Consider the following 71,293-nt stretch of genomic DNA (forward strand, 5'->3'; position numbering starts at 1 on the left):
ATCAGAGCTTGAACACTACTGATTGGCATTTTCAAATCTTTGGATATCTTTTTATATCCTTTTCCTGGTTTATAAAGTTCAACTCCCTTTTCTGGCAGGTCTTTGACAGTTCTTTTGCTTTCCTCATGGCTCAGTATCCAGTAAAGTCAGAGCAGCACTGGATGAAATGTGCAGAAACTCATTGACTATTTATACACAGACACTAATTAAAATCAAACTAGTCACAGGTGTGGAAACTTACCTAAACTAACCCTATCCCTTCATAGCCATTTAAACCTGTGTGCGTCAACTTGTGCGTATATTATCAGGTCAAACATTCAAGGGTATGTCAACTTTTGATCAGCACTATTTTGGTGATTTCAGTTATCATTATGCTGTAAAAAGGGCAAAAACAATTATGTGAAAATTAATGGCTTCACTTGACCACTATCATTAAATAAAACAAAAGTTTTCAGCATGATCAGTCATTTTTTTTCCAAAATATGGCCGATATTTCACAAATTCTACCAGGGTGGAACAACTGTATGAACTCAGAGTAATTCAGCAAAATCTGACGGCATTTTACTTCAACCTACAACCTTATAACTGCTTCACAGCAACAAATCCTGCTGGTTCAGAAGAAGGAAGTGAGATACGACTCTGAGACTAAAGACATCGGTAAACCACAAGATGAGGCTGATCTCTAAAGTACAGACAGGACTGTAAAAGTGAAACTAAACTCCAAACCACAGAGACTCAGTTAGAAGATACAAAAGACTTTTATATTTCATTTATAAACCTACTGAGAGCTCAGAGACTTTTATATAATCTTTTATCCTTCATGCATTCATATGACATTATTTCATCCCAAAGATTTATAAACTTTTACTCAGAGTACATTTCAAATGAGCTGCTTTTAGTTGGATGTCAGTAAAGTGTACTTCGGTACTCTTTCCTCCTCTGCTAGTCAAATATTAACAGACCCTGTCAGGTTTGTACCTGCTGGCTGTAGGCCGTCAGCAGCTCCTCCAGGGGGAAGGTGAAGCGGTACGAGCCCAGCCTGGAGGAGTCCAGTAAGGCAGGCGAGGTGGCGAACTTCCCCAGAAAGTTTTGCTGTCTCTGGATCTGCTCCTCCGTCCGGTCTGGGTAGATCTGCTCCAGGAGCCTCCTCTCAGCTGACTGTATGTCCTCAGGTCTCACCATCAGACTCCACCACACCAGCCTCGGAGACTCCTCAGAGTCCGGGTCACAGAAACCTTTAACCCACCTGATGCCTTGTAATCCAACTCCAGTTGTGTCGTGTTTTAAATGAGTCACATGAAACTCTGGTCGGGGGTACTCCGGGATGTTTTCATTGAAGAGATACCTTTTTTTTTTGTTTTCCAAATCTTTAGTTTTCTCTTTCAAATCACTTAGTTTCAGGTGCTGACCTTTACAAAAGTCTTCAGTATGTCCTCTTCTGGTGACCCGTCTTTCCATGGTCAGGTGATAAAAAGACAAATTAAAAGTCTTTAAACTGTCTTTACTGTTGTCTCTCCTCTGTTATCTGACAGCACAGTGCTGAACAAATATGAAGCCACTCCCATTTCATCTTGTAAAGAGACTCTTCATGATGATGTCACACTGGGGAGGAATCAACAAGAGAAATGTTTGAAGTTATGAGAATTTCTCCGTTCCTTTCCATCCTTTCTCTTTTAATGCCGTTCCTTTAAGCAAACAGCCCACACACAACATTTTATACTTCCAACCTTCGCCCAACACAACCGTCAACACACTTCACTGTCTGCAGACACCTGTTTCCTGTAAGATAACAATTCCACATGTCGTGTCTGTCTTGTACAGTTTCCAGATCTTGTATTTAGTTCCACTTTTCCAACAATCATTTCTTTAGAATCAGGATCACCATGTCCGATGCACTTCAGATAACCTTTTCTATTCCTTCTTCACCAGCAGACGAGACACTTACTTTGTCAACAGAAACAAGGTGTGAGACCTCTTACTGGAAACAGAAACAATGTGGTCGCAACGTATACAGTGAGAGACACAAGTATTCAACACGTCTACATTTCTTTCAGCAAACATATTTCCGGTACAGCTACTCACTTGCAAATAAGACCAGACATTGGTATTAACTCAATAAAGCAACACAGCTAAAGAAACCACAACATTCTAATCAATAAAAAAAAGTTATGTACATTAAACTCCAAAAACCTTCACAACAAGATTGTTGAGCAACATAGGAATATCTAAATGTTCCCATAAGCACCACTGGCAGCATCACTCCACCATCAACCGGCGATGCACAGGAGTTCCTCAGAAGACTGCTGACCGGGCAGAAAATTAGTCAGAAGAAGAAGAAGAACCACTCGAAAAGAGCTCCAGAAAGACCTGGATGAAGCGGGTACATTTGTCACGGAGGAAACATTAGGTAATGCACTCCATACACAACATTTGGAGAAACCTGTAGATTACTGGAAGAATGTGGTGTGGTCAGATGAAATAACACTAGGTGCCATGTTTGGAGGAGAAATGGTTCTGCATATGACCCTAAAAACACCGACAGTGAAGTTCAGAGGTGGAAGCTTTATGGTACCGGCAGAATCCACACTGTTTAAGGGGAGATGAATGGAGTCGTGTCTATTCTTGAGAAGAATCTGTTGCCATCCAGCAGGACGATGAGGATGAGACGCAGCTGGACCTTCCAACAGGACAAAGATCCAAAACACACCGCAGAGGAGACTCAACTGGTTCCAGAGAAAGACAATAAAGGTGTTGGACAGGTCCAGTCAGTCACAAGACTTGAGCCCATTAGAACATTTATGGAAGGAACAAAAGGTTCACCAGCGGCCCCCGAAATCCTCAACATCTGAAGACTGTTTAGAAGAACAGAATAAAAACCCCCCTGAACACTGTGAGAGATTAGTTTCTTCACACAGGAAGCATCTTGAAGCTGTCATTGCAAACAAAGGTTTCTCCACCAAGTATCAACCACATCTCACTTACTTTTTTCTTGTGTCCTTCAAATTCAATCAATCAATCAATCAATCAATTTTTATTTATATAGCGCCATATCACAACAGAAGTCATCTCAAGGCACTTTTCACATAGAGCAGGTCAAGACCGTACTCTTTAATTTACAGAGACCCAACAATTCCCCCATGAGCAGCACTTGGCGACAGCGGTAAGGAAAAACTCCCCTTTAACGGGTAGAAACCTCAAGCAGACCTCGGCTCTTGGTGGGCGGCCATCTGCTTTGACCGGTTGGGTTGAGAGAGAGAAAGAAAGAGGGAAAGGGGGAGGGGGGACAGAAGAAAAACAATCACAACAACAACAACAACAACAACAACAAGCACAAGCAGCAACAGCCAGGGAAGGATGCCATCAGGACTGTGAAGGACCACGAAGGTTCGGCCCGGGACTCAGGTTTTCCTGTGAGATGAGAAAGCACAAAAAACTCCGGGGAAATTCAATGCCCATAATTATTTTATTGATTGGAATGTTATGGTTTCTTTAGCTGTGGTCTGAATTTCATATGAATATCTGTACTGGAAATACATTTCCTGAGTGCATCATGTTCTTTTAAAGGCAAAATTGAGTTTAATACACTTCTACACTTGATTAATGATCATTAAAGTATCAATAAAATAATACAGTAATTTCTCCAACAGCACACTTCTGATATTTTTTCCACCACAATGTGTTTAATGTTAAAGTTTCAGTCGTGGTTGAAGGTTTGGTGACCTGGTGTTACTATGGTACATATGAAGGACAGAAGATGTTGTTTGGAGGATGATAGTTCTTGTCAACAAATCTTCATGTTTGGATCCAAACCAACAATGAACTGATCTACTGACAAGTATTGTGTGTGTATCAAAGCTGATATATCTGATTCCAACCTCTTGACTTTATACTACATTGTTAGTTTCTCAAAGAACTTCAGTACAAAGTGCTGATAATTCTTAATAATACTTTTACTTATTATTATTTGACAGATTAATCAATAATGTAATTAATGGTTAGTTGCAGCTTTCGGTTTCCAAACAGCAGCAAAGATGATGGAGCTGTTTCACCTCACTGTGTTTCTAAAAGGGAGGGTTTTTATTGGTTCTTTATCTAAAGTAAACACAGTATCTCTTTTACCTCTGGTGACCTTCGACCTCTGTTCTAGTATCTTTCAGCCCTGATGGAGCTGCAGCTGATCCAGATGTCAGATAATTGAGGCGGAGTGTAAACATCAGCTGTGAGTGTCTCTGAGTAAATATTAGGACAGATTACAGAACAGGTTTACAGTCTGACTCTCAGCTGCAGGAGTTCACATGTTTGTTTGGTTTCAAACACGACTCGGACCTTCGTTAGTTATTTAATCTTCAGACAGAAACTGATGGTCTGTTACTGCTGAGCGAGGCTGAACTACCGACAAACAAAACAGGAACACAAAAAACCACTAATTCAACTTGTAACACTGAGCAACAAGGATCCAACGATCTCTCTTCACATCACAAACTCTTTGTTGATATCCGGTTTCATCCTGATGAAGGTCACCTGTTCACGAGGAGCTGAATGTCTCTGAGATTTCGTCACCGAGCCTCCACAGTGACACTACTGCCCCCCCCCCACTATCAGGACCATGCAGAGACCTTTAGAGGGGCAGGTGCTCCAAGTTAAAGAGGGGCACATGGAACAAGACTTTTATAGCAACTCTTATTCAAACAGAATATAACAGAATCTTACAACAAATCACATCATATTATATGATTTTCCCCACATGCTGTAATGGGGGTGGGGGACAATGACGATGACTATGACTATGATTCTCTCTCGTTTGTGTCTGTGTGTGTGTTCTGTTGGCAGTATCTTGTTCTTTTAGTAAACAAGCCTGACTTCATTTTAGAATCAATTAAACCCTTCCATGCATGGTGGTCACTACAGTGGACAGCTGTTCAAAAGCCGTTTTCTTATTTATATGCATGGGGTTTTGATGGTATAGTTGCACATCAGTGGACTCTAGTGTGTCAACCCATACGCTGCCATCCACTGGTCAGTCCTTGTAAGTGCAGCACAAATTGCCGGCCGGAAATGCTCAACAGCTCAGGAACATCTTGTTAATCCTTCTATAGTAATAGACCCTCGCAGGTAAATGAAATTTAATAATAATTTAGTAATACAATTGTTAAAATTTCCAAGTATTGATTTTATGATGGGAGAAAATGACATTTGATCATCTGTCCACTAAGTTGGACAAACTCCTTGAAAAATACGTTCAAATATTTTTTTTTATGTCTAAAGAGGAATAAAAACACTCACACCTACAATTATAGGATGGCCAATGGAATATTTAACTTACAGATTCACATGTAAAACAGCAGTTTTCTTTAAGATTTGGACACCCTTCTTCTGGTGAAAGACTCACAACTATTGTCTTAAAGAGAACGATCGATTGCAATACAGTTAATTGGCAATTCAGGTCATAAGGTCAGATTTCTATTTGCTTGGTGATCAAATGTCAGGTATTTATTATTATTATTATTATCATTTTGTCTTACTAAAGTTGTTGGGAATTTTAAGTACTTTAATTTGTAATTCTCTCAAGACTGTTAGTTGTGATGGATTGAGCGTGTATATGTTTATATGTTTACTGTATGCCTGTACAACTGCGTGCAATTATTTTTCCGAGTAGGTGGTGAGCTATGTATATATCTCATGTCAAAGATTTCAGTAAGATGTGTAACTTTTGTGGCCATTGTTTGTAGTGTTTGTTTTTGTATGTTTATGAAAAAAATCCTGACTGAGGTTCATCCTGCATCATAATTCATGCATGAAAGGAATAAAGTCACAGCAGTCACACTCAACGGTCTCATCTCAGATGTTCCTGTGTAACCCCAACACCCCCAACATGAAATCATTGTCTGTCATCAGCAATAACAGACACACGTAGCAATCCGAACATTCACTTAACAAAAACAAAGAGCAGAAACATTCATAAACCGAATGTGACGACACATCAGACTGTGCAGATCAGCCATGGTACTAAAAACAATAGTGATACATTTCTACCTCATAACCATCACTTCGTAGTATGTTGAGCATCACCGGCGTGACGTAAGGCTCACATGTTCTACCTGACGGGGAACATAGTACAGTTGCTGTGCTGTTGAGGGGGTTGCTGGGGAGGGTTAGGGTGCATGTCACCTCGCTTCCCTCACTCCCGTCTCTTCACGAGGACGGAGGAAGTTAATTCACCAAACGAGACGTCCTCGCCCTGCAGTCTGTGGTCCTCAATCACTCCAGCGTCACTCTGAGACGACAAGTACTCATGACACACGTCACCCTAAATGTCAAATATGTAGAAGTCAGCTCTAAATGTGTAGAAACTTATTAAGTAACAGTTTAACGAGAGCCCAGTATTTGTATTTGTATCATTGGACGTCTGGATCTTAAGTTATCAGAGAAATAAACTGGACAAACGTTAGCAGCAGCTCGGCTAACAGCCCCTCCAGGAAGTCCGGTGGTCACCGAACATCGTCGGAGAAACACTGATTGTTTAGGTGAAACAGCTTTAATTAGTATTTTTAACAATTTTAATCTCTTGTAATCTCTTGTAATCCTATCCCGGTGAAGCTGGTTATTTAACAACGAAGACAACAACTCCCATGATCCCTTGCTACTTCACACCGTCATCACACGCCTAGCGGCTGAAATGACATATTGTGTGTTTAACTGAACTATTTTGCCTGTTGTAGAATATAAATAGAGCTGGAAATGTGCAGCGTGTGTCTCCTTTGAATAGCCGGAGGAGCAGCGAGTTCACTGACTGTAACGATGAGCATCATATTAACATCGACAGAAACATGAGAAAGAAAGACGGCAGGTGTTGTTGGAACGTTCAGGATAAAGTTTAATCTCTTTAAAATGTTCAGAAATGTAAAACAAAGTTTCTTTGTGTCCTTTTGGGGTTTTTTTTTTTTTTTTTTATAAAGTCACCAGGTGACGTGAGCTCAGTATCGCTTGTCTTCAGGCGGCGTGGCCACCGTCACCTCTTTGGTCCCAAAGTCCCAGAAGGCCGTCATGTGGAAGGCCATGTTGGAGAAAACCACCAGGTACTCGAAGAAGGCGAACAGCGTGTAGACTGCGGGAGGGACAGCAGAGAGACACTCAGCACGGTGACGGCTTTCAAACAGCTTTCAAACACACGGCGGGACAAACACTTACTTCCTGTTTCACAGAAGTTGTTGTGGCGTCTGAAGAAGTACGCGGCAGCCAGACAACAGCTGACGTTAAACAGGAAGAGACGCAGCTTCCAGCGGTATGATGTCACTTCCTGAGACAGACAGATGGAGAGAGAGAGAGAGAGAGAGAGGGGAAATAATGTTTTCATCTGTTTCACATCTGGACACACGTTCAGGTTTCATCAGGACCCTCATCCACATGGACTAGAACAAACAAAACCTTCTCCAGCACCCCCAAATCCTCCTTGGACCTCTAAAGGACCCTTAAATGTAGTCAAGCAGTCCTTGAAACCCCACAAAGACCACTAGTGTCTGCATAACAACCACTGTACACCCCCTCAGGCACCCATGGGACACCTTGAAGAAGCAGCACAAACTCCAGGACCCTAAAACCTCCTGTGAGCCTCCAAAAGAACATCTTAAAGGTCCCTTAAAAAACCTCCACATAACACTCCTGCAACCTCCTCAAGGACCATGTGATCACACAAGACCTCTTCAAGGACCCCTCAGAGATCCTTGAATGTCCTCAAGCACTCCTTGAAACTCTTTAAGCACCACAAACTCTCCTGAGAACCTGAATCTGGATGCAATAAAACCTGCTATCAGCTCTGCGGCGAGTTATTTGTGTCTATTTCAGATGTTTTATGAGACATTTTGTTTATTTGTTTATTTGTTTATTTATAGAATGATTTTCTGGTAAATGACAGGAACGACTCATCAGGAGATGAAGGGTTTTCTTTACCTCGGGGTTCACGGAGTGTCTCTTGATCACATGCCACAGCTTGCACGTACTGAGCATGTGCAGCAGCGAGCTCGCCATGAAGACGATGAAACCGTTTTTATGAACACCTGCGGACACAAACAGACGCATCGGAGTCAATATTCATCATCAACAGACGCTAGATTCCCTGGAGTCAACAACAACAACAAAATAAACACATCCGCTCAGCAGCAGCAGCTGTGTTGTGACTCACTGTATGTCTCGTTGGACGACACGTATGTGAGCAGCAGCAGTCCCGTGTTCTCGGCGAGGCTGCAGAGCAGCGTCAGTCCGCTCAGCAGCAGCTCCGGCAGCTTGGAGGCGAAGCGGCCGCGGTAGAAGTTGAAGTAGGCGGCGGACAGCAGGTAGCGCGGCGCCGAGTGAAGCCCGATGCAGCAGCGCCAGATGTAACGCTCCGGCACGCGGCTGATGGCGGCGCTGATGGACGGGAGGTAGTTGGACACCTGGAACGGACGATCATCCGTTAATCTGTTAATTATCTGACACCTTAACGACTAAAGAAACCTGAAGATATTCACATTTAAGAAGCTGGAAGCAGAAAATCTTTGCTTTAAAAATGTCACATGTGATGATAAACTGAATATCTGAGGTTTGGAACCGTTGATGAGACATTTAAAGACATCAAACGAACATTTCATGTCGTTTACAGAACAAACGATTCATCAATAAAATAACAGACAGATGAATTAATGATGTTTTGGTCCTAAATGATGTAAACGTCGGTCAGCTGACAGCAGCAGGAAACAGAACGGCTGGTTTCCTGTTTCTGAACACACAAACCGTCTCTGACTATCTGCAGAACTATAATATTATGGGATGTAGTTGCAGGGAAAGTCGTGAGTGTTTCAGCTGTTTGTTCACGTGTTACATGGATGGATTGATTTACTGAAGAGGAACAGTGTTTTTATTTTTAACCCTTTTTTATACTTGTGTACTTTTTCCCGCCTCAGCAGCGTCTCGTTAGCACATCTGGTTGTTTCTTGACTATAAAAGTGTTGGATGTCCCAAAACTTTCTGAGAATAAATCAGAAATAATTATTTTTGCTCATCTAAAGCAGTAGTCCCCCAACCCCGACGTTTTATTTATTATCTAAGTCTGAACGATGTTTTATTTTGAAAAATAACCAAATTCTCAAACCAGGTGGATCCAGCGTGTCTATGTAAATGACGGCGGCCTTACAGGTACGTTGGAGACAACGACGCTGCCCGAGATCACAACAGCACTCAAAACCCTGTCGCCATTTCACGACATCCTGTCTGTGTGAAGCGCCGTTTTCTGCAGGAGCAGACCGGACGTAAGCGACACACTTCGGGCGTCATCGTCTCCCTACATCCTCGCTGCAGAGAAACAAGCTCAGAGCTCCCGCTGAGTTGTATTTTTCATGCACTTTATATTTGTTTTTCTGGTGTATCTTATTTTGAAGGCATGTTTAAACGTTACTATAGTGACCAGAGTGTGTTAGGGGGCAGAGAGGATGTTGTTGGCGCAATGTTATACTAATAAAGTTGCACACAAGTTCACAGTGGATTCAGGTTTATTATTATATTTAGAAAATACCACAGTATTTATACCGGTCGTATCATTTTAGTTTGTTGTATTTATCTGCAGCACCTCCGTGAAAATATTGTCTGACATTAAACCGGTCTGCGGTGCAAAAAAGGTTGGGGACCTCTGACCTAAAGTCCACACCAATGTTACAGAAACATCAGAGCTCTGCAGCCAGAAACCTGCCGGAGATTTCTGACAGTGACTCACGTTTGAAAATTACAAAAGTCAATCAGTCGTGTTTTTATCAGCTGAAGGTTGAACCTGCTTTACATCATCTCTGCTGGATTATTGTATTCTTTATCTTTAGACTTTAAACTAATACAAGACAAGACGGATCTTTAAAAAAGGTCTTTGTTTTGTTGATAGCACTGTTTTATTTCCAACACGTCTTATCTGTTTTATTACTGTTGTATTAAAGTCTTATATTAGGTGTATTTTATTCTGCTTTATTTCATTTTAACTGTCAGATTTTGCTGTTTAATTGTAAAACTTAAATGTTTTAACCATGTAAAGCACTTTGTAACTGTGTTTTGAAAAGTGTTGTATCAATAAAGTTTATTATTATAAATATGATTCATAAAAATGAAGAATAAAACCAGACTTTTCCTTTAAATCTAATCTGACGTCCTGGTTTCCGTGTGACGACTTACGCGACAGTGTGTGTATGTTGAGTCCTCAAAGTGGTACATGAGCGCCAGGGAGAGGCAGGCGATGAGGCCGGTCAGAGGCAGCAGCACCGTCGCCACGGCGAAGCTGGTGAAAGGCAACCGGATGAGGGGCCGGTCCCGGTCCAGGCTGCCGTACGGCCCCTGGAGCATCCTGGACAAACACACGTTGGATCAGCACACAAATACCTGACGACGTTTAAATGATTGATTCATACTTAATAAACAGAACTCATCCTGAATCACATGATCACTGTTTTCACCCCTAAATGTTAATCTGTCATACATAAAGTACATAAGTATTATGAGCTTGATGTAGTTAAAGTATTGCAGTAAAAGTACATAAGTATTATGAGCTTGATGTAGTTAAAGTATTGCAGTAAAAGTACATCAGTATTATGAGCTTGATGTAGTTAAAGTATTGCAGTAAAAGTACATAAGTATTATGAGCTTGATGTAGTTAAAGTATTGCAGTAAAAGTAGTGGTTTGGTCCCTCTGACTGATATATTATTATATATGACATCATTAGATTATTAATAGTGAAGCATCAGTGTTAGAGCAGCATGTTACTGTTGTAGCTGCTGGAGGTGGAGCTAGTTTACACTACTTTATATACAGTTAGCTAGTTTAGTCCAGTGGTTCCCAACCTAGGGGTCGGGCCCCTCCAAAGGGTCAGCAGATAAATCTGAGGGGTGGTGAGATGATTAATGGGAGAGGAAAGAAGAAAAAACAAAGTTCTGATACACAAATCTGTTTTCAGTTTTTGGACTTTTTCTCTAATCTTTGATTTTTGCTGAAATATTGGATCATTTGAACATTTATTGAAATGAAAGCATGTGAGAAGTTTAGAGGGAAAAATCACTATTTGGTGGAGCTGTTAACAACTCATAGACATGTGAAATGTGACCCCGACTACACACTGCTTTTTGTAAGACGTCAAAAGACAAAAAGGTTGGAAACCACTGGTTTCATCTTTAACAATGTGTTGTATTTTAAAAGCTTGTTATATTATCCATTGTGTCAAATCTTCATCTGAAAAGTAACTAAAGCTGTCAAATAAATGTAGTGGAGTAGAAAGTACAATATTTCCCTCTGAAATGTAGAAAGTAGCATCACATGGAAATACTCAAGTAAAGTACAAGTACACTGTGTTTCTTGTCATTTGGGACATCAGACGGTTATATTTATAACAAATACACATGTAAACATATAAATGATTCTGTGATCAACACAGAACCTTCTGTTTGGGTAGATTATATGAAAGCCGAACTGTAGATCAGTAAAAAAGACTTTTTGTCGTTAAAAACCAGCGTTCATCTCTGACATTCAGCGAGGAAACTTTTACAATGACCTGAATAATAAACGGACTTTGGCAGCCGCACTTCCTGGACGCTGTTTCTGACCGTTAGCTCTGGACCGGGTGCAGATGTGTCCGGTTACACCGTGAAACACTCACCTGTACGGTTCTCCAGGCTGGCCCGGTCAGCTGCTCCGCTTCTCACACATTAATGAGACATTTAAGCAGCTTTAGCTTCAGTTTAATCCTGTTAGCTCAGGTTAGCCGCTGTAGCTAAAGTTAACGTTAGCATAGCGCAGACCAGTTACGTCGGAACTTAAAGTCTGATTTAACGTGAAATGTAGTTTTAAATGTGATAAACGGTTTGTTGGCCAAATCTCTAACTTCTCTACAGCTGCTCTGATCAGTTTAATGTCGCTGTCATACTTCATATATCGATCTTTTCTGTTACTTTATGATTCTCTGCCCGACTCGGAGACGCACTTTGCTCTACGTCAAGCTAGCTACAATTCAGTAAACAACTTCCGGTCATCTTATTTACTACTTCCGCTTTGGTAAAACAAGAATTCAGGTGTTTTTTACTTACAAACTGTGTCTTAAACTAACAGTCAGGTGTCCATATGAGCAGTGAAAGAGGTTTTCCTCGCTGTAATCATTCCTCCTGTTCATACTGGATATTAAAAGATCCTTCAAATGTGCTTTCAATGGAAGTGATGGAGGATAAAATCCACAGTGTGTCCACACAGTCATTTAAAAGTCTGTGTGAAGCTTCTATTCAGCTTCATCAGTCTGAGTTAGTCATATCAAGTGGATATCTGACACATTTACAGTCTTTTTAGCATCAGATTCCCTCTTTGTGTTTCCTCGGACAGTGTTTCCCTGTTGAGCTACAGGTGGAAGTATAGTAACAAAAAGAGGGACTTTGGCACTAAAAAGACTGTAACGTTGAAAGATATCTACTTGATTTGACTCATTTGGACGCTGAAGCTTCATATTAGCTTCAGATAAACTTTTAAATACATTTTTGCACAGAAGGAGGACTGTGGATTTTGTCCCCATCACTTCCATTGTAAGGTCATTATGAAGGGATCTTATAGTGGTCAGTATGAACAGGAGGAATGATTACAGCAAGAAAAACAGGTTCAATGTTCGTTTGGGCTCCTGACTGTTGGTTTAAGACACACTTGAAAAACTGAATCCGTCCTTTAAGTAGAATTAGCAAAAACCTGGCTGTAAACAATAACATTTAAGTAAAAGTATTATTAAGAATCATCAGCAATTTGTCCTGAAGTTCTTTAAGAATTTAACAATGTAATATAAAGTCAAGAGGTTGTGATATGTACACAGTAAAAGTTACTGGGTTAAATGTTACCCAGTTCGGGTGAATAAAGCAGCGACACAATACTGAGTTACTGTTACAGAAAACCTCTCGAGACAAGAGGCTGTTTGATACGGAGCCTCTAAAGTCCTGAAAGATGATAATTAACTATGAATTCATGTTTCATGAATTACAACCTTTATTAATGACTTATAATATTTAATAACTGCAGGCCTGATGACTGAGTGAATGAGACTCATCAAGCAATTTACTATTTACACCTAAGAACTTATCACTGAATCTTTTTTTGGGTGAAACTAGAAGACAAAAAGGTGAAATAACACATTGAATGTTTCAGTAGGATGAAGTAAAACATGTAATAGTTCCAGTTTAGTATCAACACAACAACTAAATGCTGAGACTGTATTCATATTGGAGGTTTTGTGTTTGTCCCTGAACAAACGACCAAATAGACCGTTATAAATCGTCATCATAAACGATTATGAATAATCAGTAAAGAGTTCGATGCTTCACATTTTCTAAGTCATCAGGTCAGCAGTTATGTTCAAGTCTTTAATGAAAATAATGAAAGTCTGCAGTCCAAATGTTAGTACATTGTTAATTATGATAATAATTGTTCATTACTTCTTGTTGACAAGAAGAAAAATATATAAAATCACCAGAATATTATCCTCCAAACAACGTCTTCTGTCATTTATATGGGGCGTTGTAGTATTAAACCACCTGCTGTTACCATGGTAACAAAAAGTCACCAAACCTTCAACCAGGACTGAGAGCACATTTTGGCACTTTTGGGGTTAATTCACCAGACCTGACATGCGTGCCAAATTTGGTGAGTTTTTGAGCATGTTTAGGGGGTCAAATTTAAGTTTGAAGTGGTGTAATAATAAAGAAAGAAACAATAGGGTCCTCGCCCAAAAGGCAGAGGACCCTATTGTTCACAGTAGTCCTCTGCCTTTTGGGCTCAGTCCCTAATAATTGTTAATTACTTCTTATTGACAAGAAGAAAAATATAGAAAATCACCAGATTTATTATCCTCCACACAACAGGTAGTTCACCGTAGTATTAAACCACCTGCTGTTACCATGGTAACAACAAGTCACCAAACCTTCAACCAGGACTGAAACTTTAACATTAAGCACATTGTGGAGGGAAAAAATGATATTAGAAGGGTGCTGTTGGAGAAATTACTATATTATTGTGTTAATACTTTGATGATCATTAATCAAGTGTAGAAGTGTATTAAACTGACCAATTTTGCCTTTAAAAGAACATGATTCACTCTTGACCTTATTTATGACCTTTTATCTGTTGTAACCACATTGTTTCTGTTTTAAATAAGATGTCTTGCAGCTTGTTTGTGTTGACAAACAAAGTGTCTCGTCTGTTCAGAAAGAAGGAATAGAAAAGGTTATCTGAAGTGCATCAGACATGGTGACCCTGATTCGAACGCAGTGATCGTTGGAGAAGAGGAATTAAATACAAGATCTGGATATAATATTTAAAATATATTTATACATTTAAGTAGTGGAAAGTTGTTTTAAATATAAGTTTCCATTATATTTAGTTGAGTACAGTTTTGTATTTGTACTTCTTGCAGTCGTCCAGCAGATGGTGCTGTTTCTCTCAATAGGACAGTGATTCCCAAATGTTTTCTAGAGGTGCAGAGCCTCCTTATGGGTAAAAAAAACAAAAAACAAAACAACACATATCAGACAAGTGCTTGCAACCTCCTACATAATTTAATTAATTTAGTTAGTACAGACCTACAACTTGTGTGTGTGACATCTTACTAAAAAACAAAATAAGGAACAAGTCACTTATTAGAGCGAAAGCATTAAAAGTGACACCGCAGCGTGCATGTTCTAAATTTCCATACAAATTTGAATCAGAATCATTTGATATCTGTCTTATTCATTACCACTGCTGTGTTACCATGGTAACAACAGGTCACCAAACCATCAACCAGGACTGAAACTTTAACATTAAGCACATCTTCCTTTTACTTTCAATCAGCTCGCACCAGATACTGGAACATTAAACGTTTTACAGCTGATTAACCTTCGGTGAATGTTTATCAGTCATCGTCATGCCACACAGTGAGCTTCATCTGCTGCTTTATTGGCTCAGCTCACAGGAACAACAAGCAACTGATGATCTTAAAGTGAGAAGAACTGAATGTAAAGCACATGTTCTTCTGTCCACAACATGTACAATAAAACTATACTAGACAGATAAAACTAAGATTATAGTTCCGTCTGTCCAGGAAAGAAACGGAGAGCAGATGGAAAGGAGAGGAACAGAAAAATTCTCATAACCTAAAACATTTTTCTTGTTATTCTTGACTCCTCCCCAGTGTGACGTCATCATGACATAACAAATCAAAAGATAAAATGGGAGTGGCTCTTTATCAAAGTTCATAATAGTTCAGCACTGTGCTGTTGCTGGATAACAGAGAAGAGAAAAGAGACAGTGTCACCTGACCATGGAAAAACACGTTGAGGGAAGAGGATATATTACCCACGTTTATTACACTTATAACAGTCAGCACCTGAAACTGGGTGATTTGAAAGAGAAAGCGAGAGAGAGAGACTTAGTAAACAAACGTCTCTTCAAAGAATACATCCCGGCGTACCCCCGACCAGAGTTTCATGTGACTCATCTGAAACACGACACAACTGGAGCTGGATTAGAAGGAATCAGACGGGATAATGGTTTCCGTGACCCGGACCCTGAGGAGTCTCCGAGGCTGCTGTGGTGGAGTCTGATGGTGAGACCTGAGGACATACAGTCAGCTGAGAGGAGGCTCCTGGAGCAGATCTACCCAGACCGGACGGAGGAGCAGATCCAGAAACAGCAAAGCTTTCTGGGGAAGTTCGCCACCTCGCCTGCCTTCCTGGACTCCTCCAGGCTGGGCTCGTACCGCTTCACCTTCCCCCTGGAGGAGCTGCTGACGGCCTACAGCCAGCAGGTACAAACCTGACAGGGTCTGTCAACACCCCAGAACCATAGTACACTTTACTGACATCCAACTAAAAGCAGCTCATTTGAAATGTACTCTGAGTAAAAGTTTACTTTGTTATAAATCTTTGGGATGAAATAAAGTCATATGAATATATGAAGGATAAAAGATTATGTAAAAGTCTCTGAACTCTCAATAAGTTTATAAATGAAATATAAAAGTCTTTTGTATCTTCTAACTGAATCTCTGTGGTTTGGAGTTTAGTTTCACTTTTACAGTCCTGTCTGTACTTTAGAGATCAGCCTCATCTTGTGGTTTACTGATGTCTTTAGTCTCAGAGTTGTATCTCACTTCCTGCTTCTGTTTCACAATAAAAGATTTCCATCTGTGAACCAGCAGGGTATTTTATTGTGAAACAGTTACAGGGTTGTAGTGTTGAAGTAAAATGCCGTCAGATTTTGCTGAATTACTCTGAGTTCATATGTGTATCTGTTGATCTGCAGTTGAAGGATGTGTTTAAGTGACAACAGTTTATGTCACACCTGTTAGAATCTTCTATTAAATCCTGTTTTATTTCCTCCAGCTTTGTTCCGGCGCTCAGCCTGTCATGCGGGTGTTCAAGACCTTCTTGTACAAACAGAAGGTGATGTACGCTGTGCTGGTCCACAGCCCAGCCAATCAGGAGCTGTTCTCAGAATATCCTTTGCTGACTGACGACCCGAACGCCATCTGTGCTTACAGAGATGGTCGCTTCATCTGGAGACCTGAGGCCATGTGTGGGACTCACAGGTAAGAATATGTAATGTTGCTTCCACTGAAAAACTGCATTTCAAACTGTTAAAGGACACATTCTGCACATTTCCAGGTCCTACAGTTTCAGATCTCCAGTTAAAAAAACTCCTTATTTATCTTCTACTGGTCCTTTATGCAGCCCCTCAGTTCAGCCTCTGTCTGAAACAGGCCATTTTAGCTCCTGTCTCTTTAAGGCCCGCCTCCTGATGAGCCCACTCTGTTCTGATTGGTCAGCTTCAGGAAGCTTCCTCCGGCTCCGGAGGCTACGTAAACAAACTATAGTAGCAGGATTTCACTTCTTTTTCTCCTTCTTTACTCCAAATGTCAACTTCTCAAATCCATCCGTACATGTTGGAGCTGAACAACACATGGAAACGCCTTAGCAACCACCTTAGCAACCAAGGCTACAGAACGGATGCATGTTTATGGACACGTGACAAGCTGATGTCATCTTGTCAGGAAAGTAAAAAAAAACATCTCAAATGAAGCTTCTAGGGCAACTGAAACCTGGGCTTTGTCTTACAGGCAGCATTCCTACATACGTTCACCACCACCAAGTTTGACCATGTTTAACATCTGACATCAGAACAGGATATAAATAACAGAAAATCACAAAAACCAGAATATGAAACCTTTAAGTATTTTAATATGTTGAGTCTTTAGACTGTGATCAGGGTGATGGTGGGGCTCTAGAATTACTCACCTCTATCTCCTCTGTCTTTTTAAATTATTTGAAATGTTGAAATTGGCGGCTACAGAGCGAGCGGTGTTGAGGTTGTACTCGTTACTACGTCACACCAGAAAGTCAAATCAAATCTGCAGGAAGCTTCAGCATGAGTCCACCGCCGCCCAGCGACACGCTGAGTGTTTACGTAGCTTCTGTAGTCGCAGTTTCATCTTCAATCTGTGGATGAAGTTTTAAAACACGGTTTCTTTCTGTTACTGAACTAAAGGAATATAATATATCTGTGCTAAAGCTAAGCAATAGCGACCTCCGGCTACTTTGTAAGGAAACTTAGACAAGATCTCACCCTTCATTCAGGATCAGACTCCACTTCATAGATGCTATATACTGTCTTACATCTCCAGCTGTAGTCATTACTGCAGGTTAACATCATAGACTGTATAAAAATATGGACGTAGTTACCGTTACGTCACCCGTTGGTTTCTGAAGAGCGGTTGTGAAGCTCAAAGCGAGCCGCTCTGGCCGTCGCCATCTTGGCAGTGCGTGACGCTGCCTAACTCCCAGCCAATCAAAAATGAGCAAAGAGAGCGGCTGGCGGACCTGTCACTCAAAACAGCCATGTCCTTCATTATGCAGAACTTTACGGCTTAATAAAATTTAAACAAGTGAGTTATAAAAAAAATTCACCCCCCGTACAGTTGTCATGAAAGAGGAAATTAGCTACAGAGACCAAAACCGTTGTTTGTACCAGGCTGTAAACATGTTTATTTCTGCTGTAAGGTTGGACATTTTAACATGGGGGTCTATGGGGATTGACTCGCTTTTGGAGCCTCAAGTGGCCGTTCAAGGAACTGCACTTTTTGGCTTCATTTTTCAGCCTCGGAGGTTGCCGCTTGGTTAACATGCTGCTTTTGTTAAGCCCTATTCTGATTGGCTGGGGGTGAAGGTGGGGGCTCATTAATGATGCAGATTTCATGTAAACAGCTTCAGAAACAGCCTGCTGGAGAACAGAGAGGTATCTGGGCTGTAAGGAAAGATGGATTTAGATAAATCTAAACAACTGTTGGTGAATAAAATATCACAGATATTTTTAAAATAGACTCAGTGTTTATAAAAATTAATCAAAAAGGTCATGATACCAGATCTTTAAAAACATCTCCACTGCAGCACAGGGAACACTCTGTGACAGTGACACCTCAATGCTTTGGTAATAATTATAGTTAAACAAAAGAACAAAACACTTACTAACTAACTAAAATAAAATTTAAGTTTATTAGTTTTGTAGTTTATTAAATGTGTTGTTTCTGTTTGCTTTTTGTCTTTGTGTCAGTCAGGAGTTGGTCCTCAGACAAGATGAAAAGCAGGTGGAAGTGATGGAGCTGTTTGGACGTGACTGTGAGTTTTACGTTTGGGATGATGTCGCCATCGCCCTGCACGTGGAGGATGGACAGGTACGATCATTCATCTGTACAGAGAAAATATCTTTTCACCATTTCAGTTCACGTTCTACACATGAATTGCACAATGTGGGTTTGGGAAAGCAGATTATGATATTTTTACACCGAATATCTTTAACTGTGACTTTCCTTTGCAGAAAATAAGTTGTTACATAAATTAAATTAATGTATTTCATATTTCTTTACCAGAATAAAAAGGAAACACTCAAGTAAAGTATACATGTGTGATCAAATGATCGCATTCATATACATTTGTTTTGATAGTCTCGGCTTATTTCCTAATATAAAAACTTGAGCCGAGAATCCAAAGTGACACACAAATATTTAAACTAAACATTAATTTTGTCCAATATGTGTGATGTAAATCTACTCAACACTGTTCTCTGCAATGAAAACGTGTTTGGTATGATTCAGTGTCACTGGATTGTTGTTATGCATAAATCACAGTGTCATCTGCATACACTTAACACACCACCTCTTAGCAGCTTTCAGGTGAATCATTTATTGATATATCAACAGAGGAGCAAAGGGCCCAGTATTGAGCCTTGTGGTACACCCCATTTACAATTTACCATTTACTAACTACTCTGTATTGTGCTGTGACATTGTTTGATTGGTAGATGTGTCCTGTTCTTTTAGTGTGTGCATTTTAATTATATGTACCACACATTTTATAAGACATGTAATTTTATTGTTATTACTTATTCTAGTTAATGGTTGCCTTTTTAACATCTGGCCAGGGACAACTAACTCTGGCTCATTTACAGCTCTGTTTTCAGTTGATTGAAATGGTGCCCCAGACTTAAAAATTGGGGTTATTACAGCCGTTTTGTGGAAACACTTGTTGTGCCGCTCGTCATCTTGTTCTGTTCTTCTGTTTTAGGTGCTGACGTTTGGTAGTGACCGACTGAAAGAAAACCTCACCTACTGTGAGACAGGAACACGTCTAATCAGACCTGAAGAAGAGTTTCGTGATTTCGAGGACGCTACAGATCTTGTTAAAAAGTTGTGGCCCGAATATCCGTCACCACTGGAGCGCTCGCTGAACATTCATGCTTCCTAATTTAGTCATGAAGGGGAAACTTTGTATTTACAATATTTAGTATTTGATCAGGATTCTGTGTTTGCTAATTTTGGTATGAAATAATAATAATAATTTATATTTTTAAAATAATGCTTTACGGCTCAGATGGTTGCCATAGCACCACCAACAGGAAGACTGTTCCTACAGTTTAGTCACTTTAGAAGAGAGTAGAGCGTTCTGCCGAGTTTAGTGCTTTTTCATTCATGTTGAGGCCATTTGTTTGTCAAAAAAATGCAAGCGTGAAAAAAAAAGATTTAAAAAAGTCTTTAAGTTACTCATTATTTGTAGAATGCAGATGTCTTGGCAAGTGAATTTACATTTAAATATCATGCAGATGGAAAGGTGACTTGTAGAGTGTCTTTAAGCGCTTTACAGTTAAAATGAAGCATCAGTTGAGAAGGTGGTGTAATATCTATATGTCCTTAGTGAGAAGGATGAAGGTTGTTTAGATGAATGTTCTGCCCACCTAGGGGTCATTATGTAGCTTAATGTTAGCTTTAATGTGCAAAAGATGTTTTTTCATGTTATCCAGATGTTTTTCAGTGTCTTGCCAAAGCATTCTTAACGCTGGTTAATAAACTAATTTCAACCTTTTTATGGAGCGACAAAAAATCTAGAATACAGAAAGAATTTGAAGATGGGACTCTTATTAATATGTTTTATAGGAACACCTCCAATATTAGACAGTTTTTAACACTTGAGGATGCTGAAACATACTTTTATAACAAGCCACATAGATTAACATGAAGCTGTTTTGTGGAACTCCCTTAAAGAAATACCTTTTTAATCAAACTTAATCAGTTCTTACATGTTTATCTTTGCTATTTATGTCATGTTTCCTGTTGGGTTTTTTGGTATTGTTTAAAAATCTTCATTCAACCATTGTATGTTAATCATGTTCTATAAAGTCTTTTGCATCTTTACTTTGAAATCTGCTGTGCAAATAAAATAATACATCATACCTCCGTTTATGGTCCTGTCGATCAGTGTCAAAAAATTCATATTAAATCGATTTTGATTCAATATATATATAAAACATTTACTCAAGTACTGTACTTGTAGTGATTAACTACATCAAGCTCATAATACTTATGTACTTTTACTGCAATACTTTAACTACATCAAGCTCATAATACTTATGTACTTTTACTGCAATACTTTAACTACATCAAGCTCATAATACTTATGTACTTTTACTGCAATACTTTAACTACATCAAGCTCATAATACTTATGTACTTTTACTGCAATACTTTAACTACATCAAGCTCATAATACTTGTCTGTTGTGTTTACATGAGTGTTTGTTTACGTGAGAATGTCACCGACATTTTAACCAACATGATGCCAAAATTAACAGCATGGCTTCTTGTGTCTGAGGCAAATAATCCGTCTGCCTGTTTCAGCAGGTTGTTTCTAGAAGCTTTCAGCATTTTGATAAATTCAGTCTTCACTAACCACTGCTAAGGGAACACCCAGTACATAGACGGCACGTTAGGGAACATGAAACAGGTGATTTACTGCTTGTTTTTAATGTCATTTAGTAAACAGTGATAAGAAAACATCATTAAACTCTGAGGGAACATTACTAATGACGGCCTTGCATCAAACGCAAAAGCAAAAAACTCAGTCCGAGCTGTCTTAAGTCAGTCTTTTTCTCGTCTTGATGTTCCAATAACGTCAAACATGTTTAATATTATCCTAAGTCTTCAGTTTTGGCTCATGCAATTAGTGAAGTTCAATGACATGAACATTGTCAATGACTAGGCATGCAGCAAACAGGAAGCAGCAAACTGGGTGTTACTGTAACAGCTGAAAAAACTAAACTCAAATACCATCACACACACATGATGGACAGTGAGTTAACAATGTAATTAGCTGGTGTTTAATTGGCATGTATCTGATCCACCAACCAGCATGTATTTTAAACACACAAGAGTCCAAACTAAAGCTGGAGGACGAGAATTCAGTTTTCTCATTTAATTTAATTTAATTTATTTTAATTTCCATTTCATCTTGTTTTATCGATTTTATTCTTCCTGTTTGTATGTTTTGTGTTTATCTCTTGTTTTATGTCTTTTTGTAAAGCAGTTTGAGCTGCTGCAGGTTATTTTTTGTGACCTTGTGGGGCTGAAAACTCAGCATGTGTTTCGGCAGACGACACGTTCATTACTTCTGAGGTCTGATGTGTGACTTCCTCTCACATTCTGACCTCAAGGTGAAGTGTTCACATTTCTGGACAGTTGAGTCTCAAATTAACTGATAAAACAGGAAATGTTCATGTGTCAGTTTGATGTTGATCATGAAGACTGTGAGCAGGTTGCTGATCGTTCTCCTCACAGGTACTCTGCTCTTTAACTTTCTATAACTCGGACTTCACACTGACTTTATGTAATATGAGACAGTTAGAGACAGTTTCTGTGGTGTGTTTATATGAAACAACAGATTTTAGCTGCTAACAGACCTGAAAGTGTTGAAGTGTCTCTTTGTGTCTTCAGTCATTGAACGCAGCTGCAGCAGCATGAAGGTTGTTGGTCGAGCAGGTGAGGACGTCACTCTGCCGTGTAAATATGACTTCAAGTATAACGGAGCGAGGTCAGCTTGCTGGGGTCGAAGAGAAATACCAAATGCAGGCTGCAACAACCAGATCATCTCCACAGACGGACTTAAAGTGATAGAATCAACCAGAGTTTCCAGCAGGTATCAGTTACTGGGACGACTGGAGGATGGAGATGTTTCTCTGACAATCCTGAACACCACAGAAGAAGATTCTGGATTGTACGGATGCATGGTGGAGATACCTGGGTGGTTCAATGATGAAAAACATCACATTGATCTGATCATTGAGAAAGGTAAGAAATGGTTTTTATAAAAGAATAAAGTTTGTGCAGGAAGTTACTTGAAGGACGGAGATTCATAAACTAATGTTCAGTGTTCAGAGGTTTGATGTTATCAATTAATCTACCAATTACATTCTTGATTCATTGATTTTTCTTCAGTTCATAAAATGTCAGTAAATTGTGAAAAATGTCCAACACAAGTTCCTGGTTTTGTTTGACCAACGCCTCTTTTGTTAAGACGAAGACGAAAATTATTCTATTGATGTTAGAGAGAGACGAGCTGGCTGAAACGTGTCAGAATGATGAAGATTTTACACCTCAGAGGTTTTAGAATAAAAGTCGTAACTTCTGAGCATGAACTCGCTGTCTGACATGTGAACAAACTGCTGCTGCTGTTTCTCTGCAGACGACACGTTCAGCATTTCAGAGGTTTGATGTGTGACTGATAAAACAGGAAGGGTTCATGTAGGGACGTGACTGGGATGGATGCAAAACCAAAACCAAAATCAACTTCTCTTTTAGTGACAGAAAATATTTTGTCAATTGATTCATCATTTAACTCATTTTTTCTAGCAAACATGCAGAACATTCATCATTTCCAGCTTCTTAATTGTGAAGATTTGCTGCTTTTCTTTGTCGTTTGTGACAGTAAACCCTCCAGCCTCGACCACAGCAGCCACCACAACAGCGAGAGGAAGTCAAGTCACACTGGTTGAAGAGGTGAGTTGAAGTCAGTATTTAAAATAAGTTTATAAGACAAGTTTTATTTTAGGTTTTGATCCAGTGACTCATCTGATTCCTGCAGTGCATCAAACAGCAGTTCATCTCTGAAACAAACAAACAAACAAACAGCAGTCCAAACACGAAAAATTAGTTGTCGTTGAGTCCAGCTTTAAATCCAGAAACTTCAGAATGGTTCCAAATGTTGAAGTTTTCTCCAGAGTCTCTTCTCTCAGAGTGAATTGTCTCCAGATGTTGTGATGAAGTCGTTTCATCCAGTTGTTTAAAAGCAGAGAAACTGATTTTCACTCCTTTAACATCAGTTATTTGACTGTAAACGTATCAACCAGAAGAGTTTTCTGTCCTCACTTTTAAACCAAAAGTAGAGAAAACATGTGAGTTCCCGCTCAAACTTTACATCTATCAGAGAACTCGTCCACAAGCCGTCTGATGTTTAAAACATTATTTTAATGTGAAACAGTTTCCAGGTGTGTTTTAGAGACGTCTGTCATAAAACAGGTGAATCTATTTTCAGCTGACAAACAACCAAACTGCTTCACTGCCAACATCTGGTGAGAAGGACACACTGCTAGAGATTAAACTAGTCCAATAACACAAAACCAGTCATCAACTAGTTTCATAATTGATTTATTGTTTGAGTCTTTTTGAAGTAAAAATGCCAAAATTTTCTATCTCCAGATTCTCAGATATGAAAATTTGCTGCTTGTGTCTAATTTTCTCACAGTAAACTGAATCTGACAAAACAAATGTTTATATTTTGATCTTTGATAAGATGTTTGTTGTTTAGAGTTTAGTTCATCTGTGTGTGATAATAATAACAAATATAATTCTAACTGAACAAAAAACATTTGTTTGTTTGTTTGTTGACAGTTGTGTGCTCAGCAGGTAAACAATCTGCAGATCTTCATCGGAAACACAGTGAAACTCTTCATCATCTTCCTCATACCTGCACTGCTGCTGATAGCTGCTTACAGTCAGTACACACACACACACACACACACACACACAAACACACACACACACACACCTCAGGTCCTGTTATTCTTCATATAATAGAAATGATTAGAAGATGAATGTAGTTTATTGCATCGAGACACTTTGACTACAGTCGTTCTACACTTTACTCATTGATTTGTTAACATTAAAGAAATTAATTAACAGAAATTGCAACTGTATGCAAACATAAAGAGATCCTCAAGTTTATATAAACACTGAGTGTAACTACACACTCTGATCATTTAAGAACTTCAAACTTTAAATACTTTTTATTTTAAAAGGAAGCAAACATGTTCATTATTATATACATGAAGGTCCATATATATATATATATATATATATATATATATATATATATATATATATATATATATATGTTTTTCCTTCTGTAACAATGTTGTGAATGTAAATTAATGTCAGTTTATCTGATTACAGTCGTGTCATTAAAGCTTTTTTCAATCTGACTTTGAGACACAGAAACACAAAAGACAAGAAGCTTCATAAAGCAACAGTCTGTTTATTTACAGCAGCATAAAAAACAGACAACAGTTCATGTTTCACAGCAGCTCCATGTCACATTATTTTCATCTGTTTACAGAAATAATCTGATTTTCAATCGATCGTCGCCCTCATGAGGCCAAATTACATCATTACATCATGAAAACTAAACTAAACTTTTACTTTCATCAACTTTAAGGAAACAAAACTACAATCATTTAAAACTGATCAAAGTTTTATTTTTATTTCATGTGTCTGCAGGAGTGTGGAGGACCAATCAGAGCACAGCGACTGACAGGAGGCAGAACCAATCAGAAGAGAGGGACAGCTCTGTGTAGAAACCTTACTGTTGTTGAATAATGTTTAGTAAAGGTTTGATGCCCTGAAACAACAACTGAAAGAATTCATTCTACAATGTCATTTGTAGATTGAGTTTAAAATTTGACTTGAGTTTCGTGATTTCAGTGTTTGCTGGGAACAAATAAAGTCCTTGAAAAAAATCCAAAAGTCCAAGAATAAAGCTGGAGGATCAGCATTCAGTTTTTAATTCAGCTTAATTTAATTTGGGGTTCCATTTCATCTTGTTTTATCTGCTATGTTATTCTTTTTAAATCCTGTTTATGTGATTTGTGTTTATCTCTTGTTTTGATGTCTTTTTGCAAAGCAAAAGCTGCTGCAGGTCATTTTTTACAGTGTAGTGGAGCTGAAGACTCGTTCAGTACTTCTGAGGTTTGATGTGTGACCTCCTCTCAGGATGTTTAGACCTCAGTGTGAAGTGTTACCATCTCTGGATATACACACATACACATGCTCCCACTTGCATGTATTTTCACTGTACATAGTTGTTGTTTTATGTATGTTTGCTTAGGTAGAATTAGATTTTGGGATATTGGTTTATTGATCAAAGCATCTGCTAAGTTTGTTGACTCTGCTATTGTTTAATAAACATTGTAATATCTTTAAAGAGAAGTCTTTCGTCATTATTATTATTATGCATTGTGAAAAGTTGCTGATTGAATTCAAACCTTCTTTGTTCACTTGTGAATGTTGAAATCCCTCAGATATTAGCATTCTAGGTGAACTCTTTTATGAGACTACCTTATTGTCTGGTTATTGGTCCCAGTTTCCAGGTGGTGCCCCATTTTTATTAATACATATTAATAATTTATTAACTTTAATCATTCATAATTATATCTGATAATTATTATTAATTATTGCTAATAACCAGCCATGCTCCTCACAGACCCAACACTTGATGCCCTGTGTGAGGCTCTCTAACAGTTGGTGCCCCGTGTGAGGCTCTCTAACAGTTGGTGCCCCGTGTGAGGCTCTCTAACAATTGGTGCCCCGTGTGAGGCTAACTAACAGTTGGTGCCCCATGTGAGGCTCTCTAACAGTTTGTGCCCCGTGTGAGGCTCTCTAACAGTGTGATGTAAATCTACTCAACACTGTTCTCTGCAATGAAAACGTGTTTGGTATGATTCAGTGTCACTGGATTGTTGTTATGCATAAATCACAGTGTCATCTGCATACACTTCACACACAACCTCTTAACAGCTTTCAGGTGAATCATTTATTTATATATCAACAGAGGAGCAAAGGACCCAGTATTGAGCCTTGTGGTACACCCCATTTACAATTTACCATTTACTAACTACTCTGTATTGTGCTGTGACATTGTTTGATTGGTAGATGTGTCCAGTTTTCAGTGTGTGCATTTTAATTATATGTACCATACATTTTATAAGACATGTAATTTTATTGTTATTAGTTATTCTAGTTAAAGGTTGCCTTTTTAACATCTGGCCAGGGACAACTAACTCTGGCTCATTTACAGCTCTGTTTTCACTTGATTGAAATGGTGCCCCAGACTTAAAATTTGGGGTTATTACAGCCGTTTTGTGGAGACACGGCAGTAAATCCTGACATATATCTGGACTGTTTTTCTCCAGTAGACTTGTCTGAACTAACTTCAATGATTTGTTCAGCTAAACCATCAACCTGTCTCTTAGATCCCATCCCAACTAGGCTGCTTAAGGAAGCCTTACCCTTAGGGAGCACTTCTTTACTAGATATGATCAATTTGTCTTTAGTAACAGGCTATGTACCACATTCCTTTAAAGTAGCTGTAATTAAACCTCTTCTTAAGAAGCCTACTCTTGATCCAGGTGTTTTAGCCAATTATAGACCTATATCTAACCTTCCATTTCTATCCAAGATCCTTGAGAAAGCAGTCTCTAATCAGTTATGTGACTTTCTACATAACAATAGTTTATTTGAGGATTTTCGGTCAGGATTTAGAGGCATCATAGCACAGAGACAGCACTGGTGAAAGTCACAAATGACCTCCTAACTGCATCGGACAAAGGATTTGTCTCTATACTTGTCCTGTTAGATCTTAGTGCTGCATTCGACACAATTGACCATCAAATCCTTTTGCAGAGACTAGAACATTTAATTGGCATTAAAGGAACTGCATTAAGCTGGTTTAAGTCCTATTTATCAGACCGATTTCAGTTTGTACATGTTAATGATGAATCCTCCGTGAAGGCAAAAGTTAGACACGGAGTTCCACAAGGTTCTGTACTTGGACCAATTCTATTCACCTTGTATATGCTTCCTTTAGGTAATATCATTAGGAAACACTCCATAAATTTTCATTCTTACGCAGATGACACCCAATTATATTTATCAGTGAAGCCAGATGAACCCAATCAGTTAAACAAACTCCAAACATGCCTTAACGACATAAAGACCTGGATGACCTGCAATTTTCTACTACTAAATTCAGATAAAACTGAAGTTATTGTGCTTGGCCCTAAACACCTTAGAAACACATTATCTAATGATAAAGCTACTCTGGATGGCATTACCCTGGCCTCCAGCACCACCGTAAGGAATCTGGGAGTTATCTTTGATCAGGATATGTCCTTAAACTCCCACATAAATCAAATCTCAAGGACTGCCTTTTTTCACTTACGTAATATCACAAAAATCAGGCACATCCTGTCCCTAAAAGATGCAGAAAAACTAGTTCACGCATTTGTTACTTCTAGGCTGGATTATTGCAATTCCTTATTATCAGGCTGCCCTAACAAGTCTCTAAAGACTCTCCAGAATGCAGCTGCACGTGTACTGACTAAAACTAGAAAAAGAGATCACATTTCTCCCATTTTATCTTCACTACATTGGCTTCCTGTAAAATTTAGAATAGAATTTAAAATCCTTCTCCTAACTTACAAAGCCCTTAATGGTCAGGCACCATCATATCTTGAAGAGCTCATAATACCGTATTATCCCACTAGAACACTGTGCTCCCAGTATGCAGGCTTACTGGTGGTTCTTACAGTCTTTAAAAGTAGAATGGGAGGCAGAGCCTTCAGCTATCAGGCTCCTCTTCTATGGAACCATCTACCGGATTCAGTCCGGGGTGCAGACACCCTCTCTATGTTTAAGAGTAGGCTTAAAACTTTCCTTTTTGATAAAGCTTATAGTTAGGGCCGACCAGGCTCGCCTTGGATCAGCCCTTAGTTATGCTGCTATAGGCCTAGACTGCTGGGGGACTTCCCATGATGCACTGAGCTCCTCTCTCCTCCTCCTCCTCTCCATCTGTATGCATTCATGTAACATCAATGCATGTCACTAACTTTGCTTCTTCCCCGGAGTTTTTTGTGCTTTCTCATCTCACAGGAAACCCTGGGTTCTGGGCCGAGCCTTCGCGGTCCTTCACAATCCTGATGGAATCCTTCCCTGGCTATTGCTGCTTGTGCTTCTTGTTGTTGTGATTGTTTTTCTTCTGTCCCCCCTCCCCCTTTCCCTCTCTCTTTCTCTCTCTCAACCCAACCGGTCAAAGCAGATGGCCGCCCACCAAGAGCCGGGGTCTGCTTGAGGTTTCTACCCGTTAAAGGGGAGTTTTTCCTTACCGCTGTCGCCAAGTGCTTGCTCATGGGGGAATTGTTGGGTCTCTGTAAATTAAAGAGTACGTTCTTGACCTGCTCTATGTGAAAAGTGCCTTGAGATGACTTCTGTTGTGATATGGCACTATATAAATAAAAGTTGATTGATTGATTGACTGACTTGTTGTGCTGCTCGTCATCCTGTTCTGTTCTTCTGTTTTAGGTGCTGACGTTTGGTAGTGACCGACTGAGAGAAAACCTCACCTACTGTGAGACAGGAACACGTCTAATCAGACCTGAAGAAGAGTTTCGCGATTTTGAGGAAGCCACGGATCTTGTTAAAGAGTTGTGGCCCAAATATCCGTCACCACTGGAGCGCTCGCTGAACATTCATGCAACCTAATTTAGTCATGAAGGGGAAACTTTGTATTTACAATATTTAGTATTTGATCAGGATTCTGTGTTTGCTAATTTTGGTATGAAATAATAATAATTTATATTTTTAAAATAATGCTTTACAGCTCAGTTGGTTGCCATAGCACCACCAACAGGAAGATTGTTCCCACAGTTTAGTCACTTTAGAAGAGAGTAGAGCGTTCTGCCGAGTTTAGTGCTTTTTCATTCATGTTGAGGCCATTTGTTTGTCAAAAAATGCAAGCGTGAAAAAAAAAGATTAAAAAAAGTCTTTAAGTTACTCATTATTTGTAGAATGCAGATGTCTTGGCAAGTGAATTAACATTTAAATATCATGCAGATGGAAAGGTGACTTGAGGATGCTGAAACATACTTTTATAACAAGCCACATAGATTAACATGAAGCTGTTTTGTGGAACTCCCTTAAAGAAATACCTTTTAAATCAAACTTAATCAGCTCTTACATGTTTATCTTTGCTTTTATGTCATGTTTCCTGTTTGGTTTTTTGGTATTGTTTAAAAATCTTCATTCAACCATTGTATGTTAATCATGTTCTGTAAAGTCTTTTGCATCTTTACTTTGAAATCTGCTGTGCAAATAAAATAATACATCATACCTCCGTTTATGGTCCTGAAAAAAAATTTTCATTCAACTGAATGATTAAATAAACTTGAACACAGAGGCGGAAAGTACTCAAATACATGTACCTAAGTGCTGAGCTTAAGTACAATTTTTAGGTACTTTACTTGAGTATTTCCATTTGATGCTACTTTATGCTTTACTCCACTACATTTATTTAGTTAGTCATCAGATCTCAATTTTATGAGTAAAACAGATAATGATTTAAATCACTTTGTAGAGATCTTTTTCCTCTTTGACATTCAAAGGTCTTTTTCTGTCGATCAGTGTCAAAAAATTCACATTAAATCGATTTTGATTCAATATATATATAAAACATTTACTCAAGTACTGTACTTGTAGTGATTAACTACATCAAGCTCATAATACTTATGTACTTTTACTGCAATACTTTAACTACATCAAGCTCATAATACTTGCCTGTTGTGTTTATATGCGTGTCTGTTTACGTGAGAATGTCACCGACATTTTAACCAACATGACGCCAAAATTAACAGCATGGCTTCTTGTGTCTGAGGCAAATAATCTGTCTGCCTGTTTCAGCAGGTTGTTTCTAGAAGCTTTCAGCATTTTGATAAGTCCAGTTTTCACTAACCACCGCTAAGGAAACACCCAGTACATAGACGGCACGTTAGGGAACATGAAACAGGTGATTTACTGCTTGTTTTTAATGTCATTTAGTAAACAGTGATAAGAAAACATCATTAAACTCTGAGGGAACATTACTAATGACGGCCTTGCATCAAACGCAAAAGCAAAAAACTCAGTCCGAGCTGTCTTAAGTCAGTCTTTTTCTCGTCTTGATGTTCCAATAACGTCAAACATGTTTAATATTATCCTAAGTCTTTAGTTTTGGCTCATGCAATTAGTGAAGTTCAATGACATGAACATTGTCAATGACTAGGCATGTTTAATTTAATTTAATTTATTTTAATTTGCGATTCCATTTCATCTTGTTTTATCGATTTTATTCTTCCTGTTTGTTTGTTTTGTGTTTATCTTTTGTTTTGATGCCTTTTTGTAAAGCAGTTTGAGCTGCTGCAGGTCATTTTTTGTGACCTTGTGGGGCTGAAAACTCAGAATGTGTTTCAGCAGACGACACGTTCAGTACTTCTGAGGTCTGATGTGTGACTTCCTCTCACATTCTGACCTCAGTGTGAAGTGTTCACATTTCTGTACACTTTAGTCTCAAACTGACTGATAAAACAGGAAATGTTCATGTGTCAGTTTGATGTTGATCATGAAGACTGTGAGCAGGTTGCTGATCGTTCTCCTCACAGGTACTCTGCTCTTTAACTTTCTATAACTCTGACTTCACACTGACTTTATGTAATATGAGACAGTTAGAGACAGTTTCTGTGGTGTGTTTATATGAAACAACAGATTTTAGCTGCTTACAGACCTGAAAGTGTTGAAGTGTCTCTTTGTGTCTTCAGTCATTGAACGCAGCAGCAGCATGAAGGTTGTTGGTCGAGCAGGTGAGGACGTCACTCTGCCGTGTAAATATGACTTCAAGTATAACGGAGTGTTGTCAGCTTGCTGGGGTCGAGGATCAATACCAAGGTTTGGCTGCAACAACCAGATCATCTCCACAGACGGACGTAAAGTGATAGAATCAACCAGAGTTTCCAGCAGGTATCAGTTACTGGGACGACTGGAGGATGGAGATGTTTCTCTGACGATCCTGAAAACCACAGAAGAAGATGCTGGACTGTACGGATGCTTGGTGGACATACCTGGGTGGTTCAATGATGAAAAACATCACATCGATCTGATCATTGAGAAAGGTAAGAAATGTTTTTTATAAAAGAATAAAGTTTGTGCAGGAAGTTACTTGAAGGACGGAGATTCATAAACTAATGTTCAGTGTTCAGAGGTTTGATGTTATCAATTAATCTACCAATTACTTTCCTGATTCATTGATTTTTGTTCAGTTCATAAAATGTCAGTAAATTGTGAAAAATGTCCAACACAAGTTCCTGGTTTTGTTCGACCAACAGTCCAAACCCCAAAGATCTTTATTATCATAGAGGAGCAGAAAACTAGAAAATCTTCATGTTTATGAAGCTGGAATCAGTGAATTTTTTGTTGGAAATTTTCTGAACTGATGATTCAACTGTTACAATTTTATGTTCTTAAACCTAAATGACCAAATGTTTGTCACGTCCTCCAGAAGAAGTTTTTCTGATCTGCCGCCTCTTTCGTTAAATGTCTGATGAAGTTTAGGAAACGAAAATTATTCTATTGATGTTAGAGAGAGACGAGCTGGCTGAAACGTGTCAGAATGATGAAGATTTTACACCTCAGAGGTTTTAAAATGAAAGTCGTAACTTCTGCTTTTACTTCTGAACATGAACTCGCTGTCTGACATGTGAACAAACTGCTGCTGCTGTTTCTCTGCAGACGACACATTCAGTACTTCTGACGTTTGATGTGTGACTGATAAAACAGGAAGGGTTCATGTAGGGACGTGACTGGGATGGATGCAAAACCAAAACCAAAGTCAACTTTTAGTGACAGAAAATAATCAATTCATTTATCATTTAACTCATTTTTTCTAGCAAACATGCAGAACATTCATCATTTCCAGCTTCTTAATTGTGAAGATTTGCTGCTTTTCTTTGTCGTTTGTGACAGTAAACCCTCCAGCCTCGACCACAGCAGCCACCACAACAGAGAGAGGACGTCATGTCACACTGGTTGAAGAGGTGAGTTGAAGTCAATAGTTAAAAAATAAGTTTATAAGACAAATTTCATTTTAGGTTTTGATCCAGTGACTCATCTGATTCCTGCAGTGCATCAAACAGCAGTTCATCTCTGAAACAAACAAACAAACAGCAGTCCAAACACGAAAAATTAGTTGTTGTTGAGTCCAGCTTTAAATCCAGAAACTTCAGAATGGTTCCAAATGTTGAAGTTTTCTCCAGAGTCTCTTCTCTCAGAGTGAATTGTCTCCAGATGTTGTGATGAAGTCATTTCATCCAGTTGTTTAAAAGCAGAGAAACAGATTTTCACTCCTTTAACATCAGTTATTTGACTGTAAACGTATCAACTAGAAGAGTTTTCTGTCCTCACTTTTAAACCAAAAGTAGAGAAAACATGTGAGTTCCCGCTCAAACTTTACATCTATCAGAGAACTCGTCCACAAGCCGTCTGATGTTTAAAACATTATTTTAATGTGAAACAGTTTCCAGGTGTGTTTTAGAGACGTCTGTCAGAAAACAGGTGAATCTATTTTCAGCTGACAAACAACCAAACTGCTTCACTGGCAACATCTGGTGAGAAGGACACACTGCTAGAGATTAAACTAGTCCAATAACACAAAACCAGTCATCAACTAGTTTCATAATTGATTTATTGTTTGAGTCTTTTTGAAGTAAAAATGTCAAAATTTTCTGTCTCCAGATTCTCAGATATGAAAATTTGCTGCTTGTGTCTAATTTTCTCACAGTAAACTGAATCTGACAAAACAAATGTTTATATTTTGATCTTTGATAAGATGTTTGTTGTTTAGAGTTTAGTTCACCTGTGTGTGATAATAATAACAAATATAATTCTAACTTAACAAAAAACATCATTTGTTTGTTTGTTGACAGTTGTGGAGCGCACCTGCTCAGCAGGTAAACAATCTGCCCATCTTCATCGGAAACACAGTGAAACTCTTCATTGTCTTCCTCATATCTGCACTGCTGCTGATAGCTGCTTACAGTCAGTACACACACACACACACACACACACACACACACACACACACACTTCAGGTCCTGTGATTCTTCATATAATAGAAATGATTAGAAGATGAATGTAGTTTATTGCATCGAGACACTTTGACTACAGTCGTTCTCCACTTTACTCATTGATTTGTTAACATTAAAGAAATTAATGAACAGAAATTGCAGCTGTATGCAAACATAAAGAGATCCTCAAGTTTATATAAACACTGAGTGTTATTATTAAAGATGGCTCTGAATTAGTCATCAAATCCATTTCTGTACTTTTAGCTTTTTAATATCTTCAGATATGTGATCTGGTGTCAAACACGTCCTCTGGATGAAATGATAAAATGGACCCATCCTGTCAAACCACCTGTTAAAAGACACCAGAATACAGGAAATGACATCTACTCTGTTAAAAATGCTTCCTACGCCCACGTTTGAGTCATACGCTTCTATTTTAATCAATACATCTGTCTACAAGACTCTACAAGACTTATTAAAGCTTTTTCAATCTGACTTTGAGACACAGAAACACAAAAGACAAGAAGCTTCATAAAGCTTAAATAAATAAATAAACAGTCTGTTTATTTACAGCAGCATAAAAACCAGACAACAGTTCATGTTTCACAGCAGCTCCATGTCACATTATTTTCATCTGTTTACAGAAATAATCTGATTTTCAATCGATCGTCGCCCTCATCAGGCCAAATTACATCATTACATCATAAAAACTAAACTAAACTTTTACTTTCATCAACTTTAAGGAAACAAAACTACAATCATTTAAAACTGATCAAAGTTTTATTTTTATTTCATGTCTCTGCAGGCGCGTGGAGGACCAATCAGAGCACAGTGACTGACAGGAGGCAGAACCAATCAGAAGAGAGGGACAGCTCTGTGTAGAAACCTTACTGCTGTTGAATATTGTTTAGTAAAGGTTTGATGCCCTGAAACAACAACTGAAAGAATTCATTCTACAATCTCATTTGTAGATTGAGTTTAAAAGCTTAAAAGCAGTTTGACTTGAGTTTCGTGATTTCAGTGTTTGCTGGGAACAAATAAAGTCCTTGAAAAAAATCCAAAAGTCCAAGAATAAAGCTGGAGGATCAGCATTCAGTTAATTCAGTTTAATTTAATTTGGGGTTCCATTTCATCTTGTTTTATCTGCTATTTTATTCTTTTTAAATCCTGTTTATGTGATTTGTGTTTATCTATTGTTTTGATGTCTTTTTGCAAAGCAGTTTGAGCTGCTGCAGGTCATTTTTTACAGTGTAGTGGAGCTGAAGACTTAGTGTGTTTCAGCAGACGACACGTTCAGTACTTCTGAGGTTTGATGTGTGACCTCCTCTCAGGATGTTTAGACCTCAGTGTGAAGTGTTACCATCTCTGGATATACACACATACACATGCTCCCACTTGCATGTATTTTCACTGTATATAGTTATTGTTTTATGTATGTTTGCTTAGATAGAATTAGATTTTAGGATATTGGTTTATTGATCAAAGCATCTGCTAAGTCTGTTAACTCTGCTATTGTTTAATAAACATTGTTATATCTTTAAAGAGAAGTCTTTTGTCATTATTATTATTATATATTGTGAAAAGTTGCTGATTGAATTCAAACCTTCTTTGTTCACTTGTGAATGTTGACATCCCTCAGATATTAGCATTCAAGGTGAACTCTTTTATGAGACTACCTTATTGTCTGGTTATTGGTCCCAGTTTCCAGGTGGTGCCCCATTTTTATTAATACATATTAATAATTTATTAACTTCAATCATTCATAATTATATCTGATAATTATTATTAATTATTGCTAATAACCAGCCATGCTCCTCACAGACCCAACACTTGGTGCCCTGTGTGAGGCTCTCTAACAGTTGGTGCCCTGTGTGAGGCTCTTTAACAGTTGGTGCCCCGCGTGAGGCTCTCTAACAGTTGGTGCCCAGTGTGAGGCTCTCTAACAGTTGGTGCCCCGTGTGAGGCTCTCTAACAGTGTGATGTAAATCTACTCAACACTGTTCTCTGCAATGAAAACGTGTTTGGTATGATTCAGTGTAACTGGATTGTTGTTATGCATAAATCACAGTGTCATCTGCGTACACTTCACACACAACATCTTAACAGCTTTCAGGTGAATCATTTATTTATATATCAACAGAGGAGCAAAGGACCCAGTATTGAGCCTTGTGGTACACCCCATTTACAATTTACCATTTACTAACTACTCTGTATTGTGCTGTGACATTGTTTGATTGGTAGATGTGTCCTGTTTTCAGTGTGTGCATTTTAATTATATGTACCATACATTTTATAAGACATGTAATTTTATTGTTATTAGTTATTCTAGTTAAAGGTTGCCTTTTTAACATTTGGCCAGGGACAACTAACTCTGGCTCATTTACAGCTCTGTTTTCAGTTGATTGAAACGGTGTCCCAGACTTAAAAATTGGGGTTATTACAGCCGTTTTGTGGAGACACGGCAGTAAATCCTGACATATATTTGGACTGTTTTTCTCCAGTAGACTTGTCTGAACTAACTTCAATGATTTGTTCAGCAAACCTGTCTCTTAGATCCCATCCCAACTAGGCTGCTTAAGGAAGCCTTACCCTTAGTGAGCACTTCTTTACTAGATATGATTAATTTGTCTTTAGTAACAGGCTATGTACCACAGTCCTTTAAAGTAGCTGTAATTAAACCTCTTCTTAAGAAGCCTACTATTGATCCAGGTGTTTTAGCCAATTATAGACCTATATCTAACCTTCCATTTCTATCCAAGATCTTTGAGAAAGCAGTCTCTAATCAGTTATGTGACTTTCTACATAACAATAGTTTATTTGAGGATTTTCAGTCAGGATTTAGAGGCATCATAGCATAGAGACAGCACTGGTGAAAGTCACAAATGACCTCCTAACTGCATCGGACAAAGGATTTGTCTCTATACTTGTCCTGTTAGATCTTAGTGCTGCATTCGATACAATTGACCATCAAATCCTTTTGCAGAGACTAGAACATTTAATTGGCATTAAAGGAACTGCATTAAGCTGGTTTAAGTCCTATTTATCAGACCGATTTCAGTTTGTACATGTTAATGATGAATCCTCCATGAAGGCAAAAGTTAGACACGGAGTTCCACAAGGTTCTGTACTTGGACCAATACTATTCACCTTGTATATGCTTCCTTTAGGTAATATTATTAGGAAACACTCCATAAATTTTCATTGTTACGCAGATGACACCCAATTATATTTATCAGTGAAGCCTGATGAACCCAATCAGTTAAACAAACTCCAAACATGCCTTAACGACATAAAGACCTGGATGACCTGCAATTTTCTACTACTAAATTCAGATAAAACTGAAGTTATTGCGTTTGGCCCTAAACACCTTAGAAACACATTATCTAATGATAAAGCTGCTCTGGATGGCATTACCCTGGCCTCCAGCACCACCGTAAGGAATCTGGGAGTTATCTTTGATCAGGATATGTCCTTTAACTCCCACATAAATCAAATCTCAAGGACTGCCTTTTTTCACTTACGTAATATCACAAAAATCAGGCACATCCTGTCCCTAAAAGATGCAGAAAAACTAGTTCACGCATTTGTTACTTCTAGGCTGGATTATTGCAGTTCCTTATTATCAGGCTGCCCTAACAAGTCTCTAAAGACTCTCCAGCTGGTCCAGAATGCAGCTGCACGTGTTCTGACTAAAACTAGAAAAAGAGACCACATTTCTCCCATTTTAGCTTCACTACATTGGCTTCCTGTAAAATTGAGAATAGAATTTAAAATCCTCCTAACGTACAAAGCCCTTAATGGTCAGGCACCATCATATCTTGAAGAGCTCATAATACCGTATTATCCCACCAGAACACTGCGCTCCCAGTATGCAGGCTTACTGGTGGTTCCTACAGTCTTTAAAAGTAGAATGGGAGGCAGAGCCTTCAGCTATCAGGCTCCTCTTCTATGGAACCATCTACCGGATTCAGTCCGGGGTGCAGACACCCTCTCTATGTTTAAGAGTAGGTTTAAAACTTTCCTTTTTGATAAAGCTTATAGTTAGGGCCGACCAGGCTCGCCTTGGATCAGCCCTTAGTTATGCTGCTATAGGCCTAGACTGCTGGGGGACTTCCCATGATGTACTGAGCTCCTCTCTCCTCCTCCTCCTCTCCATCTGTATGCATTCATGTAACATCAATGCATGTCACTAACTTTGCTTCTTCCCCGGAGTTTTTTTGTGCTTTCTCATCTCACAGGAACCCCTGGGTTCTGGGCCGAGTCTTCGCGGTCCTTCACAATCCTGATGGAATCCTTCCCTGGCTATTGCTGCTTGTGCTTGTTGTTGTTGTTGTGATTGTTTTTCTTCTGTCCCCCCTCCCCCTTTCCCTCTCTCTTTCTCTCTCTCTTTCTCTCTCTCAACCCAACCGGTCAAAGCAGATGGCCGCCCACCAAGAGCCGGGGTCTGCTTGAGGTTTCTACCCGTTAAAGGGGAGTTTTTCCTTACCGCTGTCGCCAAGTGCTGCTCATGGGGGAATTGTTGGGTCTCTGTAAATTAAAGAGTACGGTCTTGACCTGCTCTATGTGAAAAGTGCCTTGAGATGACTTCTGTTGTGATATGGCGCTATATAAATAAAGATTGATTGATTGATTGACTGACTTGTTGTGCTGCTCGTCATCCTGCTCTGTTCTTCTGTTTTAGGTGCTGACGTTTGGTAGTGACCGACTGAGAGAAAACCTCACCTACTGTGAGACAGGAACACGTCTAATCAGACCTGAAGAAGAGTTTCGCGATTTTGAGGAAGCTACAGATCTTGTTAAAGAGTTGTGGCCCAACTATCCGTCACCACTGGAGCGCTCGCTGAACATTCATGCATCCTAATTTAGTCATGAAGGGGAAACTTTGTATTTACAATATTTAGTATTTGATCAGGATTCTGTGTTTGCTAATTTTGGTATGAAGTAATAATAATAATTTATATTTTTAAAATAATGCTTTACGGCTCAGATGGTTGCCATAGCACCACCAACAGGAAGACTGTTCCTACAGTTTAGTCACTTTAGAAGAGAGTAGAGCGTTCTGCCGAGTTTAGTGCTTTTTCATTCATGTTGAGGCCATTTGTTTGTCAAAAAAATGCAAGCGTGAAAAAAAAGATTAAAAAAAGTCTTTAAGTTAGTCATTATTTGTAGAATGCAGATGTCTTGGCAAGTGAATTTACATTTAAATATCATGCAGATGGAAAGGTGACTTGTAGAGTGTCTTTAAGCGCTTTACAGTTAAAATGAAGCATCAGTTGAGAAGGTGGTGTAATATCTATATGTCCTTGGTGAGAAGGATGAAGGTTGTTTAGATGAATGTTCTGCCCACCGTGGGGTCATTATGTAGCTTAATGTTAGCTTTAATGTGCAAAAGATGTTTTTTTTCATTTTATCCAGATGTTTTTCAGTGTCTTGCCAAAGCATTCTTAACATTGGTTAATAAACTAATTTCAACCTTTTTATGGAGCGACAAAAAATCTAGAATACAGAAAGAATTTGAAATGCAGAAAGAGTTTTTAACACTTGAGGATGCTGAAACATACTTTTATAACAAGCCGCATAGATTAACATGAAGCTGTTTTGTGGAACTCCCTTAAAGAAATACCTTTTAAATCAAACTTAATCAGTTCTTACATGTTTATCTTTGCTATTTATGTCATGTTTCCTGTTGGGTTTTTTGGTATTGTTTAAAAATCTTCATTCAACCATTGTATGTTAATCATGTTCTGTAAAGTCTTTTGCATCTTTACTTTGAAATCTGCTGTGCAAATAAAATAATACATCATACCTCCATTTATGGTCCTGAAAAAAAAATTTCATTCAACTGAACGATTAAATAAACTTGAACACAGAGGCGGAAAGTAATCAAATACATGTACCTAAGTGCTGAGCTTAAGTACAATTTTTAGGTACTTTACTTGAGTATTTCCATTTGATGCTACTTTATGCTTCTACTCCACTACATTTATTTAGTTAGTCATCAGATCTCAATTTTATGAGTAAAACAGATAATGATTTAAATCACTTTGTAGAGATCTTTTTCCTCTTTGACATTCAAAGGTCTTTTTCTGTCGATCAGTGTCAAAAAATTCACATTAATCGATTTTGATTCAATATATACAGTACAGACCAAAAGTTTGGACACACCTTCTCATTCAATGAGTTTCCTTTCTTTTCATGACTATTGACATTGTAGATTCACACTGAAGGCATCAAAACTATGAATTAACACATGTGGAAATATGTACTTAACAAAAAAGTGTAAAACAACTGAAAATACGCCTTATATTCTAGTTTCTTCAAAGTAGCCACCTTTTGCTCTCATTACTGCTTTGCACACACTCTGCATTCTCTTGATGAGCTTCAAGAGGTAGTCACCTGAAATGGTTTTCACTTCACAGGTGTGCCCTGTCAGGTTTAATAAGTGGGATTTCTTGCCTTATAAATGGGGTTGGGACCATCAGTTGTGTTGTGCAGAAGTCAGGTGGATACACAGCTGATAGTCCTACTGAATAGACTGTTAGAATTTGTATTATGGCAAGAAAAAAGCAGCTAAGTAAAGAAAAACGAGTGGCCATCATTACTTTAAGAACTGAAGGTCAGTCAGTCCGAAAAATTGGGAAAACTTTGAAAGTGTCCCCAAGTGCAGTCGCAAAAACCATCAAGCGCTACAAAGAAACTGGCTCACATGAGGACCGCCCCAGGAAAGGAAGACCAAGAGTCACCTCTGCTGCGGAGGATAAGTTCATCCGAGTCACCAGCCTCAGACATCGCAGGTTAACAGCAGCTCAGATTAGAGACCAGGTCAATGCCACACAGAGTTCTAGCAGCAGACACATCTCTAGAACAACTGTTAAGAGGAGACTGTGTGAATCAGGCCTTCATGGTAGAATAGCTGCTAGGAAACCACTGCTAAGGACAGGCAACAAGCAGAAGAGACTTGTTTGGGCTAAAGAACACAAGGAATGGACATTAAACCAGTGGAAATCTGTGCTTTGGTCTGATGAGTCCAAATTTGAGATCTTTGGTTCCAACCACCGTGTCTTTGTGCGACGCAGAAAAGGTGAACGGATGGACTCTACATGCCTGGTTCCCACCGTGAAGCATGGAGGAGGAGGTGTGATGGTGTGGGGGTGCTTTGCTGGTGACACTGTTGGGGATTTATTCCAAATTGAAGGCATACTGAACCAGCATGGCTAACACAGCATCTTGCAGCGGCATGCTATTCCATCCGGTTTGTGTTTAGTTGGACCATCATTTATTTTTCAACAGGACAATGACCCCAAACACACCTTCAGGCTGTGTAAGGGCTATTTGACCAAGAAGGAGAGTGATGGGGTGCTGCGCCAGAAGACCTGGCCTCCACAGTCACCGGACCTGAACCCAATCGAGATGGTTCGGGGTGAGCTGGACCGCAGAGTGAAGGCAAAAGGGCCAACAAGTGCTAAGCATCTCTGGGAACTCCTTCAAGACTGTTGGAAGACCATTTCAGGTGACTACCTCTTGACGCTCATCAAGAGAATGCCAAGAGTGTGCGAAGCAGTAATCAAAGCAAAAGGTGGCTACTTTGAAGAAACTAGAATATAAGACATATTTTCAGTTGTTTCACACTTTTTTGTCAAGTATATAATTCCACATGTGTTAATTCATAGTTTTGATGCCTTCAGTGTGAATCTACAATTTTCATAGTCATGAAAATAAAGAAAACTCTTTGAATGAGAAGGTGTGTCCAAACTTTTGGTCTGTACTGTATATAAAACATTTACTCAAGTACTGTACTTGTAGTGATTAACTACATCAAGCTCATAATACTTATGTACTTTTACTGCAATACTTTAACTACATCAAGCTCATAATACTTATGTACTTTTACTGCAATACTTTAACTACATCAAGCTCATAATACTTGCCTGTTGTGTTTACATGCGTGTTTGTTTACATGAGAATGTCACCGACATTTTAACCAACATGACGCCAAAATTAACAGCATGGCTTCTTGTGTCTGAGGCAAATAATCTGTCTGCCTGTTTCAGCAGGTTGTTTCTAGAAGGTTTCAGCATTTTGATAAATCCAGTTTTCACTAACCACCGCTAAGGAAACACCCAGTACATAGACGGCACGTTAGGGAACATGAAACAGGTGATTTACTGCTTGTTTTTAATGTCATTTAGTAAACAGTGATAAGAAAACATCATTAAACTCTGAGGGAACATTACTAATGACGGCCTTGCATCAAACACAAAAGCAAAAAACTCAGTCCGAGCTGTCTTAAGTCGGTCTTTTTCTCGTCTTGATGTTCCAATAACGTCAAACATGTTTAATATTATCCTAAGTCTTCAGTTTTGGGTCATGCAATTAGTGAAGTTCAATGACATGAACATTGTCAATGACTAGGCATGCAGCAAACAGGAAGCAGCAAACTGGGTGTTACTGTAACAGCTGAAAAAACTAAACTCAAATACCATCACACACACATGATGGACAGTGAGTTAACAATGTAATTAGTTGGTGTTTAATGGGCATGTATCTGATCCACCAACCAGCATGTATTTTAAACACACAAGAGTCCAAACTAAAGCTGGAGGACGAGAATTCAGTTTTCTCATTTAATTTAATTTAATTTATTTTAATTTGTGGTTCCATTTCATCTTGTTTTATCGATTTTATTCTTCCTGTTTGTTTGTTTTGTGTTTATCTTTTGTTTTGATGCCTTTTTGTAAAGCAGTTTGAGCTGCTGCAGGTCATTTTTTGTGACCTTGTGGGGCTGAAAACTCAGCATGTGTTTCAGCAGACTACACGTTCAGTACTTCTGAGGTCTGATGTGTGACTTCCTCCCACATTCTGACCTCAGTGTGAAGTGTTCACATTTCTGGACAGTTGAGTCTCAAATTAGCTGATAAAACAGGAAATGTTCATGTGTCAGTTTGATGTTGATCATGAAGACTGTGAGCAGGTTGCTGATCGTTCTCCTCACAGGTACTCTGCTCTTTAACTTTCTATAACTCTGACTTCACACTGACTTTATGTAATATGAGACAGTTAGAGACAGTTTCTGTGGTGTGTTTACATGAAACAACAGATTTTAGCTGCTTACAGACCTGAAAGTGTTGAAGTTTCTCTCTTTGTGTCTTCAGTCATTGAACGCAGCAGCAGCTGGAGCAGCATGAAGGTTGTTCGTCGAGCAGGTGAGAACATCACTCTGCCGTGTAAATATGACATCAAGAAACACGGAGCGAGGTCAGTTTGCTGGGGTCGAGGATCAATACCAAGGTTTGGCTGCAACAACCAGATCATCTCCACAGACGGACATAAAGTGATAGAATCAACCAGAGTTTCCAGCAGGTATCAGTTACTGGGACGACTGGAGGATGGAGATGTTTCTCTGACGATCCTGAAAACCACAGAAGAAGATGCTGGACGGTACACATGCAGAGTGCTGATACCTGGGCCGTTCAATAATGAAAAACATCACATTGAGCTGATCATTGAGAAAGGTAAGAAATGGTTTTTATAAAAGAATAAAGTTTGTGCAGGAAGTTACTTGAAGGACGGAGATTCATAAACTAATGTTCAGTGTTCAGAGGTTTGATGTTATCAATTAATCGACCAATTACTTTCTTGATTCATTGATTTTTGTTCAGTTCATAAAAAGTCAGTGAATTGTGAAAAATGTCCAACACAAGTTCCTGGTTTTGTTCGACCAACAGTCCAAACCCCAAAGATCTTTATTATCATAGAGGAGCAGAAAACTAGAGAATCTTCATGTTTATGAAGCTGGAATCAGTGAATGTTTTGTTGGAAATCTTCTGAACTGATGATTCAACTGTTACAATTTTATGTTCTTAAACCTAAATGACCAAATGTTTGTCACGTCCTCCAGAAGAAGTTTTTCTGATCTGCCGCCTCTTTCGTTAAATGTCTGATGAAGTTTAGGAAACGAAAATTATTCTATTGATGTTAGAGAGAGACGAGCTGGCTGAAACGTGTCAGAATGATGAAGATTTTACACCTCAGAGGTTTTAAAATGAAAGTCGTAACTTCTGAACATGAACTCGCTGTCTGACATGTGAACAAACTGCTGCTGCTGTTTCTCTGCAGACGACACGTTCAGCACTTCTGAGGTTTGATGTGTGAAGTGTTCACATCTCTGGACAGTTGAGTCTCAAATTAGCTGATAAAACAGGAAATGTTCACATTTCTGTACACTTTAGTCTCAAACTGACTGATAAAACAGGAAATGTTCATGTGTCAGTTTGATGTTGATCATAAAGACTGTGAGCAGGTTGCTGATCGTTCTCCTCACAGGTACTCTGCTCTTTAACTTTCTATAACTCTGACTTCACACTGACTTTATGTAATATGAGACAGTTAGAGACAGTTTCTGTGGTGTGTTTACATGAAACAACAGATTTTAGCTGCTTACAGACCTGAAAGTGTTGAAGTGTCTCTTTGTGTCTTCAGTCATTGAACGCAGCAGCAGCAGCAGCAGCATGAAGGTTGTTGGTCGAGCAGGTGAGAACATCACTCTGCCGTGTAAATATGACTTCAAGTATTACGGAGTGTTGTCAGCTTGCTGGGGTCGAGGATCGCTACCACTTTCAGGCTGCAACAACCAGATCATCTCCACAGACGAACATAAAGTGATAGAATCAACCAGAGTTTCCAGCAGGTATCAGTTACTGGGACGACTGGAGGATGGAGATGTTTCTCTGACGATCCTGAACACCACAGAAGAAGATGCTGGACTGTACGGATGCTTGGTGGACATACCTGGGTGGTTCAATAATGAAAAACATCACATTGATCTGATCATTGAGAAAGGTAAGAAATGTTTTTTATAAAAGAATAAAGTTTGTGCAGGAAGTTACTTGAAGGACGGAGATTCATAAACTAATGTTCAGTGTTCAGAGGTTTGATGTTATCAGTTAATCTACCAATTACTTTCTTGATTCATAGATTTTTGTTCAGTTCATAAAATGTCAGTGAATTGTGAAAAATGTCCAACACAAGTTCCTGGTTTTGTTCGACCAACAGTCCAAACCCCAAAGATCTTTATTATCATAGAGGAGCAGAAAACTAGAAAATCTTCATGTTTATGAAGCTGGAATCAGTGAATTTTTTGTTGGAAATTTTCTGAACTGATGATTCAACTGTTACAATTTTATGTTCTTAAACCTAAATGACCAAATGTTTGTCACGTCCTCCAGAAGAAGTTTTTCTGATCTGCCGCCTCTTTCGTTAAATGTCTGATGAAGTTTAGGAAACGAAATTATTCTATTGATGTTAGAGAGAGACGAGCTGGCTGAAACGTGTCAGAATGATGAAGATTTTACATCTCAGAGGTTTTAAAACAATAGTCGTAACTTCTGAACATGAACTCGCTGTCTGACATGTGAACAAACTGCTGCTGCTGTTTCTCTGCAGACGACACGTTCAGCATTTCAGAGGTTTGATGTGTGACTGATAAAACAGGAAGGGTTCATGTAGGGATGTGACTGGGATGGATGCAAAACCAAAACCAAAGTCAACTTCTCTTTTAGTGACAGAAAATATTTTGTCAATCAATTCATCATTTAACTCATTTTTTCTAGCAAACATGCAGAATATTCATCATTTCCAGCTTCTTAATTGTGAAGATTTGCTGCTTTTCTTTGTCGTTTGTGACAGTAAACCCTCCAGCCTCGACCACAGCAGCCACCACAACAGAGAGAGGACGTCATGTCACACTGGTTGAAGAGGTGAGTTGAAGTCAGTAGTTAAAAAATAAGTTTATAAGACAAGTTTTATTTTAGGTTTTGATCCAGTGACTCATCTGATTCCTGCAGTGCATCAAACAGCAGTTCATCTCTGAAACAAACAAACAAACAGCAGTCCAAACACGAAAAATTAGTTGTCGTTGAGTCCAGCTTTAAATCCAGAGACTTCAGAATGGTTCCAAATGTTGAAGTTTTCTCCAGAGTCTCTTCTCTCAGAGTGAATTGTCTCCAGATGTTGTGATGAAGTCATTTCATCCAGTTGTTTAAAAGCAGAGAAACTGATTTTCACTCCTTTAACATCAGTTATTTGACTGTAAACGTATCAACCAGAAGAGTTTTCTGTCCTCACTTTTAATCCAAATGTAGAGAAAATATGTTGGTTCTCTCTCAAACTTAACACCCCATCTGCTATCTGATTTTTAGAACATTATTTTAATGTGAAACAGTTTCCAGGTGTGTTTTAGAGACGTCTGTCAGAAAACAGGTGAATCTATTTTCAGCTGACAAACAACCAAACTGCTTCACTGCCAACATCTGGTGAGAAGGACACACTGCTAGAGATTAAACTAGTCCAATAACACAAAACCAGTCAGCAGTTAGTTTTATAATTGATTTATTGTTTGAGTCTTTTTGAAGTAAAAATGTCAAAATTTTCTGTCTCCAGATTCTCAGATATGAAAATTTGCTGCTTGTGTCTAATTTTCTCACAGTAAACTGAATCTGACAAAACAAATGTTTATATTTTGATCTTTGATAAGATGTTTGTTGTTTAGAGTTTAGTTCATCTGTGTGTGATAATAATAACAAATATAATTCTAACTGAACAAAAAACATTTGTTTGTTTGTTTGTTGACAGTTGTGGAGCACACCTGCTCAGCAGGTAAACAATCTGCACATCTTCATCGGAAACACAGTGAAACTCTTCATTGTCTTCCTCATATCTGCACTGCTGCTGATAGCTGCTTACAGTCAGTACACACACACACACACACACACACACACACACACACACACCTCAGGTCCTGTGATTCTTCATATAATAGAAATGATTAGAAGATGAATGTAGTTTATTGCATCGAGACACTTTGACTACAGTCGTTCTCCACTTTACTCATTGATTTGTTAACATTAAAGACATTAATTAACAGAAATTGCAGCTGTATGCAAACATAAAGAGATCCTCAAGTTTAAATAAACACTGAGTGTAACTACACTCTGATCATTTAAGAGCTTCAAACTTTAAATATTTTTTATTTTAAAAGGAAGCAAACATGTTCATTATTATATACATGAAGGTCTATATACATATATATATATATATATATATATATATATATGTGTGTGTGTGTTTTTCCTTCTGTAACAATGTTGTGAATGTGAATTAATGTCAGTTTATCTGATTACAGTCGTGTCATTAAAGTTTTTTTCAATCTGACTTTGAGTCACAGAAACACAAAACACAAGAAGCTTCATAAAGCAACAGTCTGTTTATTTACAGCAGCATAAAAACCAGACAACAGTTCATGTTTCACAGCAGCTCCATGTCACATTATTTTCATCTGTTTACAGAAATAATCTGATTTTCAATCGATCGTCGCCCTCATGAGGCCAAATTACATCATTACATCATGAAAACTAAACTAAACTTTTACTTTCATCAACTTTAAGGAAACAAAACTACAATCATTTAAAACTGATCAAAGTTTTGTTTTTATTTCATGTGTCTGCAGGAGTGTGGAGGACCAATCAAAGCACAGCGACTGACAGGAGGCAGAACCAATTTGACATTCAAAGGTCTTTTTCTGTCGATCAGTGTCAAACAATTCATATTAAATCGATTTTGATTCAATATATATATAAAACATTTACTCAAGTACTGTACTTGTAGTGATTAACTACATCAAGCTCATAATACTTGCCTGTTGTGTTTACCTGAGTGTTTGTTTACATGAGAATGTCACTGACATTTTAGCCAACATGATGCCAAAATTAACAGCATGGCCTCTTGTGTTTGGTCTTTCTGAGGCAAATAATCCGTCTGCCTGTTTCAGCAGGTTGTTTCTAGAAGCTTTCAGCATTTTGATAAGTCCAGTTTTCACTAACCACCGCTAAGGAAACACCCAGTACATAGACGGCACGCTGGGAACATGAAACAGGTGATTTACTGCTTGTTTTTAATGTCATTTAGTAAACAGTGATAAGAAAACATCATTAAACTCTGAGGGAACATTACTAATGACGGCCTTGCATCAAATGCAAAAGCAAAAAACTCAGTCCGAGCTGTCTTAAGTCAGTCTTTTTCTCGTCTTGATGTTCCAATAACGTCAAACATGTTTAATATTATCCTAAGTCTTTAGTTTTGGCTCATGCAATTAGTGAAGTTCAATGACATGAACATTGTCAATGACTAGGCATGCAGCAAACAGGAAGCAGCAAACTGGGTGTTACTGTAACAGCTGAAAAAACTAAACTCAAATACCATCACACACACATGATGGACAGTGAGTTAACAATGTAATTAGTTGGTGTTTAATGGGCATGTATCTGATCCACCAACCGGCATGTATTTTAAACACACAAGAGTCCAAACTAAAGCTGGAGGACGAGAATTCAGTTTTCTCATTTAATTTAATTTAATTTATTTTTATTTGTGATTCCATTTCATCTTGTTTTATCAATTTTATTCTTCCTGTTTGTTTGTTTTGTGTTTATCTCTTGTTTTATGTCTTTTTGTAAAGTAGTTTGAGCTGCTGTAGGTCATTTTTTAAGTGTAGTGGAGCTGAAGACGCAGAAGAGGAAACATTCAATACTTCTGAGGTCTGATGTGTGACTCCCACCCACATTCTGACCTCAGTGTGAAGTGTTCACATTTCTGTACAGTTGAGTCTCAAACTGACTGATAAAACAGGAAATGTTCATGTGTCAGTTTGATGTTGATCATGAAGACTGTGAGCAGGTTGCTGATCGTTCTCCTCACAGGTACTCTGCTCTTTAACTTTCTATAACTCTGACTTCACACTGACTTTATGTAATATGAGACAGTTAGAGACAGTTTCTGTGGTGTGTTTACATGAAACAACAGATTTTAGCTGCAAACAGACCTGAAAGTGTTGAAGTGTCTCTTTGTGTCTTCAGTCATTGAACGCAGCAGCAGCAGCATGAAGGTTGTTGGTCGAGCAGGTGAGAACATCACTCTGCCGTGTAAATGTGACATCAAGAAACACGGAGCGTTGTCAGTTTGCTGGGGTCGAGGTTCAATACCAAGGTTTGGCTGCAACAACCAGATCATCTCCACAGACGGACATAAAGTGATAGAATCAACCAGAGTTTCCAGCAGGTATCAGTTACTGGGACGACTGGAGGATGGAGATGTTTCTCTGACGATCCTGAAAACCACAGAAGAAGATGCTGGACGGTACGGATGCTTGGTGCACATACCTGGGTGGAACAATGATGAAAAACATCACATTGATCTGATCATTGAGAAAGGTAAGAAATGGTTTTTATAAAAGAATAAAGTTTGTGCAGGAAGTTACTTTAAGGACGGAGATTCATAAACTAATGTTCAGTGTTCAGAGGTTTGATGTTATCAATTAATCTACCAATTACTTTCTTGATTCATTGATTTTTGTTCAGTTCATAAAATGTCAGTGAATTGTGAAAAATGTCCAACACAAGTTCCTGGTTTTGTTTGACCAACAGTCCAAACCCCAAAGATCTTTATTATCATAGAGGAGCAGAAAACTAGAGAATCTTCATGTTTATGAAGCTGGAATCAGTGAATTTTTTGTTGGAAATTTTCTGAACTGATGATTCAACTGTTACAATTTTATGTTCTTAAACCTAAATGACTAAATGTTTGTCACGTCCTCCAGAAGAAGTTTTTCTGATCTGCCGCCTCTTTCGTTAAATGTCTGATGAAGTTTAGGAAACGAAAATTATTCTATTGATGTTAGAGAGAGAAGAGCTGGCTGAAACGTGTCAGAATGATGAAGATTTTACATCTCAGAGGTTTTAGAATAAAAGTCGCAACTTCTGAACATGAACTCGCTGTCTGACATGTGAACAAACTGCTGCTGCTGTTTCTCTGCAGACGACACATTCAGCACTTCTGACGTTTGATGTGTGACTGATAAAACAGGAAGGGTTCATGTAGGGACGTGACTGGGATGGATGCAAAACCAAAACCAAAGTCAACTTTTAGTGACACAAAATATTTTGTCAATCGATTCATCATTTAACTAATTTTTTCTAGCAAACATGCAGAACATTCATCATTTCCAGCTTCTTAATTGTGAAGATTTGCTGCTTTTCTTTGTCGTTTGTGACAGTAAACCCTCCAGTCTCGACCACAGCAGCCACCACAACACAGAGAGGACGTCATGTCACACTGGTTGAAGAGGTGAGTTGAAGTCAGTAGTTAAAAAATAAGTTTATAAGACAAGTTTTATTTTAGGTTTTGATCCAGTGACTCATCTGATTCCTGCAGTGCATCAAACAGCAGTTCATCTCTGAAACAAACAAACAAACAGCAGTCCAAACACGAAAAATTAGTTGTCGTTGAGTCCAGCTTTAAATCCAGAGACTTCAGAATGATTCCAAATGTTGAAGTTTTCTCCAGAGTCTCTTCTCTCAGAGTGAATTGTCTCCAGATGTTGTGATGAAGTCGTTTCATCCAGTTGTTTAAAAGCAGAGAAACAGATTTTCACTCCTTTAACATCAGTTATTTGACCGTAAACGTATCAATCAGAAGAGTTTTCTGTCCTCACTTTTAAACCAAAAGTAGAGAAAACATGTGAGTTCCCGCTCAAACTTTACATCTATCAGAGAACTCGTCCACAAGCCGTCTGATGTTTAAAACATTATTTTCTTGTGAAACAGTTTCCAGGTGTGTTTTAGAGACGTCTGTCAGAAAACAGGTGAATCTATTTTCAGCTGACAAACAACCAAACTGCTTCACTGCCAACATCTGGTGAGAAGGACACACTGCTAGAGATTAAACTAGTCCAATAACACAAAACCAGTCATCAACTAGTTTCATAATTGATTTATTGTTTGAGTCTTTTTGAAGTAAAAATGTCAAAATTTTCTGTCTCCAGATTCTCAGATATGAAAATTTGCTGCTTGTGTCTAATTTTCTTACAGTAAACTGAATCTGACAAAACAAATGTTTATATTTTGATCTTTGATAAGATGTTTGTTGTTTAGAGTTTAGTTCATCTGTGTGTGATAATAATAACAAATATAATTCTAACTGAACAAAAAACATTTGTTTGCTTGTTTGTTTGTTGACAGTTGTGGAGCACACCCGCTCAGCAGGTAAACAATCTGCACATCTTCATCGGAAACACAGTGAGACTCTTCTTCATCATCATCGTACCTGCACTGCTGCTGATAGCTGCTTACAGTCAGTACACACACACACACACACACACACACACACACACACACACACCTCAGGTCCTGTGATTCTTCATATAATAGAAATGATTAGAAGATGAATGTAGTTTATTGCATCGAGACACTTTGACAACAGTCGTACTCCACTTTACTCATTGATTTGTTAACATTAAAGAAATTAATTAACAGAAATTGCAGCTGTATGCAAACATAAAGAGATAAATACTTTTTATTTTAAAAGGAAGCAAACATGTTCATTATTATATACATGAAGGTCCATATATATATATATATATATATATATATATATATATGTTTTTCCTTCTGTAACAATGTTGTGAATGTGAATTAATGTCAGTTTATCTGATTACAGTCGTGTCATTAAAGTTTTTTTCAATCTGACTTTGAGTCACAGAAACACAAAACACAAGAAGCTTCATAAAGCAACAGTCTGTTTATTTACAGCAGCATAAAAACCAGACAACAGTTCATGTTTCACAGCAGCTCCATGTCACATTATTTTCATCTGTTTACAGAGATAATCTGATTTTCAATCGATCGTCGCCCTCATGAGGCCAAATTACATCATTACATCATGAAAACTAAACTAAACTTTTACTTTCATCAACTTTAAGGAAACAAAACTACAATCATTTAAAACTGATCAAAGTTCTGTTTTTATTTCATGTGTCTGCAGGAGTGAGGAGGACCAATCAGAGCGCAGTGACTGACAGGAGGCAGAACCAATCAGAGGAGAGGGACAGCTCTGTGTAGAAACCTTACTGCTGTTGAATAATGTTTAGTAAAGGTTTGATGCCCTGAAACAACAACTGAAAGAATTCATTCTACAATCTCATTTGTAGATTGAGTTTAAAATTTGACTTGAGTTTCGTGATTTCAGTGTTTGCTGGGAACAAATAAAGTCCTTGAAAAAAATCCAAAAGTCCATGAATAAAGCTGGAGGATCAGCATTCAGTTTTTAATCCAGTTTAATTTAATTTGTGGTTCCATTTCATCTTGTTTTATCTGCTATTTTATTCTTTTTAAATCCTGTTTATGTGATTTGTGTTTATCTCTTGTTTTGATGTCTTTTTGCAAAGCAGTTTGAGCTGCTGCAGGTCATTTTTTACAGTGTAGTGGAGCTGAAGACTCGTTCAGTACTTCTGAGGTTTGATGTGTGACCTCCTCTCAGGATGTTTAGACCTCAGTGTGAAGTGTTACCATCTCTGGATATACACACATACACATGCTCCCACTTGCATGTATTTTCACTGTACATAGTTGTTGTTTTATGTATGTTTGCTTAGGTAGAATTAGATTTTGGGATATTGGTTTATTGATCAAAGCATCTGCTAAGTTTGTTGACTCTGCTATTGTCTAATAAACACTGTTATATCTTTAAAGAGAAGTCTTTTGTCATTATTATTATTATGCATTGTGAAAAGTTGCTGATTGAATTCAAACCTTCTTTGTTCACTTGTGAATGTTGACATCCCTCAGATATTAGCATTCTAGGTGAACTCTTTTATGAGACTACCTTATTGTCTCATTATTGGTCCCAGTTTCCAGGTGATGCCCCATTTTTATTAATACATATTAATAATTTATTAACTTTAATAATTCATAATTATATCTGATAAATATTATTAATTATTGCTAATAACCAGCCGTGCTCCTCACAGACCCAACACTTGGTGCCCCGCGTGAGGTTCTCTAACATTTGGTGCCCCGTGTGAGGCTCTCTAACAGTTGGTGCCCCATGTGAGGCTCTCTAACATTTGGTGCCCCGTGTGAGGCTCTCTAACAGTTGGTGCCCCATGTGAGGCTCTCTAACAGTTGGTGCCCCATGTGAGGCTCTCTAACAATGAAGATTTGCTGCTTTTCTTTGTCGTACGTGACAGCAAACTGAACATTTTGGGGTTCTGAACTGTTGGTCACTGAATTGTTTTCTCCAGAGTCTCTTCTCTCAGAGTGAATTGTCTCCAGATGTTGTGATGAAGTCGTTTCATCCAGTTGTTTAAAAGCAGAGAAACTGATTTTCACTCCTTTAACATCAGTTATTTGACTGTGAACGTATCAACCTGAAGAGTTTTCTGTCCTCACTTTTAATCCAAAAGTAGAGAAAATATGTTAGTTCTCTCTCAAACTTAACACCCCATCTGCATGCTATCTGATTTTTAAAATATTATTTTAATGTGAAACAGTTTCCAGGTGTGTTTTAGAGACGTCTGTCAGAAAACAGGTGAATCTATTTTCAGCTGACAAACAACCAAACTGCTTTACTGCCAACATCTGGTGAGAAGGACACACTGCTAGAGATTAAACTAGTCCAGTAACACATGGAAAATGCCAAAATTGTCTGTCTCCGGATTCTCATTTATGAAGACCAACAAGTTTAAACCCAGCAAACACTGAGACTAGGTATACAATGTGCCAATATTTCCAACTCATTGTGGACGATTGCCGATGCCAAGACCAATATTTGCACATATTTTTTTTCCATCTGACTGAGGAGACTATTATGCATGCAAGCTGGCTTTAACTGTTTGTGTTCAGATTAAACAAACCAGATTCAACTTGTTAATTTGTGAGCTTTAGTGGAGACAGGCTAGCTGTTACCACCTGTTTACAGTCTTTATGCTAAGCTAACCTAACCGGCTGCTAGCTGTAGCTTCATATTTAGCATACAGACATGAGAGAGGAATCAATCTGATCAATTAACTCTGCAAGAAACAGAATGAACTTTGATCATTTATGCTGAAATTATTAAATTTAGATATTTATTTAATTTAAGAGAAAACTTGATTTCTTGACTCCTGGAGTCTAAACATATTAGTTTAATTTACCTGTTTATATATTAATTTACTTTTTGTTTGTTTGTTTAGTCTATAGTTTTGCTGCAGTTTAACTTTGTTATTTTATTTGGGTCTTTGTATAATTATTGATTGATAGGAATGCATTTATTGTTCCAATAAGTACATTTATGATAAGATCAAACAGCGTTCAGTTTTTTGATTTCATTTATTTTAATTTGGGGTCCATTTCATCTTATTTTATCTGCTATTTTATCCTTTTTAAATTCTGTATGTGATTTGTGTTTATCTCTTGTTTTATGTCTTTTTGTAAAGCGGTTTGAGCTGCTGCAGGTCATTTTTAAGTGTAGTGGAGCTGAAGACTCAGAAGAGGAAATGTTCAGTACTCTTGGCGTTTGATGTGTGAAGTGTTCCCATCTCTGGACAGTTGAGTCTCAAACTGACTGATAAAACAGGAAATGTTCATGTGTCAGTTTGATGTTGATCATGAAGACTGTGAGCAGGTTGATGATCGTTCTCCTCACAGGTACTCTGCTCTTTAACTTTCTATAACTCTGACTTCACACTGACTTTATGTAATATGAGACAGTTAGAGACAGTTTCTGTGGTGTGTTTATATGAAACAACAGATTTTAGCTGCTAACAGCCCTGAAAGTGTTAAAGTTTCTCTCTTTGTGTCTTCAGTCATTGAACGCAGCAGCAGCAGCATGAAGGTTGTTGGTCGAGCAGGTGAGAACATCACTCTGCTGTGTAAATATGACATCAGGTATAACGGAGCGAGGTCAGCTTGCTGGGGTCGAGGATCAATACCACTTTCGGGCTGCAACAACCAGATCATCTTCACAGACGGACGTAAAGTGATAGAATCAACCAGAGTTTCCAGCAGGTATCAGTTACTGGGACGACTGGAGGATGGAGATGTTTCTCTGACGATCCTGAACACCACAGAAGAAGATGCTGGACGGTACGGATGCAGAGTGGACATATATGGCTGGTTCAATGATCAAAAACATCACATTGATCTGATCATTGAGAAAGGTAAGAAATGTTTTTTATAAAAGAATAAAGTTTGTGCAGGAAGTTACTTGAAGGACGGAGATTCATAAACTAATGTTCAGTGTTCAGAGGTTTGATGTTATCAGTTAATCTACCAATTACTTTCTTGATTCATTGATTTTTGTTAAGTTCATAAAATGTCAGTAAATTGTGAAAAATGTCCAACACAAGTTCCTGGTTTTGTTCGACCAACAGTCCAAACCCCAAAGATCTTTATTATCATAGAGGAGCAGAAAACTAGAAAATCTTCATGTTTATGAAGCTGGAATCAGTGAATTTTTTGTTGGAAATTTTCTGAACTGATGATTCAACTGTTACAATTTTATGTTCTTAAACCTAAATGACCAAATGTTTGTCACGTCCTCCAGAAGAAGTTTTTCTGATCTGCCGCCTCTTTCGTTAAATGTCTGATGAAGTTTAGGAAACGAAATTATTCTATTGATGTTAGAGAGAGACGAGCTGGCTGAAACGTGTCAGAATGATGAAGATTTTACACCTCAGAGGTTTTAAAACAATAGTCGTAACTTCTGCTTTTACTTCTGAACATGAACTCGCTGTCTGACATGTGAACAAACTGCTGCTGCGGTTTCTCTGCAGACGACACGTTCAGCATTTCAGAGATTTGATGTGTGACTGATAAAACAGGAAGGGTTCATGTAGGGACGTGACTGGGATGGATGCAAAACCAAAACCAAAATCAACTTCTCTTTTATTGACAGAAAATATTTTGTCAATTGATTCATCATTTAAGCCATTTTTTCTAGCAAACATGCAGAACATTCATCATTTCCAGCTTCTTAATTGTGAAGATTTCCTGCTTTTCTTTGTCGTTTGTGACAGTAAACTGAATATTTTGTGGTTCTGAACTGTTGGTCAGAAAAAAACGAGACATTTGAAGACGTCTGCTTGGACTTTAAGTTGTGACAGACATTTACTGACATTCTCTGTCAAAATTGGAAACCTCTTCTCCTCATCTGCTCCCATCACCTGCGGAGTCCCTCAAGGCTCCATTTTAGGGCCCATCCTATTCACCTTATACATGCTCCTTCTTGGCTCCATCTTCAATAAGCACAATATCTCCTATCATTGCTACGCAGATGATACACAGTTATACCTCCCATTAGAACCTGGTGATGACAATGATAACGCAGTTAGGTCCCTTCTTGACTGCGTCCTGGACATACAAAATTGGATGGCACAAAACTATCTTCAGTTAAATGCTAGTAAGACTGAAGTGGTTTTATTTGGTCCGACTCCAGTGGGAGTATAGCTAATCTCTTAGGGCCCCTGGCCCCTTACCTTCATTCTCATGCCAGAAATCTCTGTGTTATTTTTGATTCGGCTCTAAAATTTGATAAACAAATTAATTCTGTTGTCAAAGGTTGTTATTTCCAGCTACGAAACATTGCCAAATTGAAACCGCTCCTCTCATTCAATGACTTGAAGACTGTCACAACCGCTCTGATTTCCTCCCATCTGGACTACTGCGATGCCCTTTATTTGAGTGTTAGCCAGTCTTCCCTGTCCCGCTCACAACTAGTGCAGAACGCTGCTGCTCGGCTAATATCTGGCACAAGGAAGAGAGACAGCATCACACCTATATTGGCCTCCCTGCATTGGTTACCAGTCAAGTATAAGACTGAGTTTAAGGTTCTTTTATTTGTTTTTAAGGCTCTACATGGCATGGCGCCCCAGTACATCTCAGAGCTCATCTGCCCCCTTCACAACACCAGATCTCTTAGATCCTCAGGGGTCCGTTTCACAAAGCAGGTTTAGTGAAAACTCAGAGTTTGTTAACCCTGAAATGAGGGAAACTCTGAGTTTTCCATTTCAAAAAGGGAGGTAACTCAAACCAGAGAAAGAGGGATAACTCTAGCCTGTTTCAGAGAGAGGGGTAACTTAAGCTCTCGGTCAGTTACCGTAGCAACAGACTCTATGAACCTAACCTGGTCGGGACCAGGTTTTTCTCAATGAACCTCGAGTTTCTCTCAGTCTCCGCCCTCTTTCAGAGCCACACACTCCATTTGATTTCCTCATTCATTCAGTCAGCAGGCGAGTTTTGGCGTAGCCTAGTTCTGCCGTCTGTCATTTAAAAAAATCATTAAAACAATCAGTGTCAGTATATTAGAAGTCCATTAGGCACAGTAACATTTTTCACTAACATGGCATGTCCTTTTGATAACGATCCCATGGATGAAGGTGCAGCATTACTGCGCAGAGAATTAAATATTCGTTGAGAGATGGTTATCAGACCGCGGCATAGATGTTCTAGCATTTTCAGACAATTATCTTTTTGAGCGGTACCGTTTCACGTCACAGTCCATCATCTACATACACAACCGAATCCGTCCTTACATTTGCAACATTACCAATCGTAGTCATGCTCTCACATCCCAGCAGATATTGTGTGTTGCGCTGCGTTTCTTTGCAAACGGAAGTTTTTTGTACAATGTCGTAGCCAGCCACTGGCCTTCCTATAGTCTGGCTTAGGGCCAGCTCCTCTGCCTCCGTTAGAGGTGGCGGTGCTGGACCACCACCCGTTTTACGGACATCTGCCTTCTTTCTGTTGGCTGAGTAGAAGTCTGTGTTAGTTTAAATAGGCTTAATTATTTAAAAGAACATGATGTAGATGAGAAGACATTTATGTGTGTGAAACCAGCATTATGTTGGGGATAAAACAACTGCACAGTCAAACAGCCACTTAATATTTACTTTACAATGTAAAAATGATCAAAATGAGGTTCCCCCATGAGATCATGCCGAGGTCTCACCTGTTTGAACAATGTTTTTATATTTTATCCTAAACTGCTGCCAAGTGCGCTTCTCCCTCGCGGGATTGGATCTAAATGAAATAAATTAATAGGCGACCAATCAAGCAGTTTTCCTCTGTAATATTATTGTGATTGCAAAGGACCACATTTAAACTTAGGCATTGACCCGAGCAGCGATGTTCTCCCACGCCGTCTCCCTCTCTTTTGCAGCTGCAGCGGTGTTGCACTTCTTTTTGAAAACATGTTCAAACTCGCCGTATTATCGCATTAAGATTTCTAGTTCTAGTGGGGTGAAAAACGCCGCCCTCCTCTTCCCCGTTGCTATGGTGACTCGTTGAATCGGGGCTCCATTGATGCTGGCTTTTTATAGTTGTGGTGCACGCGCTTAACTCCAGGTGAAACTACTCCGAGTTGAATAAACTGACTCAAATCATCTGTTCTGGAACCGGAAACTCAGAGTTTCCTATCTCAGAGTAGATCAACTCAGAGTTCAGGATTAGACTCGGAGTTTGTTGAACCTGCTTTGTGAAACGGACCCCTGGTCAACTGTTGCTGAGGGGTGACCGTGCATTTGCTGTAGCTGCCCCAAAACTTTGGAACAGCTGACATCTTGGATTTAAGTGTTCCCCTTCCCGAGACACTTTTAAGGCCAAACTAAAGACTCACTTGTTCACTCGGGCCTTTGACTGTCGTTAAAACCCAGTGTTCTACTATTATTTGTTTTCTGTTTGTTCTTGTTTCCTGTTTGCTGTTACCCTGTCGTGTTGTTTTAATTTATTCCTGATATCTTATTGTTCAGCACTTTGGTCAACTGTGGTTGTTTTTAAATGTGCTTTATGAATAAATATGATTTGATTTGACATTTTATAAACCAGACAGAAAATACTAAACAAGATAATGAAAACTATGTTTAGCTCCAGCCTCAACCACAGCAGCCACCACAACAGAGAGAGGAAGTGATGTCACCCCGTGGAGAGGAAGTGATGTCACAGTCGTATGTGAAACCACAGAGCCCACAGTGACACTGGTTCAGGAGGTGAGTTGAAGTCAGAATTTAAAAGAAATCAGTTAATGAGACAAGTTTCATTTTCATCATTTGTTTGTTTGTTTGTTGACAGTTGTGGAGCGCACCTGTTCAGCAGGTAAACAATCTGCACATCTTCATCGGAAACACAGTGAGACTCTTCATCATCATCCTCATACCTGCACTGCTGCTGATAGCTGCTTACAGTCAGTACACACACACACACACACACACACACACACACACACACACACACACACACACACACACACACACACACCTCAGGTCCTGTGATTCTTCATATAATAGAAATGATTAGAAGATGAATGTAGTTTATTGCATCGAGACACTTTGACTACAGTCGTTCTCCACTTTACTCATTGATTTGTTAACATTAAAGAAATTCATTAACAGAAATTGCAGCTGTATGCAAACATAAAGAGATCCTCAAGTTTAAATAAACACTGAGTGTTATTATTAAAGATGGCTCTGAATTAGTCATCAAATCCATTTCTATACTTTTAGCTTTTTAATATCTTCAGATATGTGATCTGGTGTCAAACACGTCCTCTGGATGAAATGATATGATGACATCTGTCTACAAGACTTCTGTCTTATTATGAAAAGATATCCATGTATTGATCGTGTTGATTGGTTTCTCACTCTGATCATTTAAGAGCCTCAAACTTGAAATACTTTTTATTTTAAAAGGAAGCAAACATGTTCATTATTACATACATGAAGGTCTATATATATATATATATATATATATATATATATATATATATATTTATATATCTTTTTCCTTCTGTAACAATGTTGTGAATGTGAATTAATGTCAGTTTATCTGATTACAGTCATGTCATTAAAGCTTTTTTCAATCTGACTTTGAGACACAGAAACACAAAAGACAAGAAGCTTCATAAAGCAACAGTCTGTTTATTTACAGCAGCATAAAAACCAGACAACAGTTCATGTTTCACAGCAGCTTCATGTCACATTATTTTCATCTGTTTACAGAAATAATCTGATTTTCAATCGATCGTCGCCCTCATGAGGCCAAATTACATCATTACATCATGAAAACTAAACTAAACTTTTACTTTCATCAACTTTAAGGAAACAAAACTACAATCATTTAAAACTGATCAAAGTTCTGTTTTTATTTCATGTGTCTGCAGGAGTGTGGAGGACCAATCAGAGCACAGCGACTGACAGGAGGCAGAACCAATCAGAAGAGAGGGACAGCTCTGTGTAGAAACCTTACTGCTGTTGAATAATGTTTAGTAAAGGTTTGATGCCCTGAAACAACAACTGAAAGAATTCATTCTACAATCTCAAAGCTAACTCTCACATTTATATTTATCAAACTCAACGTGGAAATAAAATTCATATTTTCAAACATTTAGTTCATTTAAATTCCTCAAACTCACTTTTAAAAGATGGCCGACACATAACAACGTTTTCCTTTTATATTATTGCATCACTTTTATATTTCCTTTTTATATGATCATTTTATGGTGTTTTATTTCATTGTATTGTCATAACTCTGCTTCTATTTAGTGCTTTTATCTTTTTTATATTCAAGCTTTGTTGTTTTACTGATATTTTATCTGCTTCACACCAGCTTCTTATTTGTTTATATATATGAAATTATTTCTTTTACTTTGCACTTGCTTGAACTTGATCTGTTTTAATGTCTGGGCTCAGTGTGGTGGAGCCTAATGTTTTGTTTTGTTTTATTATTATTATTATTATTATTATCAGAAATTGGTGAAAGACTCCAGTGTCGATGGACTTTATGAAAAATAAAATATCATATTTCACATTAATGTTTTCACAAAGGAAATATTATTAAATACGTGTTGAATGACTCTTCTGTCATGTTGGATCATTTATTGTTAACAGGAACCAATCAACTGAAAACTTTTCACATATTTACAAAGAGACAGTTTTCATCATTTATTGATCGGTTTGTGATGAGTTGATTGATTCATTTCTGCCTTAATGATTATTAGAGAAATGAAAATCCAAATCTCACAGTTTTCATGGATTTAAATTAGTTTAATGCATCAATTAAATCATTTTGATTTGTGTTAACTTCATGAGATTATTTTTTTAATTCTGGTGCACACATCCAGTTTTCATTTTTATGTGTTAAAATGTGTCTGTAGTTCAGGTGTGTCAGTGATGTTAATATGAGGCTCATCGTTCAGTAATAATTACAGACTGTTTGTCAGACTCCTGCCATTTAAAGGGGACATATGCTGCACATTTCCAGCTCTATATTTATATTCTACAACAGGCAAAATAGCTCAATCAAGTTCCCTCTTTGTACTAATCTGTCCCCTGGTGGATAAACTGTTTTAATCTTACAGGTAAACACAAAGAACACAAACAAGTAACCCTTTAAAGAATGGATTTTAATGGTGCTGCTATTAATAATTAATGAAAACGGAGAGAGTTTTCAGGTTTGGAGAAGTCGGGATGTTTGGATTTAACGTATCTGGGCCTTCAGCAGCTCTGTACCTGCACCTCCTAAACCACCAAACTACAGCTCCACGCTGGAGGAACCAGCTGCTCACACTCTTTCCTCACTTTTACTGTTTCAGCTTGATTTTCTGACTGAATGTTAAACCTTTAAACACAACATCAGTTATTATTAGACGACACACACGCACACACACCAGCAGCTCAGTGTTTGTGTGTATTAGCTTGTTCAGTGATTTGATAGTGAAATGATGACGGCCTCCTCACAAACCCTGAAAACACACACCCTGTTACATCTGCTTACAACGGCTCTTCAACCAAAACTGGACCAGACCTGATATTCATTAGAAGGAGAAACTGACAGTTACTCATGAATATCTGTATTACAAACATGTGCACATGTCAGCTTAAAAGCAGTTTGATTTGAGTTTCATGTTTTAAACGCACAATATGTAATTTCAGCCGCTAGGCGTCTCAATCAAAACAATAACAACAGACGGAGTGTGATGACGGTGTGAAGTAGCAAGGGATCATGGGAGTTGTTGTCTTTGTCGTTAAATAACCAGCTTCACCGGGATAGGATTACTCCAGTGTTCATCATTCAGGATGTTTTTACCCGCAGAGGTCTCCTCCTCTCCAGAACAAACGGACCCGGAGATTACAGGTAAAAACACTGAATAAAACTGTTTCACCTAAAAAATCAGTGTTTCTCCGACGATGTTTGGTGACCACCAGATGTCTGGTACGGGCTGTTAGCCGAGCTGCTGCTAACGTTTGTTCAGTTTATTTCTCTGATAACTTAAGATCCAGACGTCCAATGACTAAAATCCTTCTTCCAGCTAAAAGATATAGTTAAAAACCACCTAAATTTATCATGAAAATGTGGCTTAAAACTGAATAAAAGTCCATTTATAACAGTTTGTGTGGAACAATCACAACGCCGATGTATTATCTTGTATGTGTGTAAGTTACTCTTTGGTAGACGCCATTGTAGCGGACAAACACAGCGCCGCCGTATGCATCTGGTGCGTGTTTACTCTTTGGTAGAGGAGGTATGACGTCATCGACAGGCGACCAAATGAAACGGTCCGTTACTTTGATTAAATTACAGATTTCTCTGGGTTTGAAACTTGTTGGAAACATTTGGGATAATGTAAGTACACAACTCAACAACATATATAACACAGGTCTAGTTGTTTTTAGACATTTTAATGTGGAATAATTACATATTATACCTTTAAATGTTATGTAGATGTCGTGGTTTTTGTCATCTGACTGAGTCCACTGATACTGCATTACACCTCACATTCACTCACAGCATCTATCTAACATATTTCTCTGCTCCTCAGGCTGATCTATACAGTGAGTAACGTGTTGGTTGTGGTTCGTAGTGATGAACCTACAGAGAATTATCAGAGACTCTGCAGCTCCTCTCGGCTTTACGGAGCTTTATAGTGAGTTTCAGCTCATTGTTTATCTGTCCGGCTGCAACTTTTACTGTTCTGGTTCACTCTCAGCGTCTCATAGCGTCGTTTTCAGAGAAAAAGCTGTAAAAAAAATGCACTGTACACTACCTGCTCAGCACCAAACGGCAAACAGACAGTCAGCTGTAGATTGTTATTCCTGCTAAGTGATGATTGATTGATTGATAGACTTTTTTATGTTATGAAAGTTATGAAAGATAAAACACAATAAAGCTAGAAAGCTTATTTCGATTGTGGTCCTTAATCGAGGGGGGGCGTATAATTTTACAACACCGACAACATCACAATAAGAGACAACAACACACACACACACACACACACACACAAAGCCCAGCAACAACAACAATAAACATCACCTTTTAAGATATAAAATACATCACACTGATAAAGTCATTAAGGCACCGAACAGAGCAGAACTTTTTTAAGACTCACCTATAAACCAGTTTTTCAGACTGGGCTTGAATCTATTTACATTTCTTGTTATTTTCAAATCTTTAGGCAAAATGTTCCAAAGAACAGAAGAATATAAGAATGACTCCTGACTCACACAACTTCTGAACCTAACACAGAATCAGTAGCGCTCCCTCTAGTGGAGTATGAATGTGATGACATGTCAGTGTTCTGCTTGTTTCTGCTGACAAATGAAGAACAAAACTTCAGCTAATGCAGTTTTAAGATCATTCAGCAGTTTGGTTTATGCCAGTGATTGTTGGCATTTCTGCCTTTAAAAGGTATCAAACCATCTGAAATGTTAAAAAAAAAAAAAAACATTTCTATCTGTTATTCAGTTCAGTTTCCCTCAGCAAGAATTCATGACTCTATGACAACCTGCTCTGACAGACTCACATTTTTCTGCATCATGAGGCAGTTTCACTGTGTTGAAGGACAAACAGCAGCAGAGTCAGGAGGTGAAGATTAAGACTGATGTCATGAATGAGAGAGTGTATGTTGGACGTGAGTCACTGCAGCGTTCTCACAGCAGTTTGATAAAATCTTCTCACTGATAGAAATGGAAAAACACTGATGTATCACACATTTCTTCTTCTCCTGTTTTTTCTGCTGACTCACACAACTTCAGTGAGTCACATACACTGACAGACGTCATGTGATTATATTACTGCTATTTATATCCTGTTCTGATGTCGGATGTTAAACATGGTCAAAGTTACAAAACTTGAGGTGAACGTATGTAGAAACTCTGTCTGCAAGTCAAAGGTCAGGGCTTCAACAGGCTATGAATGTTTAATTTGAAAAGTCACCTCTATTTCCTCCTAATGATGATGTCAGATTGTCCCTCTGTTCTGTAGCCTTGGTTGCTAAGGTTGTTGCTAAGGTGGTTGCTAAGGTGTTTCCATGTGTTGTTCAGCTCCAACATGTACGGATGGATTTGAGAAGTTGACATTTGGAGTAAAGAAGGAGAAAAAGAAGTGAAATCCTGCTACTATAGTTTGTTTACGTAGCCTCCGAAGCCGGAGGAAGCTTCCTGAAAGCTGACCAATCAGAACAGAGTGGGCTCATCAGGAGGGCGGGGCCTCAAAGAGACAGGAGCTAAAACGGCCTGTTTCAGACAGAGGCTGAACTGAGGGGCTGCATAAAGGACCAGTAGAAGATAAATAAGGAGTTTTTAACTGGAAATCATACAAAGATATTCCAGTAGAGCCCCAAAATATTAATATAGAGCTGGAAATATGCAGAATATGTGTCCTTTAACGTGAGTCTGAGCCATTTCTGAACACTGTGTGTTAAATACATTATTATGGCAGATAAAAATGTCCCAGTACTGTCTTGCAGGCAGCGTTGGAAAGTAACTAAACACATGTACTTGAGTATTTCCATGTGATGCTACTTTCTACATTTCAGAGGGAAATATTGTACTTTCTACTCCACTAAATTTATTTGACAGCTTTAGTTACTTTTCAGATGAAGATTTGACACAATGGGTAATATAACAAGCTTTTAAAATACAACACATTGTTAAAGATGAAACCAGTGGTTTCCAACCTTTTTGGCTTTTGACGTCTTACAAAAAGCAGTGTGTAGTCGGGGTCACATTTCACATGTCTATGAGTTGTTAACAGCTCCACCAAATAGTGATTTTTCCCTCTAAACTTCTCACATGCTTTCATTTCAATAAATGTTCAAATGATCCAATATTTCAGCAAAAATCAAAGATTAGAGAAAAAGTCCAAAAACTGAAAACAGATTTGTGTATCAGAACTTTGTTTTTTCTTCTTTCCTCTCCCATTAATCATCTCACCACCCCTCAGATGTATCTGCTGACCCTTTGGAGGGGCCCGACCCCTAGGTTGGGAACCATTGGACTAAACTAGCTAACTGTATATAAAGTAGTGTAAACTAGCTCCACCTCCAGCAGCTACAACAGTAACATGCTGCTCTAACACTGATGCTTCACTATTAATAATCTAATGATGTCATATATAATAATATATCAGTCAGAGGGACCAAACCACTACTTTTACTGCAATACTTTAACTACATCAAGCTCATAATACTTATGTACTTTTACTGCAATACTTTAACTACATCAAGCTCATAATACTTATGTACTTTTACTGCAATACTTTAACTACATCAAGCTCATAATACTTATGTACTTTTACTGCAATACTTTAACTACATCAAGCTCATAATACTTATGTACTTTTACTGCAATACGTTAACTACATCAAGCTCATAATACTTATGTACTTTTACTGCAATACTTTAACTACATCAAGCTCATAATACTTATGTACTTTTACTAAACTAAAGGATCTGAGTTCTCCTTCCACCGCTGCCTGCAGGACACTTCAGTCCCTTGCAGGTTTGATGTGATACCATCATGTTTTCTTGCAATAGAAAATGTGCATTTAAATCATGGACGGTGCTACTAAGATGCCCAAAATGCTCCTGAAAATATTGTGCTGTAAATGATTTGACTGGCTGATTATTATTTGTAATAAAACTGACACGTTATTTCAGTGAAAGAGTGACCCAAATTCTCCATACGTGGTGAGAATGTTCTTCTCTTTTTATTAATCAGTAGGAGGTGGGATAAATGGTTGAACCCTCAGATGAAACGCTGCCACAGAAACATCCACACGTCTCTACGTCCCAGTTATCTATTGTTGACTTTAAGGAGACGAGGGACAGGAAGAGGAAGTGACTCCCTGCCAGCGAGGAGACGGTCCGCAGGAAAGGACGACATCCTGAAACACTGAAGAGAAAGAAATCGCTCCGTCACACAAACTGCTTCTTAGAGTTTCAGTCTCGTCCACTTCTGTCCTTCAGTCCAAAAGCAAAACAACAAACATTAAAATGTTCTTCTAGAAATAATGTCACAGTGAAGATTGTACCTTTGGAGTTATGTTATTTTTGCAATTTTTCTGTACATTCATGATGGAATATATGTATGTTTGCACAGTTTGCGATTAAACATCTGAGTGTATGGAGATTGAATGTGGTGTAGGGTGAACTCCCTGCACGTTTCGAAGGCAGACAGCACAGGCCTCAAACAACAGCTCTTTCTTCAACCCCCCAGGAATGCTGGCCAATAATATATAAGTGTATATAAGAGTCCCAAACTCCTCACTGACCATCTAAACTACCTCCTGCAAACAGAGAGTATCAGATAAGGAACCTTCATCTACTGCATGGTCACCAAACCATCTTTGATCCTTCAAGTTATAAGAGCCAGCAAGATGGGAAGACCAATTCACAACCCAGTGTGAACTGATGGTACCATTTGGATAAAAGACCCCCACCATCGGTTATCATAACTCACCTCTAACAGTCAGTCACACACAGAGACGAGCTGCCACCAACTTTAATCCCACTGTGGATTTTGACTTTCAGGACTTCAATGACCAACCCAAGAACTGATCACTGGGCAAACCAGTATAAGGCACCAGACATGCTGCATCATATACCATGCCCCATTCACTCACACACACACACCCTCAAATGGCATGGACCTCTGCTGTTTGCAGTCAGATCAAAGTGAGCAGAGGACTGTAGAACCCATGAACTTACAAATGTAGTTTTAGATTTTGTCTAAGTACAATTATTGTTGTATGTTGATATGTGTGTATATCACAATAAGTGTTGTTATGTACTTTAGTTAGACTGTTATTCCACTACCTTTAAGCCAAGAAATGTACCACTAACATAATTTCATCATCCATGATCATGTTTAGTACCATTCTGCTTGTTTCACTCTACGAACTCTAAAGCTACTATCAAAAATGCAAAATTAGGAATCATGCAATTGTTAAATTGTAAATACTTTGATCGATGGAGTAACTGTATTCAAGAACTGTACCTGCCTGTCTGTGGACAGGAGGGGACTGACTCTGCTCCCCCAGAACTCTGCAACCCCTGGGATTGGCCAGGATGCACCTTCTGGACGGGCAGACTGAGACTTTAAACCAGTGGTCTATCTCAGACTCTAAGCTGCTTTTTTTAGGCTGCTTCTTTGGGCTGCTGTTTGCTTTTGTCTTTGTCTTCTTGCTTTCTGCCATGCTGCATGTTGAAAACTTGCATTTTGCTAGTCTGAAGATGTGACTCAGAGCAACAGGAGGTGAAACCTCAGAATGTAGAGTCATGAGTTGAGGGTCAAGCCTAGAAGAACATGAACCAGGAGCTCTCTCCCAATGGAAACTGTTCATGTCCGGACTGGCTGACTCACTCATCATTACAAAATCCAGACTCCAGCTCCTCACCCCAGCACAACGGACCCCATTCTCCACAAGAAGCCACCTTGAAGCAAGCAAGTATTTGTATAAAACCTTCATCAGGTTGCTTGAACCCTGGTGCTTTCATAATTTGTAATTTCAATTGGCAATTCAGAACTAAGCTGTTGTACCGTTGATTTGACTCACTGCTTCTCAGGTAACAGTCATCTCATCTGTTTATCAGGTCTCTCATACCAGCTGCACAATAGATAACTCTGCATCATGCATTACAATCATTCATTAGCCATAGCCTTGTTTACCAGTTTCCCTTTTCACTCTTGCATCTTGTCAAGGAGGACTATTTCCTTATTATTATACCTGCTCTAATATGAGTGATGTCACTGGACGAATAATTTCATGTTGGAGTTGTGCACAATAATAATTCATAATCCCCCATAAACTCATAAAGATATTTAAGTGCACAAATTACAGTGGAGTCTCAGAAGGTTCTGTTTTGGGGCCTAAACTCTGTATTTTGTATATCAATGACATATGTGAGTATCAGAGATGATCAGTTTGCTTTGCTTGCAGATGACATGACATCTGGTTCACACACAGAGTATTTTATGAGATGAAGTCATGTGATAGGCTGCAGAGATGTTTGTGTTTTGATTATTGTACTAGCTGACAGTATAAAAGTCTTTTCATCCTGTGGGGATGTTTGTTTGTCTGCAGGTCATTTATTAACCCCTGCCCCCACCACCACCACCACCACCCCCACTTCATTTACGTGAACAACAAAACACCTGCACACAGCAACACAGACAGACACTCACAGTCATTTTTCTAGATGAAAGTTGGCTGATGGAGTCAGATCTGGGGAACTTAATAATAATAATGAGAAAAACTGCACATATTCCACATTATAATGACATTAAAATAAGACAAACATCATTATTTAATGTTAATAATCAAGCCATGTTCAAATAAAATGAATCTCAGCTGATACAAGAGATGAATAAAAATATTTACATCAAATTAAATAACTGCTGTTGAACCCGAATGCTCCTAAAAAAAGCTTCAAATTAACCAAGAAATACTTTTTCTTTAGAGGTGTACTATGTCAAAATGTTGCTTTATAATTATAGTATTTTACTCCAAGTTATGTTGTCAGTGTTTATAGACAGCAGCATCATGCATTTAAGTTTTCACTCACAATTTAAAATGTTAAAGTTCACACCAAACCAGGTTGTTTCCTCAGATTTGACTTCTATGTTCTTCATCAAACCGCCTCCTATCATTAACTGTCTACAACTATAACTGAATTACGTTTTAATTATTTACTGGTCAATATTACTTGTGATAGCAATGTTACAAAATAGCAAAAAAGGTTTCAAACTTAAGGGTAACTTTTAGTTTGGTAGCTAACCAACACTGTTAATTATTGAACGTTAATTAAAGAAAGTTCTCAACATGCAGCTTCTGTTTTAACTCACACTATAACTCTTGACTCCTCTAAATAAATCTCATGTCCATCCTGTTTTGTGGGATTTTAAAAACAATAATTTAGCAGCTAATAATAGCAAAGAGCAGCAAGCTAACGCTAATGTTAATGACGTGTGTGTTGCAGTTAAAACCAATGATGTCATTTAAAAATTCATTCAAGTCAAACAGTTTAATGTGAGCTGAGGTTGGTTATTTATACGTCACACCGCTGTTAACGATTCAGCTGAGCGGCTCTACAAGCTCCTCTGATATCTAAACAGAGGGGGGGGGGGGGGGGGGCATCTCTGTGTAGCGGGCATGTGTTTATTGGTTAGATACCAATAAACACATAGAGAAAAGACACTTTTGTTTCAAATGATATTATTAAGGCTAATTAAAAACAATTATTGTGAAATTTAAAACCAATCTCAAATATTTGAGATACGACTACGAACTACGACTCCCAAGGTGCATTTAAGCAAGAAATTCAGTGAGCAGTAACTAAAGATTAAATTACAATCTGCCGATTAAATCAGTTCACTTTTAGTTTCTGGGTCATTTTGAGTGAATCCAGTAACCATGGCGACATGTTTTGTTTACAATGCTTTAATCTGCTTCTTCTCCATAGCAACAGCAGCCGAGGCTCATGGGTATTGTAGTATTCTTAAGTTGTCAGCTAAAGTCATGGACAAAACGCAATGAACAAAGTGTAAATAATGTGAACTGGTGCCGGAATATAAACCTGTCGGATCGTTATATTATCAGGAGAGTCCTGAGTTTCTGTGTTCAGTGACAGTAAAATCGATTAAAGCAATTAGAAATGATCGATTAGAAATGGGAAAACACTTCAGGAACCAGCTGCTCACACTCCAGTTCTCTAAAATTCACTTTGCCTTTTGTCTGAACACACAGTCAGCAGTACAGTCTGAAAGCTTGGTGACGTAATGACACTCGCAGGGCTAGCTGGCGAGCTAACAGCTAACCCTAGAGGCCACATCATGGCAAACTGGACCAAATGAGTCTCACTCTGTGTTTTGGATGAAGAAATATTGAACTAGCAAAGCTTCTGTTCTGATATTTTATAATTTTGTAAACACAAAACATTAGTGGTGCGGTGCTGAAACGTTCAATGAGGATTACGATGCTAACCGGCTAACAGCTGCTGCATGAGAGTCTCTGTCCAATTTTACTTTAAGAAACAATGTAGACTTTATTCCATAAGGAGTAAATATGTGTTTAACTTTCATTCTAAGTTATTAAACTTGTTCTTTTATTTAAAATTTGTCCAGTTGTGTTGAGCAGGAGAGCACACTGAAGTTTTGAGCGGGAAAAAACAACCTTCATCAAATCCCTGGTGTCGTCTACACATTAACACATAAAAGGAGTAAAAGAGGACAAAGAAGAGACTGAACTGGAGTTTCAGTGAGGACAGAAAAGTTTTGTGGACATTTAACTTTTAATCTTTAAAACATTGAGTCACATCAGAGAAGGTGAGGTTGGTTTCATTTAAAGCTTGATGTGAGTCGGACCAAAAACCCCCAAAACATCCTTATCAACATGAACATCTGAGTTACATTTTCTTACTCAAGATAAAATTCTAACCAAACACATTTAAAAATTAACACATTTTAACAAACAGTCTCTCAGGCACATATCAGCCCACTCAGTGTTTCTGGCCAGCTCGGTCCTACAGCAGCACGCAGGGCCTCTTACTGACGGTGGGCTGCGGGTTGAGGAAGGACCTCACAGCCTCGACAAACACGTCCTTTATGCCGTCCTGGTTGAGCGCCGAACACTCCAGGTAACGGACGGCGTGGATCTGGCGGGCGAGGGCGGCGCCCTGCTGATGGGTGACGGGCGTCTGGTTCTGCTCCTTCAGCTTCCTCTGAGTCTCGCCGTCGTTCCGGAGGTCGCTCTTAGTACCGACCAGGAGGATGGGAACGCCGGGACAATGGTGAGACACCTGAGGATGATGATGATGACCAACTTCAGTAAACAGGAAAGAGACAAATAAAAGAACCAGTGGTGGAAATCAACTAAATACATTAACTGTACTGTACTTAAGTACAATTTTGAGGTACTTGTACTTTACTTGAGTATTTCTATGTGATGCTACTTTATACTTCCACTCCACTACATTTAAGAGGGAAATAATGTACTTTCTACTTTAAGTCCATCAAGCTGATAATACTTAGTACTAGTACCTGTAGTAGGATTTTTCATGTATGTAATGGAGTATTTTTACATTGATGTATTAGTACTTTTACTGCAGATCTTTTACTGCAGTAAAGGATCTGAGTACTTCTTCCACTGAACTCGTCCTTTAATATTGGACACTTTGAGCTTCCATACAACAGGTTGAATGGGCACAGCTCAACAGGGAAACACTGTCCGAGGACACACAAAGAGGGAATTTGATGCTAAAAAGACTGTAAATGTGTCAGATATCCACTTGATATGACTAACTCAGACTGCTGAAGCTGAATAGAAGCTTCACATCAACTTTTAAATGACTGTGTGGACACACTGTGGGTTTTGGTCTCCATCACTTCCATTGAAAGCACATTTGAAGGACCTTTTAATATCCAGTATGAGCAGGAGGAATGATTACAGCGAGGAAAACTACTGGTTTAAGACATACTGGAAAAACTGTGAACTAGTCCTTTAATATTGGACACTTTGAGCTTCCATACAACAGGTTGAATGGGCGCTTCAGTAGCACTTATCCTGAGTTTTAAGTTACTT

The 71,293-nt window shown here is 38.5% G+C and overlaps 6 protein-coding genes across 10 annotated transcripts in view; 3 read left to right on the forward strand and 3 right to left on the reverse strand.

Moving 5' to 3' along the window:
• The window catches only part of LOC121910382, an 8,322-nt gene extending 5,715 nt beyond the window's left edge, over positions 1-2,607 (reverse strand). The window contains exons 1-2 of one of the 2 annotated variants that reach the window (XM_042431592.1): positions 2,573-2,595; positions 979-1,978 (exon numbers count right to left, since the gene is read on the reverse strand). In XM_042431592.1, the coding sequence (XP_042287526.1) occupies positions 979-1,458 (480 nt within the window). In that variant the 5' untranslated portion in view covers positions 1,459-1,978; positions 2,573-2,595. Of the gene's footprint in view, positions 1-978 lie in introns of both variants that reach the window. The other variant, XM_042431593.1, reaches the window with a different exon arrangement.
• Positions 2,608-6,850: 4,243 nt separating this feature from the next.
• On the reverse strand, positions 6,851-12,021 carry pgap2 (post-GPI attachment to proteins 2). The gene is made up of 6 exons (XM_042431279.1): positions 11,658-12,021; positions 10,186-10,354; positions 8,180-8,429; positions 7,948-8,054; positions 7,189-7,297; positions 6,851-7,105 (listed from the first exon to the last, which is right to left on the reverse strand). The coding sequence occupies exons 2-6, from the start codon at positions 10,351-10,353 to the stop codon at positions 6,975-6,977; spliced, it is 765 nt and encodes a 254-aa protein (XP_042287213.1). The 5' UTR covers position 10,354; positions 11,658-12,021; the 3' UTR covers positions 6,851-6,974.
• Positions 12,022-15,071: 3,050 nt separating this feature from the next.
• LOC121910868 lies at positions 15,072-29,237 on the forward strand. Of its 2 annotated transcripts, none has more exons than XM_042432235.1 (4): positions 15,072-15,809; positions 16,384-16,589; positions 18,608-18,728; positions 29,011-29,237. In XM_042432235.1, the coding sequence occupies exons 1-4, from the start codon at positions 15,324-15,326 to the stop codon at positions 29,188-29,190; spliced, it is 993 nt and encodes a 330-aa protein (XP_042288169.1). In that variant the 5' UTR covers positions 15,072-15,323; the 3' UTR covers positions 29,191-29,237. The 2 variants fall into 2 exon arrangements, with proteins under 2 accessions (XP_042288169.1, XP_042288168.1); XM_042432234.1 differs by lacking the exon at positions 29,011-29,237 and adding an exon at positions 19,618-20,710 and having other exon boundaries at positions 15,075-15,809.
• Positions 29,238-31,001: 1,764 nt separating this feature from the next.
• On the forward strand, positions 31,002-32,558 carry LOC121910447 (hepatitis A virus cellular receptor 1 homolog). Its single transcript, XM_042431677.1, has 3 exons — positions 31,002-31,121; positions 31,278-31,628; positions 32,479-32,558. The coding sequence occupies exons 1-3, from the start codon at positions 31,073-31,075 to the stop codon at positions 32,556-32,558; spliced, it is 480 nt and encodes a 159-aa protein (XP_042287611.1). The 5' UTR covers positions 31,002-31,072.
• Positions 32,559-45,254: 12,696 nt separating this feature from the next.
• Positions 45,255-60,316, forward strand: LOC121910869 (hepatitis A virus cellular receptor 1 homolog). 3 transcript variants are annotated; one of them, XM_042432238.1, is made up of 9 exons: positions 45,255-45,334; positions 46,209-46,320; positions 47,083-47,146; positions 47,407-47,508; positions 48,094-48,331; positions 48,488-48,841; positions 49,684-49,754; positions 50,648-50,759; positions 59,598-60,316. In XM_042432238.1, exons 5-9 carry the CDS (start codon positions 48,283-48,285, stop codon positions 59,672-59,674), a joined length of 663 nt encoding a protein of 220 aa, XP_042288172.1. In that variant the 5' UTR covers positions 45,255-45,334; positions 46,209-46,320; positions 47,083-47,146; positions 47,407-47,508; positions 48,094-48,282; the 3' UTR covers positions 59,675-60,316. The 3 variants fall into 3 exon arrangements, with proteins under 3 accessions (XP_042288172.1, XP_042288171.1, XP_042288170.1); XM_042432237.1 differs by lacking the exon at positions 59,598-60,316 and adding an exon at positions 51,450-52,113 and having other exon boundaries at positions 47,404-47,508; XM_042432236.1 differs by lacking the exons at positions 45,255-45,334; positions 46,209-46,320; positions 47,083-47,146; ... (3 more) ...; positions 49,684-49,754; positions 50,648-50,759 and adding exons at positions 54,082-54,603; positions 58,307-58,428; positions 58,511-58,622.
• An 8,743-nt stretch (positions 60,317-69,059) lies between these two features.
• rhogb (ras homolog family member Gb) overlaps positions 69,060-71,293 on the reverse strand; it is a 17,989-nt gene continuing 15,755 nt past the window's right edge. Inside the window, exon 5 of the mRNA XM_042432073.1 lies at positions 69,060-70,511. Coding sequence (XP_042288007.1) covers positions 70,236-70,511 — 276 coding nt within the window. The 3' untranslated portion in view covers positions 69,060-70,235. The remainder of the gene's footprint in view (positions 70,512-71,293) is intronic.

Source organism: Thunnus maccoyii, chromosome 13 (assembly GCF_910596095.1).
Source record: "Thunnus maccoyii chromosome 13, fThuMac1.1, whole genome shotgun sequence".
NCBI lineage: Eukaryota > Metazoa > Chordata > Actinopteri > Scombriformes > Scombridae > Thunnus > Thunnus maccoyii.

Coding starts and splice junctions, on each gene's coding strand:
- LOC121910868 (XM_042432235.1), top strand. CDS start 15,324: ATGGAAAAACACGTTGAGGGAAGAGGATATATTACCCACGTTTATTAC. Junction 16,590..18,607: donor GCCATGTGTGGGACTCACAG/GTAAGAATATGT, acceptor TCTTTGTGTCAG/TCAGGAGTTGGTCCTCAGAC. Junction 18,729..29,010: donor TGCACGTGGAGGATGGACAG/GTACGATCATTC, acceptor CTTCTGTTTTAG/GTGCTGACGTTTGGTAGTGA.
- LOC121910869 (XM_042432236.1), top strand. CDS start 54,183: ATGAAACAACAGATTTTAGCTGCTAACAGCCCTGAAAGTGTTAAAGTT. Junction 54,604..58,306: donor TGATCTGATCATTGAGAAAG/GTAAGAAATGTT, acceptor AACTATGTTTAG/CTCCAGCCTCAACCACAGCA. Junction 58,429..58,510: donor CAGTGACACTGGTTCAGGAG/GTGAGTTGAAGT, acceptor GTTTGTTGACAG/TTGTGGAGCGCACCTGTTCA.
- pgap2 (XM_042431279.1), bottom strand. CDS start 10,353: ATGCTCCAGGGGCCGTACGGCAGCCTGGACCGGGACCGGCCCCTCATC. Junction 8,430..10,185: donor CAACATACACACACTGTCGC/GTAAGTCGTCAC, acceptor CGTCCGTTCCAG/GTGTCCAACTACCTCCCGTC. Junction 8,055..8,179: donor GTCGTCCAACGAGACATACA/GTGAGTCACAAC, acceptor TTGTGTCCGCAG/GTGTTCATAAAAACGGTTTC.
- LOC121910447 (XM_042431677.1), top strand. CDS start 31,073: ATGTTGATCATGAAGACTGTGAGCAGGTTGCTGATCGTTCTCCTCACA. Junction 31,122..31,277: donor GCTGATCGTTCTCCTCACAG/GTACTCTGCTCT, acceptor TTGTGTCTTCAG/TCATTGAACGCAGCAGCAGC. Junction 31,629..32,478: donor CGATCTGATCATTGAGAAAG/GTAAGAAATGTT, acceptor CGTTTGTGACAG/TAAACCCTCCAGCCTCGACC.